This window comes from Micromesistius poutassou (genome assembly GCF_964030765.1).
Source record: "Micromesistius poutassou genome assembly, chromosome: 5".
Classification (NCBI taxonomy): Eukaryota; Metazoa; Chordata; class Actinopteri; order Gadiformes; family Gadidae; genus Micromesistius; species Micromesistius poutassou.
This window is the reverse complement of record NC_140275.1, coordinates 12,329,867-12,401,955: the sequence shown is the minus strand read 5'-3', so window position 1 is coordinate 12,401,955 and position 72,089 is coordinate 12,329,867. Positions and strand designations below refer to the sequence as shown.

The 72,089-nt window shown below is 44.8% G+C and overlaps 4 protein-coding genes across 4 annotated transcripts in view; 1 reads left to right on the top strand and 3 right to left on the bottom strand.

Annotated features, from left to right (window-relative positions):
* Positions 1 to 11,753, bottom strand: part of whrnb (whirlin b) — a gene marked incomplete at both ends in the record, with an annotated part of 37,137 nt that extends 25,384 nt beyond the window's left edge. The window contains 2 exons of the mRNA XM_084468164.1: positions 179 to 376; positions 10,962 to 11,753. Of these exons, the coding sequence (XP_084324290.1) occupies positions 179 to 376; positions 10,962 to 11,753 (990 nt within the window). The remainder of the gene's footprint in view (positions 1 to 178; positions 377 to 10,961) is intronic.
* A 4,260-nt stretch (positions 11,754 to 16,013) lies between these two features.
* On the bottom strand, positions 16,014 to 24,359 carry noxa1 (NADPH oxidase activator 1; the record flags this gene model as incomplete). Its single annotated transcript, XM_084468163.1, has 15 exons — positions 16,014 to 16,117; positions 16,560 to 16,683; positions 16,845 to 16,962; positions 18,525 to 18,676; positions 19,831 to 19,976; positions 20,136 to 20,223; positions 20,566 to 20,634; positions 20,740 to 20,878; positions 21,210 to 21,247; positions 21,360 to 21,419; positions 21,922 to 22,029; positions 22,249 to 22,383; positions 23,333 to 23,441; positions 23,822 to 23,904; positions 24,186 to 24,359. 15 exons carry the CDS (start codon positions 24,357 to 24,359, stop codon positions 16,014 to 16,016), a joined length of 1,647 nt encoding a protein of 548 aa, XP_084324289.1.
* A 2,029-nt stretch (positions 24,360 to 26,388) lies between these two features.
* On the top strand, positions 26,389 to 31,236 carry dpp7 (dipeptidyl-peptidase 7). The gene is made up of 13 exons (XM_084468629.1): positions 26,389 to 26,520; positions 26,695 to 26,827; positions 26,920 to 27,059; positions 27,437 to 27,600; positions 27,929 to 28,064; positions 28,282 to 28,363; positions 28,474 to 28,640; positions 29,330 to 29,390; positions 29,883 to 30,001; positions 30,279 to 30,435; positions 30,757 to 30,821; positions 30,930 to 31,000; positions 31,100 to 31,236. The coding sequence occupies exons 1-13, from the start codon at positions 26,440 to 26,442 to the stop codon at positions 31,194 to 31,196; spliced, it is 1,473 nt and encodes a 490-aa protein (XP_084324755.1). The 5' UTR covers positions 26,389 to 26,439; the 3' UTR covers positions 31,197 to 31,236.
* A 2,600-nt stretch (positions 31,237 to 33,836) lies between these two features.
* man1b1b (mannosidase, alpha, class 1B, member 1b) lies at positions 33,837 to 46,513 on the bottom strand. Its single transcript, XM_084468626.1, has 15 exons — positions 46,306 to 46,513; positions 45,495 to 45,638; positions 44,540 to 44,648; positions 43,567 to 43,703; positions 41,707 to 41,879; positions 41,354 to 41,451; positions 40,553 to 40,732; positions 39,968 to 40,116; positions 39,429 to 39,617; positions 38,301 to 38,491; positions 36,458 to 36,578; positions 35,525 to 35,719; positions 34,636 to 34,767; positions 34,074 to 34,306; positions 33,837 to 33,920 (listed from the first exon to the last, which is right to left on the bottom strand). The coding sequence occupies exons 2-14, from the start codon at positions 45,597 to 45,599 to the stop codon at positions 34,094 to 34,096; spliced, it is 1,992 nt and encodes a 663-aa protein (XP_084324752.1). The 5' UTR covers positions 45,600 to 45,638; positions 46,306 to 46,513; the 3' UTR covers positions 33,837 to 33,920; positions 34,074 to 34,093.
* Between the last annotated feature and the right edge of the window lie 25,576 nt (positions 46,514 to 72,089).

The window sequence follows — 72,089 nt, the reverse complement described above, 5'->3', positions numbered from 1 at the left end:
TATGCTAACAACCAATAGCAATTACACCTTGTTGAGAACGCAGGTGCGATTCCAACCAAGCAGCCATGGCTTTAGCTCTCCGTTAAAACAAACAAACTGCCAAACTACAAAAATGATTGAACATTGATGAAAAAATAGAAACATTAAAACAGTACACTTTGGACCATGTGTGGCCTACCGTTCTCTCCTCCACGCTGCGTGGGGGCCTGGCGCCGTCGGGCCCCGGGCCGGGGTCCTGCTGGTCGGGGGGTGGTGGGGGAGACACGCAGCGGCCCTGGGGGTCCACCCAGCTGTAGATGTGGTTGGTGATGTAGCCCCCGGGGACACGCCCCACCGAGCACACAGACATGGCCAGCGTCTTGCTTCCTTTCAGCACCTGAGGACCATAGGGAGGACAGTTGATGGATTACAGAGGTTGATAATTGTGGGTTTCTCATCGGCGTTGCCATAGAGATGGGCGAGGGAAGGGACGTTGCGAACAAGGTCAGTTGAAATAAAAGTTTTGATTAATTAATAAAGCGGTATACCTCCTACTTTTTCAATACTTGTAAGACGTGCCATTCATCAAAGCGCGCACACACACACACACACACACACACACACACACACACACACACACACACACACACACACACACACACACACACACACCTCTTAATGATTAGGGGTTTTGCCGTGTCCTGCGAGAGAAAGTCGTGTTAAGAGAGAGAAGAAGAGAAAGAAGGAGAGAGAGAGCGAGTGAAAGAGACAACGAGTCTTCTCTGTGTATTGAGAGTTTTTGTTTGTTTGTTTGTTTGTTGTTGTTTTTCGTCATGCCATGTCACTTCTGGTGTACAGGAATGATCGGTCGAGCGACACAAGAGAGAACTACATCCAGCTGGGTGATGGATGAACAAGAACATTTAGGTCCTGATAGACGGACGGCAGTGGGAGGGGATTGTAATTACGACTATATTCTTCCTCTTGCCTTCCCTCAACCATAACTCCAACTCTTTCTCTGTCTCTGCCTCTCTCTCTATCTCTCCATCCATCCCTCTCTCTCATTCTCTCTTACTCTCTCTCTCTCTCGTACCCTCACACTCTCTCTGTCTCCCTGAGATCCCATGGCCGTGTTCATGATGATGGACGGAAGGGTTCTGGGGCCCCGTTGCCAGGGCTTCACCCAGCTACTTAGCTCTAGATGTATGACCGCTCTTTCTCGCTCTCTCCCTCTCGCTCTAACCATCAATCCCCCATTTATGTGTAGCTACTTCTCTCTCGCTCCATCAATCGTTCAAATGCTTTTCCCTTGCACGGTTTCCCACCCACCGTTAACCCTTTGCTCCTTCGCCTCATAACTGTCTATCCCTCTATGATATAAGTAAACATCAACTGCAGATGTACGTGTATTGATCGATTGCCAAATAAGCCAGCCGTCCCCCCCCTGTGCACTGTATCTATCCCGAAATATCGAGCCTCTCTCTGCTTGTCTGGACAAGCACAACAAAAATCCTTATTCAATCCTCCGTAAGCCTTAATCAATAGCCTCCTCTTCCTCCTTTTGCCGCAGGTTAGTGCTGCCCCTGCTCTCTGTCCCCCTCCCCGTCATTGGTCATTCTTTAGGGGTGTTGCACAATACCGAAAGCCCGCCCCCCCCCCCCCCCCCCCCCCAACGTCCCCTGCTGCTACTGCAGCTTTGATTTCACAATATGAGAACAGCTAACAGTGATACAAGATTCTCCCCGCGTCGCAGCCCTGTGGCGGACCCGTTAACACCGTGTATATCCTGTCCCCGGACCAGTGCTCCTCTGGTGGGCTGCATCGGACGACTGTCACCCCAGGGTGGGGGGTGACGGATGTTTGTGGTGATGCGTGCGTCATGCGTACATTTTGCCTTGTCTGGTTTGTTCCCCCCCCCCCCCTTCACCCCTCTGTCCTAGCCTACGTTTACTTTATGATATTGTGTTTTCACTGCTGCAAAATGTCTTTGAGTACTTTGAGTACAAGTGCTATATAAAGGACACAGACATGTGTGTCTGGGTCTCTTTGTGTGTGTTCTGTGTTGACTGCTGCAAGCATTGGGAATCAATTTTCTAAAATTCAAAAATCAAAACCCACGACCTACAGAGAGATGGATGAAGGGATGGAGGGAAAGAGACACTGGCACACATATTAGCCACACACACGCGCGAGCGAGCGAGCGAGCGAGCGAGCGAGCGAGCGTGCGCGCACGCGCGCACACGCACGCACGCACGCACGCACGCACGCACACACACACACACACACACACACACACACACACACACACACACACACTGCACAAAGTGCTGTGCAAGCAGATGTTGATTAGATCAGATTAGTATATTCAGGCTGAGAGAGAGAGAGAGAGAGAGAGAGAGAGAGAGAGAGAGAGAGAGAGAGAGAGAGTAATCTGCGTCAGGTGTGGTGTCTACAGCCATGTCCTGAATTAACCCCACATTACCATGGCCACCTCCACTCACACCACCTTCCCTTTCGCTTAACACAGCCTATACACACACATCATCCAAACCATTTTTAGGTCAGAGGATTTTCTTGCAACCCTTGCATTGTTGCTGTTTGCCTTTATAGATGACTAATTTTTCAGATTTTCTCTGCCTATGTAGTTTCTGCTGCCATCTCTCAAATATCTCATGGTTCAGAATGACCCTGTGTCATACTGTGCATTTGATTATTACAACACAGACTTTTTTCTTAAGCCCACTTTCCTTGTGGCTATGAGTCATTAGGCAGATCTGACTAGACTGCAGATATTAGGGGGTATAATTCAACCGCTCTAATACTGCCCAATCATGTTCCCCTTTTTAAATCTTTTTGAGTCCTCCCCTCCTCCTCTGCGTGTGCATGTCAGTATAGTGTCTGTGTGTTTTTGTGTGTGTGCGTGCGTGTGCCTGTGTGCGTGCACGCGTGTGTTCATAATAAAGTTTTCGAGCTCTCTAAGTAGAGTGCTGGCACACACACTCCTCCCCCTCACAGGAAACCCACATCAACTTTTAAAAGATTAAAAAGGAGAGGAGGAGGAGAGGGAAGAGCTTTTCGTGGTCTCTGTCCTTAAGGAGCTCACAGGTCGGCATCTCGGTTCATTAACGGGAGATATGTGAAACTTAGTGTTAGTCTCGTCTTAAGTGATGTCACATTCAAGTTCATTTTCCGGTCTGTGCATGCACGGTACATTACAAAGAGTCTCAATGGATTTGTTACATACTTGCATGCCAAACTGCCGTTTCAGACGGTCTGCCCTTCAAGGTCACCAACAATGTCAGGATGATTGATGCTGTGGGGGTCCCCCAGCTAAGCTAAGCTAGCCAGGGGACCTGTTAGCCAGACACCGAGTAGCCAACACAGCCAAGGCTAGCGGCTATCAGGTAGCTGCATTGGTTTAACAGGCCCGGGGTTTAGAGAGGGAGGGTGGAGTAGTTCTGCAACCACAGACACACTGACGGATAATGGATGCTGCTGCTCACCAATCTTCCAGAGATATGTGACTGTTATTATACAGCAATACATCACTATTAATATCTAATGATATGTCGGGCCGTTCAGTTATATAGGACGGTTGATCTGCTCTGGGAAACTGATCTAGCTGTCTCTCCGTCCTGTCTCTCGCTGCTGTCTCTCTGTCGCCCTGTCTGACTGTGTCTGTGTCTGTCTGTCCGACATACACTGATGTGGAATACGGTAAGGTCACAAAGAGACTGGACTAGCATCTCTGAGACAGAGTGATTTCCAGAGACCGTTCAGCCTTCAGACAATTTCACGGAATATCAAATTCAAACGAGGAGCTGCCATACCGTAAAATCCTCAGACAAAACAAACCGAAAACTTGTGACATTGGTTAGAGCAAACAGTGACATTGGTTAGAGGTTGAGTGGCAGGAGAACTTCCAGATGCTGCTGTGATTCAATATTTATGTTTAGAACTTATTATAACTTATGTTCAGTGCCCCCACTTCTGGGGAAACTATGCACATCTTTTCACTAATTAGACATGCATAGATCTGGATTAAATAGAAGAGACTAGAAGAGCAGGACACCTGGCAAGGGACCTCAGCCATCCCCGATGTAAGCTAGAAATAAAATTACTCCATGTTAAAATAATAATGAGAACAATACAAGATGTTATAAGAAAAAGTGAATTATGCATATTGTATGCCAAATATACATATTCATATACAAATGTTATAGCTGATGTTGTTCATTTGTGTTATCCTCCTCTGGGTGAGACAAGAATGACCCAGATAAACTAAGCAAAGTAACATGGTAAACATGCTGCGTTAAAACTGAAAATATGGAAGGGAAGGGGAGAGGAAGGGAAAGGAGAATATGAGGGGAGAAGAAGGGAGAGGAGAGGAGAGGAGGAGGGGAGAGGAAGGGAGAGGAGGAGGGGAGGGGAGAAGGGGATAAGAGGGTTATAAATGGGGAGGAGAGAGGAGGAGGAGAGGGAAGAGTGGAGGAGGAGGGGAGAGGAGAAGGGGAGAGGAGGGGTAGACGGGGTGAGGGGAGAGGAGAGGAGAAGAGAAGAGGAAGGGAGGAGAGAAGAGAATAGCAAAGGAGGGGAGAAGAGGACAGAGGAGGAAAGGGCAGGACAGAGGCGGGGAAGAGCGAGTCAGACTTTAATAGCAGATGACCGTGGGTGCTGTCCATTCACATCGCTGCCATGCCATTACATCACCACAGCAGATGTAGTCACCAAACAGGAAGCGGGATTGTATTCCCGGCCGAGTGCCTACAGGTTTGGAGCCAACCAGCTCCACAGAGTGGCTGCTTAATGGACAGACTAGTGGTACTCTGGAGCGTGTTGTGGACGATGTATATATATCTATACACGCATTCTCCGCCCACTCCACCTGATGGCACCCGATGGAATAACTTGGTGTTCTTATTATAGTCCAAACAAGGACCACGTGACTTATCCATTCAAGTTCAACGATTGCAATTGTTTGAGTGCACGCATGTATTTTAGTGACCCCCCAAAAACGAGAGAGAGAGAGAGAGAGAGAGAGAGAGAGAGAGAGAGAGAGAGAGAGAGAGAGAGAGAGATGAAACAGGGCTAGTGGAGGGGGGGGGGGGTGGTGCTGGTGTGGGACCTTTTGACGAGGGCGGATGGAGGAGGCTGCACAAGAGAGAGAGGGACGTGGAGGAGGGCTTAGAGGCAGGCTTCAGCCAAACAGAGGATGGGGGTGTCTCACCTTGTGTAACACCCACCAAACACCCGCCCCCCTTCCCCACAAACACCCACCAAACTTAACTATCTTTGGACTTGAACAGTTGTGTGAGCCAAAGTAAATGTGAGTTTACTTTGGCCTGTCTGTTCTGCGTGACTTGGTGATAAAGGCTGCCCTACTTTCTCTCTTTCATTGGGTAAAAAAAAAAAAAAAAAACGCAAACAACAAAAGGGCAAGAAAAGTCTGACAAAACGGTAGAGAACGGAGAGAGAGTGAGTCCATTAGCGGACTTCTCTCTCTCTTCCGCTGTGATGCAGTCAAGCAGCGGTTGGGCCATGAAACCCTTCAGCTCTAATACCAGAGAACAGCTCCAGTTTGAGTCTGGCTTTTTTTCAAACCAGTGCTGCTGTCGCTCTGCTCTACCGTCGCTCTATCTTTTGTTTTATTTTGCCCTTTTCTAACCGGCTTAGTGACATTACTCTTTCTATACTTTGGACACATTTATTATTAGCTTAAGAACTCAAGTCTCAAGTCTCAAGTCTCTCTCTCTCTCTCTCTCTCTCTCTCTCTCTCTCTCTCTCTCTCTCTCATGAGTGTGTGAGCATGTAAGTGAGTGAGCAAGTGAGTTGCTTGCTTTCGTGTTAGTAAGTGAGCGGGTGAGTTGCTTGCTTGTCTGCGTGTGCGTGTGCGTGTGCTTGTGTGTGTGTGTGTTGAGTTAAATTGCCACTTTTAATTTCGGCCCACCAGCTGTGTCCCCAAACGCTTTCATCTATCACTGTTAATGCACCTGACACACACACACACACACACACACACACACACAATCAGATGTACAAAAACAATCAAACACACGCACATACACACACAATTAGATGCACACACACAGACACACACACATGTGTTCACACTCCATGATCTGCAGCTGGTCATGGTACTATTTTCCATCACCTTAAGCTTGTTTCCCATTGGCTACCTCCCACACACACACACACACACACACACACACACACACACACACACACACACAATTGTTAACTAGAATCAGCACTTTGAAAAATGGAGAGCTGTGTTCAAGGACACTCGACAATAGCAGCAGCCAACCAACAGCCAGAGATTTTAAAGGAAAAAAAACACCCAAGGAAATCAGGGGGCGGCGTGGGCGCAAGCGTGTGTATTAGAGGGTTTGTGTGTGTGTGTGTGTGTGTGTGTGTGTGGGTGTGTGTGTTTGTGCGCGTGTAATCTATATTCTCTAGAGTCAGCGCTCACAGATTCATCCAACAGCGAGTCGTACTGCTGTGGAAAAGCTTCAAAACATGCGATACGTCTGATGGTGGATCCACTAAATCTACTCAGATCAGTGGGCTTTTTCATCCTTGAGCGGACCCAGTACCACACCAGTATCAGAGTTCAAAGAAAAGGCCCAGCAACTCCTTATTTCCCACTGCGGTTATCATTACAAAATAATATGTATATTTATGTTATTGTGCACACTGCCATTCCCACTTTTAGACACTGATAACATGTGGCTTATCCTTTATTTCTGCAGGGAGTTATCGTCTGTTTTCTTGAGCCACGTCACTCAGGGTCTTCTGTCCCGATGTTGAAGGACAGATCAGGACAGACTCTCTTATTTAAGTAATCCTATGCAGATTACTTTATTGGTCCAACGGAAAAGTTAGTTTGAATTTTCTACTCGAGAGGACATCAACTACAAAATAAAGAGTACAGTAAGGAAATACAAATATAGTAAATTATGCATTTGTATAAAACCATGAATGTTCTTAAGGGTACATCACTGATGACACAGCCTTCTTTTCAGGACTTGTGTAGAGGAAAATTTGGACCACTGTCTGCGAGCGCCTACGCTATACATCTCTACGGTGTCTGCCATAACGCCTGCCAGCGGCGCTATGCGATTAGCACGCCGCTACAAAAGATGCTATCGACCGAAACCATTTTGTGCCATAAACCATCACAGTGGTAGCCGTGGCGACCAGCCCGCTGGCAGTCTACCAGAATGAGGACAAAACAAACAAACTCCCACGACACCATGATGAGATAAAAAGGATAATTAGTATTAATGAACATTTAAGTATGCTGATAAATACATTACACTTTCTGTTCCGAGAACAACAAGCCGATGAAAGAGGATGGGAATGTAAAGCAGAGAGCAGCTCTGCCAGACAGGATGGATAACAAGGTGATAGTGAACCTTGAGGAGATGCGAGAGGTTTCAGGTGCGTAGGATAGTCTCTCTAGCCCAAAGCTTCTTGGTTCAAACCCCAACGTTGACGGTCTACCTGTAGGCATTCCTGAGCAGGATGCAGGACCATTATGCTAACTGTTTTAGATATAGAACTGTTTTTGGATGAAGAATTGAATGTGTCCCAGGACCGATAGACTGTAGCCGGTATTGGATAGACAACCCAGCAGTTGGTCTGTCACCTGTGTTATCCCAGCCAAAGAGAAACACAAGTCTTTTGGAAAGAAAAGTCCTGCATTTGTGTTGTCTAATGTATGCTGTCCTTCAGTATATAGTATAACTATACTATACTGTATAACTATGCACACAGCTTTGAAGTAAAACTGTAGATGTAGAAGTTGGCCTTCAAAAACACACCCACACAACCTGACAAACACGCACAGACAACACTGATACATGCACACACACACACACACACGCATGGGTTACAGTTATTTAAATGTTGCCGGTGTTATTAGCATATCAGATGAATAACTCATTTGATGAGAGAGAGAAAGAGAGAGAGACCGAGAGACCGAGAGAGAAAGAGAGAGAGGGAGACGAGCGAGAGCGTCTGGGAAATAACACATATGAACAGGGAACATTATTGTTTTAATGACTTCATTAATGTCATGGCGGGAGGACTGAGAGCTGCAGGACATTATTAGTTTCTTGACCTTAAGCGGCCTGCTGGGTTTACAACAACGGCCTACTTATTGTTATCAGGGCCACGGTACATCGCTGTGTACTGTATCTATCTAGGGCAATATCGGATCGACACACCGCTGTAATACTCGTCTTGTTTTTTTTGCAGCCGGTGGATTTAAAAAGGCCCGTCTGCCTTGGGACTTGAAAGCTAAAAACACCTTCTCCCCCCGGTGTGCGTCAAACGCTGTACTCCGTCTCCGGCTGAATGATTGTTAGATCAGTCAGCCTCCTCTTTATCTGCAGCTCTATGGGCGGATGAATAGAGAATCCTGACCGTGTTATTCTGCGCTATTCCGCCCTTCCATAACAACAATCCCCCAGCCTGCGCCTGAGGTGGCAGACTGAAAAAACAAGTCGGACTCAGGGAGAAAATACTGCAAACAAGGCTTCTTAAACAAAACCGCTGGAAGGACACAAATAAGTTGAGCCAATTGCAAGCTGCCCATCCCCTTAAAGCTCATGACACCCGTACAGATGACATACAGACGCATGGTGACTACAAACACAGCTCGCATTAATATTCCAGCTCTGAGATTCTGTGTGGCCCTGAGAAACAGGCGCTTTCATAGGCTTTACACTCCTCTCTCCTCTCTCCTCTATCCTCAAAACTCCTCTCTCGTCCTCTCCTCTCCTCAGTGCCCCTCTTTCCTCTCCTCTCCCTCCCTCCTCTTCCTCCTCCCTTTTAACCTCTCCTCTCCCTCCTCATTCATATCCCTCTCTCTCTCCTCTCCTTCATCTTCTCTCTCTCCTCTCTTCTCCTCCACTCCTCTCCTCTCTCTCTATCCTTCCTCTCTCCCTCATCTCCTCTCCTCATCCACTCTCTCACCACTCAACTCTCTCCCCCTCCTCTCTTCACCTCTCCCTCTCTCTCCTCTCTCCAGCCACTCTCTCTCGCTCTCTGTCTTGCTCTCCACATTGTATGACTGTTACATAACAGAATGAACCACAGCAAGAACATCACACAGAGCTGGTGGACAGTGGGAGGTTGGCCCACCAGAGTTTAGACTGGGGGGGGGGGGGGGGGGGCGGGGGGGCTAGCCCCTAAAGACTTTTGTTTGTTAAACTTGACATATTATACCAGTGTGAGTGTGAGTGTGATTAGCCGTTACAAGCCGTTTTGAAAATCGGCCTCTTCTGCCATCACAAGTGGGCGTGTCCACCTAGATGTTTGACGGATAGATGAGCAATGAGCAAAATCAAAATTTTCCCATGGGTATAAATAAAGCAACCTTGAACCTTGACGGTTTGCTACAGTCCACTGGGTAGGCTGGTAGACTGGGTAGGCTGGTAGATCTATCCAGCCATCACACTCACACCTGGTGGTAGAATAACGGCACATTTCCACTGGCGGGTACGCTTTGGACCCAGCACGCCTCAGCCCAGTAGTGAGGGTGTGGTATAGCCCAGCTCAGTTACGGCTCTCGTTTCCACCGCTGCCACGTAAGCATCGTGATCTCATAGCAGCCTGACACAGTGTAGCCTGCTAATAAATCCAAGGAAAAAGAAGAACATGCACAATGAACAAAGAGCAACAATGTAGGACGTCCAAGAAGGACGGCAAACTTTTGCGCAACATTTTCTTCAATAAATTAAGCTTCCGCCGTTGGCGAGAAATACCTTGTGGGTACTGTGTTTGTTTGATATTATCCCCCTGTCGCACGGTACGGACGATTCTGTCTACCAATCAACGGACGGCGTGTGTAGCTCAAACTTGCCGGCACCCTTTCAGGTGTCTCAGTACCTCAACGGAGGAGTACTGCGAGAGAGTACGGCTCAATACGGCTCAATCCGGATCACACCCAGTTTTGGCGGTGGAAACGTGACCCATGCTGCACCTTTGCAGATTGAACCGACCCGCACCCTCCTGTGGAAATGCGCCATATGTCACCTTTAAACTCCCCTTCTGAAAGCTTCATCCACTGATGAATTGATGAATTTCTCCTCTGTTAAATATTTCTGCAATAAAACCGGAAACAAGGTGTAACTCCGCCCCTTGCAGTTGTTGGTTTCCGGCCGGGCCTCTGTGCTGTCTCGCCATAAAAAGCGTTAACATAGCGCTTGATCAGAAGATCTGTTAACGCAGTAGGACTGCTGATTCCCAGATTAGGGCTGCACCGTCTCAGCCTGAATTGGGAGATGGCGGGCTTCTACAGGCTTCATGTGAAGGGGACTTGCTAACCCTATACCTGGTCATTCATGACATGTATCTGAATTCACTGTGAGTCACTTTGGATGGTTACGACTAAAGAGCAGTAATTAAAAAGAAAGAATCAATAATTGACTAAGCTTGTGTTCTCACAGCTATACACTCTGCACCCCAGTCCAATTCTTCAGTTTTTTTTACTTTGCTTGCTCAGCAAAACAGAACTATTTTGTCTGGGCTCCAATATAGAGTAGACAGCTTTTGATTGTTCTGGGCTTACGTTTTGTAAGATGATTTGTATACAAGCTAAAGGAATGACACTGCTGGAGGGCAACACCGAACACAGGGCAGCTTCAGAACCTTCTGGAAGCTATGACCTCATTAAAATGACTGATGAAACAAACATGGATGTGACACACACAAACACACAGATATGTTGGCCTACACAGACATAACACCCACAAGCGCATACACCCACACGCATACACCCACACACACATGAGTGATTCCTTGTCTGTATCCTTATTATAATAGCCTTGTAGTAATACATAACAGTCGCGCGCGCGCGCACACACACACACACACACACACACACACACACACACACACACACACACACACACACACACACACACACACACACACACACACACACACACACACACACACACACACACACACGTTACCTTGACGGCATCTATGTGCGTGACTCTGTCGAACACCACGTCGTTGACGGCCACTATCTGGTCACCGATCCTCAGCCCCTCGCGCTCGGCGGACGAGCCCGGCTCCACGAGAGACACGTAAATCCCCACTCCGTGCTCCGACCCGCCGCGGATGCTGAACCCCAGACCCTCGTGGCTCTTGCTCCGTCTCAGGGATACCTGGCGGATCTCCCCGAACGGCGAGTCCAGGAACAAGCTGCTGCCGAGGGTCTGGCCCCCCGGTGCGGTACCGGGCGCTGTCCCGGGCGCCGTCTCTGGAGACGCGCCGGGAGCTGTCCCGTCAACTGTGGTGCTGAAGCCATCGGGACATCCGGAGCCGCCACACTGCGCGTCAGGATGCTCGAGGAGTCCCGCGTTGTCGCCACGACCGGCGCTTTCCAAAAGCGCTTCAATGTTGTTGGTGGGACTGTTGCTCTGAAACAGACCCAGGTCGGTCTTCAGGTACAAGCCCTCCGAGGTGTACTGGTCGAAGAGCAGCTGGTCGGAGCGCGGGATGACCAGGCGCAACATGGGCAGCAGTTGGCGCTTGGTGTCCGTGTCGAGGATCACGCGCAGGGTGTGCACCAGGTCGCACACGTTGCGCTTGGCGTGGTACACGTTGAGACAGTGGATGAACCGCTCCCTCTCGGGGTCGCTGAGCAGCAGGTTGAGCGCGCGGTGGAGCCGGCGGACGTTGGCCGACAGCTTGCGGTCGCCCGAGCCGCTCGAGGTCACCGACGTGTTGAGTGAAACGCGCTCCAGGTCTGCGCTCATCCTACAGCACCGCGAGACTCACTGCGCCCTCATCACGTTGGCAGGACAGAGACAGAGGAGCGGGGGTCCGGCTCGGGTAGCGCGTCCTGCCGTTGGTTTCCCCGCGGAGATTCATTATTAAACGAGGAAAATAATAAATAAAGAGTGCCCCAAAGAAATTATGGTTATCGAGCTAGGACTCCCTCTTTAATGTAATAAAAACAAGCAAAAACATGTGTGAATATTGTTCAGGTAAACTCGGAGATAGATATTGATCCAATAAGGTTATCGGTGTGTTTAGTTCATCTGAGAAAGTTTCAGCTCATCCAGGAACAAACACACACAAACACAATCAACATACCTTTTCTCCCGACCACAAAAAAAAAAATATATCAAACGGTGTCCAGAAAAGTCTGTCGTAAGATCCGGAAAGGTAACCAGGGGAGACGAGGAGAGGAGACGGAGCGGATGGATTCACCTGCGCGTCTCCCGGAGGACTCGGCGTCTCGCGACCAGCTCCGAGGTCACCGGCGAGGAGGTTCCTATGACGATCGACATTTCCAACTCGCTCGCGCAAACACCGTCTTGGTAAAGGAAATGACGCAAGCGCATATGCGGTGGGTACTTTTTCATTTAAGCGCGAGAGTGAGTGTGTCCGCGTGTGTGCGTAAGCGTGTGCTCGTGTGTGTGTGTGTGTGTGTGTGTGTGTGTGTGTGTGTGTGTGTGTGTGTGTGTGTGTGTGTGTGTGTGTGTGTGTGCCCGTGTGCGTGAGTTCGTGTGTGCATGTTCGTGCTCTTGGGTGTTCGTGTCTGCGTAAATGCGCGTTGCTTAGGAACTGACAACACATATCCACACTTTTGATGAAAATGTTTATTTTTGGAAAGCGTTTGAACCGATGACGTTAGGGTTGAATGGAAGCAGGAACAACAAAGTATGGCTTGTCGACGGAGAAACTCTCCGCATTATAATAAAGTCGCCTGTGTTCACCAAGCCTCCCCGACAGAGGCGCGCAGAACAGACGCGCACGACGCATCACACCAAAGACCCTCGCAGATCACAGCAAAGCGAACATTACGGGCCTATAACTTACATTGATACACATTCTAAAAGTTAGATTTTTAATACTTAATACCGAGGATTTTATCAAATGCGCTGTGGTGAATCCAGAATCCAGTGGGTGTCTGTGTGGGTGATGGGACTGACAGCTCCTTAAGCTGATCAAGTTGCATTAGCAAACTCCTTCCGTCATAACCCAAGCCCGGATCTATTTATACACGGCTATTTATAGCTTTCATCATAGCTTCCTGTTTCTCATTCCCCGAAGGGGTTGTGTCTACAGGTAGGGCCGCGAATCTCACACTGGTCTAAACTGTTCAGCATCAAACTCAAACACAATGTAGCGTCAGTAGCTTCATGCCAGAGAGCATGGCCTTCTGTCAGTGTTGCTGCGTCCAGTCTTGGACGCCATATCTATTTTCCACAACTTATTTGGTCGAACCTTCTTGGGCATTGGATATCGATGTGGAATCATGTGACAGAATATACAGACCGTTCATTTAATGGTAGGTTCATGCTTGGTCAACTAGGACAGCACATTGGTACATTGGAGACGGACTCCTTTCAAATGTTGTGGAATGAGCCTACTGTTAGCAGACCAGTGTATGCTGTTCCAAGAGGGGGTCTGTAGAATGTCTATAGATGGTCTATACTGGGGTATATACTGAGGTGTTTAGACCATCCCAACAAAGGGTGGGCCTCATGTAAGATGTCAATAGGGTGAGGGCCATCCCTAACCCTAGCTCACTCCTCCACAGACCACCAGGGATGCGACAGACCTCTCCTCAAGCTTGTTCATTTATTGAGCTCTCATCACTCAACTGTCCTGCATGTGCTATGAACCCTGGATACTGTAGTGAAAGAGAGACTGAAATACACGACAGGACGAGCTAGAGCCTGTTATATATTTTAATAGAATTTGACTTTTGCCATTATTGAGAGCTTAGATTGACACATTTCATCTCAAGATAAGAACGAAAGTGTAGCTGAAATTAGTCATGTGATTGTAAATGATTACAATGATTAGGAGATTTACACCCCAAAAAAGACCTGTCATGTAACAAAGGAAGCTCATTGTCTGTCAGAAGTACATCTGATGTACAGCCAGTTTATGCCAGACTACTGTATATATAACTCATGAAATAAATAGAACAATGAATTGACCCTGGTATAAAAACTCAACATCAAAAAGGCATTGGCAAAGCTGGATGAGCAATTAAACTGTGTTAAAAAAAGAACTACAAAACTGCAGACTAAGGTCAACTAGACTACACTAGCACTGGATTTAACCTAACTCTTAACTATTGTGTAACTCTTCAACTATTTTACAACCTATAAGAGAGCTTCTGCTTCTCGAACCCTCGGCAAGTTTAGAAACCAATCCGAGTGGCTCTCCAAGTAGTAGTTACCTAGAGCCAGACGCTGTGTTTGGTTTAGCCCAAAGGGAGCGAGGGGGCTGGGCAGCAATTTGTTTAATTTAATGGGGTGTGGGCCTTTTGTTCCTGCGAGGGTCACTTAGGTTCCCCAGGCAGTGGGGAGGGAACACAAGCCACTCATTAACAGGTGCCGCACTGCACCACAAATAGGAGGGTGGGCAGACAGGAGAGCAGACAGACGGGAGGGCAGACCGACAGGAGTGCAGACAGACAGGAGTGCAGACAGACTGGAGGGTAGACCGACAGGAGGGCAGACAGACAGGAGAGCAGACAGACGGGAGAGCAGGCAGACAGGAGAGCAGACAGACCTAATCACACAGTAACAGTAATACCCAGAGTAACATTAACCTGGGCTGCTAGCCCGTGTAGAGTGGAAGAGGTGGGCGGTGCTTTTCCCGCTCATGGGAATAAAGCGGGTAATTAGGGGCCTCTGTTTCGTAACGCGTTTCAATGAAGCTCTCAGCGTCTCCGTGCCCTCCACCTCTCTGTGGCGGCTTTTTTTCCACACCTCCGTCGTTTGTGACGCCAGCTAAAAGCACCTGACATTTACCTTGTGGCAATTAGCGCCCCCCCCCACCCCCCCCGCCCTCCCATACTGCCTGATGATGACAATGATGAAGACGATCTGGTGTACTGCTGCAGCTGCTATCGCCTCTAGGAACACAAACACAGTGCTAGCCAGCCGGGAAGTGAGTCACTTGTGTTGTTTGAGTTTTAAAGGCAGATAACGAGCTGTAACTTTTCTCGGGGAAAGGGTTTGTTGGTGGTTCGCTGTGGTCTACATTTTATCACCGGCAGTCGCAGGTTTGATTACAAAAGGGTTGAAAGCGGAGGAAAAAGAAAAAAAAAAAAAAAAAAGAGACAAGATGATCCCATTTGGACACACACTGTGTGTGTTGGTTGAGTTATCCCAGGGGGAAGTGTAGGCCCTGACCCACAGCTCCCTTGTGCTGCTTTTGTTCTACCGACTGTGGAGGTCAGATGGTGAGTCAGGACACACAGCTGCCTCCATTTTAACATATAACCCTAGATGTGACCCAATATCGCCACTATGGAGAGTATCCTGAGAGCTGGGAGATTCATTGATAAGAGTGATTGTTTGTGAGCGTGTCTGGTGGTTTGGGATTAATAAAGAACGGCAGCCATGATCAACATCAACTGCATTTACCCAAAAGTTAATTTATTCTTCAAACAGTCATTTAAGATTATTTAAGTATCTTCCGATAAGATTAGACATGATCAAAGGACCAAACCCCATTTATCCAGAAGAGAAATTCACAAAATTAATGACTTGATTAGTATCAGAGAGTGAGAGTGGTGCATAACAACTGTTTGAATGTGTTAAAAAAAAAACATATTAAAGGAATTCAGTCGGTACATTTTCTGTATAATAAGTGATAAGTAATAAGCAAATAATTATATGCTCACCATTGACTACTAACTACGCTTCTGTATAGACACAACCACAGCTCAATCCCCTGCAATATATATTTTTTCTGTTTGTAGTTGTTGTGTAGTGTTACAGTCTGGTTTTAGCCTGGTTTTGGTGTGGTTGCGATGTGGTTGTAGGCTAGTTATGTTCTGGTTGTAGGCTGGTTATGGAGTGGTTGTGGTATGGTTGTAGCCTGGTTGTATTCTGGTTGTAGGCTGGTTATGGAGTGGTTGTTGTGTGGTTGTAGTCTTGTTATGTTCTGGTTGTAGGCTGGTTATGGTGTGGTTGTTGTAGCCTAGTTATGTGCTGGTTGTAGGCTGGTTAAGGTGTGGTTGTGGTGTGGTCGTAGCCTGGTTATCAGAAGGTTGACTGTTCCTCCACTGCGTTTTCACTGTAGACGAAACACCGAGGGAAGATGCCGATGTTTCCAGCGCAGTGTCCCTCCAACCACTCTTCATTAACTAGAGGGAGCGAGAGAGCCAGAGCGACAGAGAAACAGAGAGAGAGTGAAAGCCTGTTTCACTGGCAAATAATGATCTACACAGTTCAGAGATCATTCTTTTTGATGATCTTGTCCCTATAATCTAAACAGATGTACAGCATTTGATGGCAGGGTGATACATTTCTCCTTCTTTTGGGAACTTTCACTTCATTGAGCAAATGATTGACATTTAGTCTCTATAATCTGATAATCTGATAACCAGTCCATCAAAATGATTTAACATATATTTATATATGCGTATATAAACATACAAAGAGAGCGAGAGATTGACAACATAATTTGACAGAGAGGAAGAGAGGGTGAGAGAAAGCGGGAGAGGGGAGGATGGGAGAAGAGAATGAGGGAAGCTAAAAGTCAACACAGATTAGCGGTGTTAATTAGCGGTGTCGCGGTCCCCTCACCTTCTCCCAGGATGTCTATGGTCTCTCCCTCGCTGAACTCCAGGTCCTCAGGACCCTTGCCTGTGTAGTCGTACAGCGCCACCATGTGGTAGAGGATGGCACGGCCGGCCAGAGGGTCCTCCAGCTACAGTACATTTAGGTTAGTCATCGCTTTATCTCCTGAAACTAACTGTGTGTGTGTGTGTGTGTGTGTATATGTGTGTGTGTGTGTGTGTGTGTGTGTGTGTGTGTGTGTGTGTGTGTGTGTGTGTGTGTGTGTGTGTGTGTGTGTGTGTGTGTGTGTACCTGGCACCACAGAGTAGCCCTCCCCTCCTCTACCACCGGCAGCAGTGGGTAGGACTCCTCACCCATCCCGCTGTCTTGCTCAAGGGGCATGATCAGTTGGGAGCCATGCACTCGGTGCCTGGCGCGCGGTGAGCAAGGAGAGAGAGTGGTCAGCCTTAAAGGACAATTCCGGTATTTTGAACATTACCGGAATTGAACCCCTTTCTGGTTTGTCTAGGATGAAATAGAGTTGTTGACACCGAAATTTGGACTATTGGTCCTGTCTCGGGTATTTGGCTCATTTAGAATCGCCCCTGCCTGCTTCAGAATGACTGTCTACGGGCATTCACAAACCTGTCCTTAAAACAACCCTAAACGTTAGTTTTCAGAAATGTGCAACTCACCCGAGTGGTTAGTGGTGGTCGTTGATGTTCGAAATCAATTATCGTAGCGAAATACAGTTTCCGTCGTGTTTTATTTGGCATTTTGTAAGTCCCACTGAAACCGGACCGGAACCGAAAAAGGAAATGAGGCTGTTTACGTTTGGTTGTAGTCTTTTTGCTCAGTTCTCCGTCTCAACAGTAGGGCTAGAACCGAGCGAAAAGACTACAACCAGCCCCCTTTCCATTTCCGGTCAACGAGCAATGAGTCTTCCAACGGAAATCAATGGATTTAAATGCCAAATAAAACACGACAGACGATGTATTTCGCTACGATACTTGATTTGGAACATCAATGAACACCAGGACAGGTTTGTGAATGCCCGTAGCCAGCCATTCTGAAGCAGGCAGGGGTGATTCTAAATTAGCCAAATACCCGAGACAGGACCAATAGTCAAAATTTAGATGTCAACCACTCTATTTGATCCTAGACAAACCAGAAAGGGGGCTCAATGTTCAAAATACCAGAATTGTCCTTTAAAGCTATTGGTTCAATCTCCAATGTCCAGAAGTCCAACCCTATTCTCTCTAGGATGCCTACAGAGGCAAGATGACCCCTAACCACGACCTGCTCTTTGATGACGCGCTTTGGATAAATGTGTCTGATAAATGTACAGTAGATAAGTAAACGTTAATAATTAAATAGTAATTCTATGACTGCAATTAATTACCAAAACTTCCAGATGGTGGTTTTTGAAAGGCACATTTTGACAGTGACTCATCTGTATGATTTGTCATGTCAAGAAATAGCAACGCAGAGCTGCACTAATTTGATGACCTACCTCTCGTCATCTTTTTGGGAAGCAACATCTGGTGCTTATTTACACTTGTTTCCAATGAAAGTGACAGCTCATTCGTTGAAGCTAAGAGGAAGTGGTGTTTTGGCTTGAGGCACTTTAAAATGCTGAGGTGACTAAATCGATTGTGGTAAAATTATGCTGAGAGAGAGAGAGACAGAGACAGACGCACACACACACAGAGACAGACATACAGAAAGAGAGAGGAGGCTGGAAGAGAGAGAAAATAAGAGTAGATATTGAGAGAGAGAAATAGAGGAGGGATGGAGAGTGACAGGTTTAGAGACAGGGATAGAGGTGGGGGACGGACAGGTAGAGAGAGAGATATTGAAGGGGATAGGGAGAGAGTGGACCAAGAGAGAATAGGAGTCTATTTTTAGACACTGCAGGGCTCTTGTCAAAATGAAAGGTGACAGAAGTGGACTGGAGGAGGAGGAGGAGGAGGAGGAGGGATCTCTGCTCACCTGAGGCGGAGGTTGGTTGGTGGCTGGCCCAACTTCCGGGCGATCCTGTCCTGGAGCTCCGTGTAGGAGGCGTAGGGGTGGATGCTGAGAGCCAGAGTGTACGTGAAGTGGACCTTCACCACCACCTGCTCCTCCCCGTCAGGCGCATCCTCCTGGTGGGGAGGCGGGGTCAAAATATGACAACAGGTGCTCATCAAACTCGCCATCTCTCCACAAGGATGGTGGTATCAGACAAGGTTGACATGAATGAACACTCATTGCACTGATGGACTTTCACCGATCAGGTGAGTCCTTCTTGGGTTCTCTGTGTTCCCAGGTTCAATAATTAGCTTCTGCTGTGTGAACGCTACGTGGCTCTGTGTTGCTAATGTTCCATGTCATGCTGTCAGAGATTCTACCAAATATCCTCAACAGTAGAAGAAGTAGAACGCCTATTTAGTTTCTTGGGAAAAGGTGTATTTCCGAGAGGACTGGATGTGATGTTGTTGCATCAGTGATGCAACAACGTAACCAAAGCACCTAGAAGCACTGTTAAAATTCTGATAGTTGAAGGGAATCTCCACATTTACTGTATATTGTACCTACTGCCTTTTGGTGTCCGAACATCTTATATTACAGTTTTAACGGGTAATAACGAATAAACCCCTCTGGCGTGTCCCGTTATTGGAAAATAATGCTGCTTGGTTGCTTATAACCACCAAAGTATATTATTTTCCAATTACGGGACACCGCAGGTTTATTCAGCTTATTCCACAGTTAAAAAAAATTCTTATGAGTGACTTTCATCTATAACATTCTAGTTTTTTTATCAACCTTATCAGCTTAAATTTAAATATTCTTCCACTGTGAAAAGTGTTGTTTTTGCGTTGTTAAGGAAACATCTAGTCGTTAGTTTAATTTAAGTGTTGTTGTTAATGTTGGATTTGTAGGGCGTTGATGTGAAACTGTTAAAAGGCAGAGGTATCCCGTAATCGAAAAATAATGAACATCCTTGGAACATTATCGACAAATCAGGATTGAGTGGTTTGGTATTAAGTAATACATAATATATTATATATATATAGTTATATAATATGAATATATGAGTTTTATATTAATTTAATTATGTATTGTTGAATATGGAGCTGATATAACGTTACGTTTAGTTTTATATTGTTGTATTACCCCTGTGTACATTTAGGTTTTACATGTAGTCATTTATTCATGTCTTAATAACTTAATCTGTATTGATAATTATTTAAACTTTTTGCAGTTTAAAAACCACAACTGGAGAGAGTGCAGAGTAGCCACAGGAATCAGACTATACGATACGTATCTTGGTCCATCGATTGTGTGGGGGTCCGGGTAGAGAGAGTACCTGGTCGATGCTGTCGGAGGTCGGCCGGAAGGCGGGAGGGTCTTCGCTGGCCTGCTTCCTCAGCGTAGCGTTGGAGTAAGATGGGGGCGGAGTCTCTAGGCCACAGAGAGACCAGAGGAACTCTTTAAGTCGTATTTCTTATTTTGTATTTAGTGAAAGCTCACACTTCTGCCATACAATGATCTCTGGTAAGATGATGATCTTCCGGGGAGAGAGAGAGGAGGGGGGGGGGGGGGTAGCAAGCTGCAACATACCTGGGGTGGGAGCAGCTGTGGTGGGCTGGGACTCTGGGCGAGTGGGTGGTCTGACGCCCGGGGGTAGGGGAATCCCACTGGGAACTTTCTGGAAGGACAGAGAGAGAATGAGAGAAAGAGAGACAGAGAGAGAGAATGGAGATGAAGATAAATCTAAATGAAGATCTCTGTCTTTGAGTGATGAAATCATTGCAGCCCTTGTCAGTTTATAAGGATGCGCGACTAAAGGTAAAACTTATATTTTGACACTATTTCTACCCCTCCTCTCTCAATGACTCTACTTGACTATCTTAAACATGAAGTGAAAGAACACTACATGATCTTCAGATACTTCATGATCTTGAAGTATCTGAAGACTGCACACCTCAAAGTGACTGCATGATGCATCCATTCGGTAGAATCACTCAGATACTTTATTTGGGGTTCTTACATTTCCCTTCTTGCCTTTGGCTTTTTTCATGTTGATGGGGTCAAGCATGGTCATGGGCAGGAGACCTCTCTGGAATAGACAGGGTCAAGAAAGGTCATCAGAGGTTGATTTGCAGATAGGTATGCTAATGCTGCGAGCGGAATTGAGAAACTTAAAAAAGTTAGCCCCGCTCACCTGTCCGTCATATATGACGGTTGCCATGCCGTCTTTGTCGACCTCGTCGAAGAGGAAGACGGTGGCTCCGCCTGGAACTGTCAGCTGACCCCGCCCCCGCGCCATATAAGGAGCACGTATGCGCATGTAGCGAGTTTCGCTAGCACATTGAAACAGACACACACATAAACACACATACAGATTCTGAACTACGCTTGCATGCATGTGTATATATATATATATATATAGACATTGCCAAAAACGTACACGCGCACACACAGACACTAACCCTCACAAACACACACAGTAATAATCCTCCATTTAATCACTCCATCTCTCTAGGTCATGGGAAACGGCGGGTCACCTTTACTTCCTCTTCACACAGGAAGTGAGGGTGAGGCGGGTCATGGATGTGTCACAACACCACGCATCACTGCCACCAAGCACCACGCGCACACGCACACACACACACACACACACACACAACTCACTCTGCTCCCTCTACTTTTGGTTCGTAGTATCCTGGTTTCTGCAGAGAGGACAGAGGTAAGAGGTCAGAGGTCAGACAGCCTCAACCCTGGGACAAGCTAAGGATGGTGCTGGTCAGGGGTCATGGGTTAAGGGGGGGGGGGGGGTCTCACCTGCATCCTCAACGGTTCAAAACCTCCAAAGTCGTCGTTGGGAATCATAGAGGTGATCACCTATGCACACACACACACACACGCCCGAACACACAAACACACACAGACATAGACTAAGTTACAATAGGTTAAGTACTATGTCACGTTCTGTCAAGTATGATGTCAACTACTATGTAGTTAGAAGTAACAAGTAGTAAGTAAAGTTCTATGTAAGTACTATTCGATTATATCATGTACTATATGCCGCATAGGAGGAATCATCTAAATGTATGCGGTTTGGTGATTTTTTGTTAGTTAGTTAGTTGTATTCTCTCAGTCAACAGAAATCTGTGTAGAGTCTATAGTAACTTTGTAGATGTAGATGATAGATTACGATAGTGAATGAGAATGGCATGTACTGTATGTGTATATCTACTGACTATTATGCACTTGACTACCACAATTAAAATAGTTCCTGCAAACCATATGTTCTGATTCCTATGGCATAATTTGTCATGATGCATCAGCTACGTGACTATTGAGTAAGTATTGATCGTGTCTCTTGAGATAAGCGCTCTGGTACCTTGGCCTTTCCAAGAAAGTCCTTCTGTTGGAGCTGTTCTACTTCCTGTTTCCTGGGCCTGAACACCAACCCCCTTGGCAACCGGATGGGGGTCAGAACCTCCCCCCTCTGACACACACACACACACACACACACACACACACACACACACACACACACACACACACACACACACACACACACACACACACACACACACGATAAAATCGTTATGCATGTGAATATATAAAGATATTGCAAAAAATCGGCACTTGCACAAACACACAAAAACAAAAACAAGCACACACATAAAACAGTGAGGTTGGATGGGTGAGGTTCCAGACTCACAGAGATGCTCTCCAGGCCCGGGGCGATGCTGCTACTCCGCATGGCTCCTTTCTCCTGGGACGCGGTCAGCAAGAGCTCACTGGCTTGCTCCCACTCGCCCATCCGGGAGTACACAGCTGCTGAGTTGTACAGCACCTGAGACCCCACAACAACCACAACATCCTCACCATCGCCATCACGTCACATTCATCACATTCAACTCCATCTGTGTCCCTGCATTTTACTGCTTATTTTTTTACTAGCCGCAATAAACGGTTTTATGTGTTTATTATATTTCTTGTTTTTTTTACGTTCCCACATTTTTATGTTCCTATTTTGTTTCTGTTTTCATTTTTAATAGTGTTTAATTTTGTAGTTCTTCACCTCATTCTATCATATTTTTTGTTCATTTATTTTTAATTATTGTGACTGTACAGGGCTTAATAAAATGTACTCTTTGTCTCTGTAGTACGTAGATTACAAGAATTTCAGGCAGAATGACCAAGTTGGGTGACCTTCCCATCTGATCATTAAATACCTTGACTTTAGTCATCAATTATAGCATCATCGTCATAAAACTGAAAGAAAAGAAGGGTTAGTGTTAAGGAGAGGCGCTGCCTTGCTAGGAGAGATAAGAAAAGAAGTTCCCTCATTAGGAGAGATGAGGAGCGGTCTAACCTGTCCTGTGAGTTATGACAGAGCAGGAAGATCTTGTAACTCACTCCTTAATTTGCTTTCAACAATCTCTTTGTTCCCCTAGGCTGGACCGGCATGTGAAACCAAGACTCACCTCCGCGTGTCCCTTAAGACAGCCTGAGGGGTGGGCAGCGCTGACTAAACGCATCCGGATATTTATAGTTTGATGGGAACCGGGGAAGTTTGCCTTTGAGTTGTTGTTACGTGCATATAGTGTGTGTATTCATATGCTGTATGTGCTTGTGGGGAGATGAGGGGAGATATATGAGTCGGGAAGAGAAAAAGTGATCAACAGAGAAAACATGCAGGGAGACACAGACGGACAGACAGACAGACAGACAGAGACAAACCTGCCAGCTGAACAGACAGACAGTCAGACAGACAGACAGACAGAGACAGAGAGACAAACCTGCCAGCTGAACAGTTTATGGTGTAGTCCCAGCTGCCTGTAGTCTATCACTGTATTGTCTCTCATGTGTTTCTTAGCCCAGATGCAGTCAGAGAGAGCATCATCCAGCCTGCGGATCACATGACAATTCATACAGCATGCTGATTGGACACGGGATTACCGCTTCAACACATACACAAATCTGATAAAAGAGCTGCTGATAGGAGGCCGGGTTATGACTGTATGACTGTATGACTGAGTATAAAGTATGGATGTAATAGAGGGAGGATTGTTTTTGGTTAATGCCACGTATGTTTAAACAATAATAGCTAGATTGCTAGAACAGATTTCTAAATAAAGTCGGGTGTATTGACAGTTTATCAGACATACTCTCAAAAGGGGTATACTTGGCAGCAAGAACAGAAGCGATTTCCTGCTTGAAACCGTATCACAACCGTCTGCCGAAGTGTAGACAGTGTCCTGATCCAAGTTCTCCTGGTTGTCACTCACCTGTCGAGCTGCATGAGCACCGCAGAGCGCTGGAAGAACGCCACCGCCAGACGTCCATCCTTGAGGATGACTTGGTCCAGTGCCTGGACGACATCGCAGAAGCAACACAGACAAGACTTAACAAGACTTTATTTCGAGCAAGATCTGGCAACCATGTCTTACGTTGGGATCCCAGACAAACCATCAAAAATGTGTTCTAATATGTCCTTCTTATTTTTTTTTTTACTTCCTCCATCAAGTGAATCGGTAAAGCCTGATTTACAGTTCTGCCTGTTGCACGTTTCACCAAGATCCAAATCGATCTACGCGATGGTGCTTTTATACTTCCCCGTCATGGTAACCTGTACACAAGGGAGCAGTATACCTGTAGCGCTGGCTCCAGCTCCTGCAGGGCGAGGTGGGCGGAGGCCTCTATGAACAGGGTGCGAGAGTTGGGCTCCGTGACCGTCCCCGCCAGCTCCAGGGCCCGGCGCCAGTCACAGGCGTCCATGGCCCTCACCGCCTCGTCCCACAGCCGCAGCAGCTCCGTGTACAACATCCTGCAGTAGAGAAGAGTTTAGCGTTGAAGAAGTGGTGTGATCCTGTCTTAAGGGCTCTTTATGGTCCCACGTTCACGCAACGCAAGGGGGTTACGGACCCCTTACGTCCTTGCGGACCCTCCTTGCGTCCACCGCAAGGGCCTGATGTGCGCCTCCCAAAAATTGTAACCTTCCGTCGAGGCGACGCAGCCGCAAGGGCTGTGATTGGTCCGCTCACTAAAACCCGACGCAGGACCATAAACGTTCACGACTAGATCGAAGCGTCTGCGTGGTCCTTGCGTTGCGTGAACGTGGGACCATAAAGAGCACTTTATAATTAACTATTAGTATAGTATTTTATAGTATTATTTATAGTATTTTATAGTATTAGTATTGTACAGCATCCTGTAGTATAATACAGTATTAGTATATTATTGCCTAGTATTTACAGCCACCTATAGTATAGTATAAGTATAATATCATATAGTACCGTACATCATCCCATAGTATAGTATTATATAGCATCGTACAGCATCCTGTAGTATGACTTACTTTTATCTTTATCATGAGTTTCATGTAGGTGTGTCACGGTAAATATGATTTAGTCTACCCGTCAATTTAAAGGGGTAGGTCATTCCGAGTATACTGTCAACTACAATTCAAATGTGAAGTGGTTGTTTATCCAAACACGCTTGTGGTTCGCGAATCTTTATTTTAAAAAAACGACATCAAATGTCAAAGAAGGATTCCTTACCTGTGTCAACTAAACGAAAAGGAAGACAGAATTCAGTCACTTTTCACTTCGGGCTGAAGCACCTGTTGGGTCTGTTCTCTTTCTAGCAGGCATGCACACCTGTGGAACTGGCCAACCTCGAGCGTCCCACCCCCTCTCAAATGAGCTCCCTCCTACAAGGAAGTGTTCTGTCCTCATTCCTTAAATTATACAGCTAGTCTGATGGCTGTGCACGTAGCCTAGTGCTTGGAATTCACCAGGAAATAAAGCAGTGCAGTCATATTCTTGACAATGGGGGCATGTGTTCATTTCCAACAATCTGTGGTGCATCATAAACTACGTTGGCATTTTATGGGACATGATGACGCGCGTGACTGTCTTGAAGGCACGTGCGGTTACTTATTTTTTTAATTATGACTATTAGCTACAAGTACTTTGACTGTATGAATACTGACAATACTGATACTCGGCGACGTGACCTCATGTGGTTTGTCAACACAGCTACATGTGTAGTAAGGTTAATACATATTGTTTTTGAAGTCGCTAATCGGAGGGGCATTCGATAACAATTATTTTCTCAATTAGAGTTTTTTCTTTCACCGTTCCATCTACATCAATTACCTTGATTTTTCCCTAGGCCTACCCTAAATAACAAGGGAACATTAGAGAAATTATTCCAATTATTTTTTTGTACTTTTGTCGTAGGCTACTAATTTCTTATTGTCCGAATGACTGTGCATTAATCTTCAAAAGCCGCACTATGATGGTTCTTGGATTTGGAAAATTGGGCCTATCAAATTCGTGACGATTAACGGCGTTGCAACACATCATGAAAACAGGAACAGAGAATAATGGTGCGTTCAAGTCATGCGGCTGGATGGTTTATTAGCGGTGGGAATTTTCCGATCATCCGTGTTCCCTTATTTACAACGCTAATAGACCTGTGTTTTTTAGACGTGTTTTTCTACCAGTATATTTGAATAGTGTGAAAACTGTGGTATGAATGAAACTACATCATTATAACTACATTAATTACGATCTACTTACACTGAACGACAGGTTTCAGCTGATGAAGTGTTTTAGTATTTACTCATTATTTGTTTGTTTGCTATTCAGTCACGACTTTATTATTTACCATTAAATGTGGTAGGCTATATAGGACCGTTCAGAAAGACACATGATTCCTGGTTCTAAATGATTAATAGATCGGTATTATATAGTTATGGCTTGAACGGCGTTTATAAAGCGGAGGTCCCATATTACTTGAACGCGGCAGCATTAAGCATGTGATCCATTCGTTGCAACTACCACAACAAGCTCTGAGCACTGAACTGATTGAATGGGAAATCAAACAACACTCCTTGAATATGCATTTTGTTGCAATCATTCTTACCCTCCTGGGTGTGATGGCAGGGGTGCAAGAGAGTCTACCGAGCCGTTATTTTAAGGTAAATAGTCCTTCGACTGTGCGTTCACTCTTTTGTTTTGTTTTCACGATTCCCTTGAAAACTTTCCCCTTACACATTTGTCTTGAATTTTCACACATCGGTAGACATGACATTACAATTAACAACAACAATGACACCATAACGATGCAGCCCTAACGTGTGGTTTTATTTTAGTCCAAAGGACACCATGGACGCACAGCAGAAACTGAACCTCCTTTTACAGAAAAATATTTCTCTCAGATTGTGGACCACTTTAACTTCAACAGTATGGGTAACGGGACGTTTAACCAGCGTTACCTCATAACAGGTAACACGTTTTGTATATTCTGTTCCACCGATTCACGTTTGATTATATTAGGTCCATAAACGGAGTCCTTGGTGTTTTCTTCCCCCGTTTAGAGAAGTACTGGGATAGGAAACATGGCCCTATATTCTTCTACACGGGCAACGAGGGAGACATCTGGGACTTTGCTTTGAACTCCGGATTCATCACTGAGTTGGCCGAACAGCAGAGAGCCCTGGTCATATTTGCTGAACATGTAAGAGTATATGTTATTTAAGTGGATACCTTAAATTACTTAAAAGGGTGGGGGTTTCATATGAGAATAGGTTTGAGGTTGCTATGTGAGATCAATACTACAGTATATTAAGACTTGTTCCCCTATAAAATAAAGTTCTCAATTTTCCTGGTTTAATCCTTGAGTTGTACTGTTCTTATACACTGCTTTCTTGTTCTTGTTTCACTTCCTAGTCATTTTGTATTGCAGTTTTGCACGAAGAGCAATCTTTGAATACATAACCGACCGTATTTTGAGTATTTATATTTTGTAAAATACAAAACCAATATACTGGGGCATACTTCAAGACATAAATATAGTTTTATAGTGAGCTTACTGTTTGTTTTTGATTCTTCCAGAGGTACTATGGCAAGTCCCTTCCGTTCGGCCAGGAGTCGTTCCACATACCCCAGGTGGGGCTGCTGACAGTGGAGCAAGCACTGGCTGACTTCGCCCTCATGATCTCCCAGCTGAAACAGGAGCTGGGGGCCTCAGATTGCCCGGTCATCGCGTTTGGTGGCAGGTGAACCTAATTTTTTTTAAATTAGGTTCACAAAGAGAAGAGGGAAATCTCTCATGTCTTTACTTTTGAGAAGCTGGAATAGTTTATTTTACCCTCCCTTCACTAACTAAGCTAATCAGTCTCATCTGCCTCGATTGATTTCAGGTAACCATCAAATGCTGAAATAAAATGGTACGCTGTTTCTCAATTGACGTAGGGTTACGTGAAAAATAATCTATATCCCCAAAAGTGGGAGTATGTCATGTGCCAGTGTGACATGTAGCTGAATTCAATGCATGGCTTTAAAAGCGTCTTAGAACCGTCTTTCATCAATAATCTCCTCCTAAAGCTACGGAGGCATGCTGTCTGCCTACATGAGGCAGCGGTACCCCAACCTGGTGGCCGGAGCCCTGGCGGCCAGCGCCCCGGTCCTGTCCACAGCCGGGATGGGAGACCCCCGTCAGTTCTTCAGAGATGTCACATCCGTGAGTCAAACCCATTGCTGTGTAGTAGGGGTGTAACGATACACCAAAGTCTGCCCTACAGGTAGATGCTGTTATTGGGGTCATCAAACCCAGAACCTTTTGGCTGGGGATATCATCTGGGGAAGTTTTTACATTCGCAATCATGCACTGAACACCACATCACAGCATGATGGTTTTGATATGTGAAGGTTTCAGCGTGCTGTATGTTCTGCTGCAGGACTTTGAGGGCTATGCCCCAGAATGCAGTGCGGCAGTGAGGGGAGCGTTTCAACGTGTGCAGGACCTAGCAGAGCACCAAGGTAAAAAAAACAAAAAACACTTGCTATAATCTGGGCAGCTTACTATCCAGAAGGAATTGATCTCACACAGTTTTCACTTATACTTAAATCTTTGTCCCCTGACCTCTAAGCGTATGATCGCCTGCAGTCGGCCTTCGCCCTGTGCAGGACGCCGTCGTCACCCCGGGACGTTCGGCAGCTCAAGGGCTTCCTGAGGAACGCCTTCACCCTCCTGGCCATGCTGGACTACCCCTACAGCACCCACTTCTGGGGGAACATGCCCGCCCACCCTGTGAAGGTACCACCACTACCGTGATTGTTTTTATTATACACATTTGGGCCATTACAGCACACACCTCTGGAAGGACATGTCCCACCCACCCTGTTAAGGTACCACCATTAGTATTCATTATTGTTATTATTTTAATACACAGCAAGGTCATAACATCACACACTTCTGGGGGGACAGGTCCCACCCACCCTGTTAAGGTACCACCATTAGTTTTCATTATTATTATAATTATTATAATTATCCACAGCAAGGTCATTACAGCACACACTGGGGGGGACAGGCCTGCCTCTGTTCCGATTCTAGCATACCTCTGGAACTCTGAAGCTCTGCAGGCATAGTTGGCAAACCGCTTGTCCACACCAACGTTACGGCCAAACCGCAAATATTAATGCCATGGCTTTGCGTTGACTGTCCGCACACTTCACAAATGGCACAGAAATGGGTTAAGAGGCAGGAGATTCTAGTGGTTGGGGTGTTTGACACCTAAAGTTAGGTTAGATGTCCAAATGTTTACAGTCAATGCAAGTAGCTTTGGCTAAAAGCGTTGGCTAAATGACTAAAAGCGATACACTCCTTTACTCTAGTCAGAAGGAAATGGTTTTTCTAGAAATGCATGTATGATATATTTTTTCTGTGCCCACCCACCTCACGTCATGCTCGTGTTGTCATGGTAACATGTGCCAGTTGCTCCTCAGGTGGCGTGTGAGGCTATGCTCAGTGGACCCGACCTGCTGGCTAACCTGAGGAACACCTCAGGTGAGCAAACACAGGGGCGTATATGAAACGATTAATATGTCATTTAGTGGAGAGAAATGTAAATATTGTCACACAAGTAAGAATGTGTCCTGTGTCTCCATAATCATGGTGTTCAGAGGTAAAGACAAAACAAATGTACGTACATTATCAAAGACTAAGTAATATGTAGCAATCATCTACTATACTGACATTTTCCACAGTATTACATCGTGTGTGGCATTGAGGACAACACAACACAACCCAAGCACAAATGCTGTAGCATTGACTGTTACCTGGGAGCTCGGATGAATTTCAGAAAGCCCCCTCAAGAGGGCAGTGTTGTCCTTTTAAACTTACTTTGACAACCCCTGCTCTGCTTATTATTTTTTAAAGTCTGTTCTATAGTAGTATATATTGTACAGTAGTGTTTGATAAATACTATTCTACTATAGTTGTGTATGCTGTGCTACAGAAGGATTGTACAGTAGCGTGTGTGTGTGTGTACCAATGCAGGCATTGTATACAACTCTACGGGGGAGGAGAGCTGCTTCGACCTGTACAGTCTGTATGTGGAGTGTGCCGACCCCACCGGCTGTGGCCTGGGCGCAAACAGCCTGGCCTGGGACTACCAGGTACACACACACACACACACACACACACACACACACACACACACACACACACACACACACACACACACACACACACACACACACACACACACACACACACACACACACACACACAATATAACACTACACTCAATTCTGCCTGAACATCGCTAGCATAGACAGTGAGTTCACTGACCCGTGCGGAGATGAGCGGAACAAGAGGGCGACCGCACGTTTGTGCCATGCCGCTGAAAAACAACCACGTGCATTTGTCGTCGTCATCGTCCCCTCCCTACAGGCATGCACGGAGATCGAGCTGTGCTACGAGAGCAACAACGTGACGGACATGTTCCCGGCCATGACGTTCACGCAGGCGGAGCGGCGGGCGTACTGCTCCAAGCGCTGGGGCGTCACCCCGCGCCCGGGCTGGCTCCGGACCCAGTACTGGGGAGACGGTGAGACCCCCCCGGTGACCCGGTAGCCTGGGTGATGTTGAGCAACAGAAGCGAGAAGCGAGACTCTAGAATAACGTCAGATCCAGCAAGGGATGATCGTAATGAATCATTGTAATGTTCTAAATGAATGAAGCGCGATGGGCGGGGCATTTTGGGTTAACATGAATATGGGGGGGTTATTATTAGGGTGTTGGATTCCCACCAGAGCCACCCATGGGCAAGATTTAAGCACCCACGGTATTGCATGTTTTGGTTAAACGCTTTCCCCTAAAGGCATATATTATTTATAATCACCTTCACCATGTTGTTTTTCCCACCCAGCCCTGTCTACAGCCAGCAACATAATCTACTCCAACGGAGATCTGGACCCTTGGGCCAATGGAGGGGTAAATTACTTATACACAACACACAGGCCTCGCATCTTTGATTATATATGCGAGGGTTGGAGCGAGATGGGGTGGGTTATAGTTAAGATCTCCATCGCTTCACTTCAGGTGCGGATGTCTCTTAGCCTCTCAGTGGTGGCCATCAACATAACAGACGGAGCTCACCACTTGGATCTGAGGTAACAGGAGGGGCGTTCATAACTCGCTGGGAAAAAAACAATTTCGGTATCCGTATCCGTTAAATCCCATCGTCCTATTCATCTTCTTCTGTCCTCCAGAGGATCAAACGACGCTGACCCAGCGTCCGTCATCAGCGCCCGGAAGACTGAAGCCGACCTCATCGCTCAGTGGGTGGAGATGGAGAGGTTTAAGTGAAATGTAATGAAACATCGAAAGAGTGTGCAATAAAATCTTTTTTTAATCTCATTTCTCTAAATCAAAGCAGATAAACCGGTCTGTAAACAAGGTGACAATTAAACATTGTGTCATGGCAGTCGATGTTCAAGTGAACTAAACAAAATGGAGATCTCCGTGAAAGCACAGCCCTTGAGATTGGATTAAAGATGAACTACACACTCAACATTGAGTTGGCTACCATCTAGAGAGGTAAACAAAAAAGCTAGTCAGATTTAGTGCTCTTTGAATGTAAAAATCAAGATACAAACCAATTCCAATATTAGGCTTCACTGAAATTTGACATTGCAACAACATTTGTTTTCCAAATTTATAAAAGATTATGCATATAAACAATTGTTAAATACAAAGAGAAAACCCAAACTACTTCCGATTTACCTTTGGAAGAGCAGTAGCACCAAATTAAGTTTTTGGTAACTTGGTTGTGAAAGTTTTTGACCTGTAGATGGTAGCAAACTTTAAAAGATGTGGTCTCATGTAGTTGAGCTTTAAACCCATTTTGGAAAAGACCAGGCTACGGTTTCTGGACCCGATTATAAAGATACACAGGAGTTGTTAAAGCACATTTGGAGCCACTTTTTGGCATATCGTTTGAGCAACACAATCAACAAAACCTTTAAAATATGCCTTCCATTAGGCAGTTTGTACATTTCATGACTAGTTTGCCTATACTCATTTCATAGTGATTTCAAAAGGCTTTCATAATAAATACCTGAATATTATTCATTATTAACCAAGATCCCCAATTAATATTTTATGTGTAAGCTTCCACAAAGACAGCAAAGCTATACATTTTTGCAATGACATTCAATTCAAATGGTAAAATGCCATGTGATGCACAGGTTTGGGTCTTGATCAGCCAATCTGTAAGCTGTAGGACTGCTACACATTTTCAAGTGAAGTCGTTAAGACTAGTGTAAGACTTTCTCAGTATTTTCAGTCATGACGAGACACATGTTTACATTTCCATGACCACACACAAAGCTGTAATTGTGGGTGAATAAAAAATAACTTTAGTTTTTAGACATTCAATGTTTCAAAGTAACATGAAATGGAAGTTACCTATGAACCAGCTTTCAGGTATATTTTTTCTCAACATATTGGCATACCCAACCAAAATTCTCTAACTCGTGATCGTTCGAAAAAGCTATTTAGCAATGTCCAAAATATAGCCATTATTAAAAAGAATAAAGTTTGTATTGTTTATAAATCAACATTTTTGAATTCCTTGCCACTGTAGTGAGCTATAAAACCTAAAACCTACGTTTTGAAAATACATTATCTTTGACGTTGCCAGTATTTGACATACTAAGCAGAGGTGGAACCTTCAAAACCTATTTTTGGGGCACCATATCAAAAGCTCTGAGAACGTAGTCTTAATCACTGTTTCAAGGGAACGACATGGCTTTGGAAGGATGGCTTGTCTTCAATTTTTCGGATTCGTCCAGCAAGTGTGGCTCATGAATGTTCAAACACAGACGAGGGACTTGTCATTTAAGAGAGCCCTTGTTGACAGGACACGCAAACCCGGTTTGGACTTTGTTTTGTACACGCAAAGACTTTCTTTAAAGGAAACTCGAGAAAAAAAAAGGAAATCACATTTCATGTTGCAAAAAAATATAGAAAATACTCCTCTGTGTTCATAATATCCAACTGTTTCGATTTGCAAATGGAAATGTGGAGAGTGTCTTAGAAATGTGTATACCGTAGACATGGACAGTTAATAGTGGTGTTGTAAATCGCTGTCTGAAGCGACGTCAAAGGCACGCAGAGAGACCACGCACGTCAAAGAGGAAAGGTCAAACCATTTCTGATCAGGGGTGGGAACAAAATGGTGTGTTTGGTCTCGGTACAAAACTCTTTCAAAATAAGAGTCCCAGCTCATCTCTCACCCAACACTATTTACAAGAAAGATAGCAATTTGCTCTAGACTACAATCAATACATCCATAAAGCCAAACAATACAATAAACAATAATATAATGAAAAGAAATCCACTATCTAATCTACCATTTACACGACACATCGACATACATCACTTGAAGATATAATTATATGAACCTTAATCTCAGGTAGAGGTGGAGGAGGAAAAAGCTTCAGACATTCAATAAAACATACATAGTAGCAGCTCAGACAACAAAAAAAAGCCACCAGACAACAAAACCAAAGCTACACGCATACAAAGTGCTTCACAGTATCAAAATGGCAGAGTTCCTGATTTAAGAAAGAAGAAGAAAAGGATTGCACCGATCAAAAGAAAAACTGAAAATCCCTGGACCAACCACTGAGAAATTCAGTTTTCAGCAGTTGTGCTCCTTGCTACCAAACCGCGATGGTTGCTACCAATTGCCATTTAAAATGTCACACACACACACACACACACACACACACACACACACACACACACACACACACACACACACACACACACACACACACACACACACACACACACACACACACACACACACACACACACACTTACTTCGATGCCAGTGTTGTTTGCATCTTTAAAAAGCGGGTCCGGTCAAATGTAACCGATTAAGGAATTCATGGAACGTAAATTCATGAAAATTCTCAAAGCCCTCCCCCCCCCCAAAAAAAAAAACATTGTCTGATGAGGCTGCATCTCCCCATCGAGGATATGTGGGTGGTCTGTCCGGACGCACACCGGACATGTCAAGCCCTCCAAGAAAAAAAAAAGACAAAAAAAAATGTCAAAACCAAGGATTCATGACGACAAATCTAGGTTTCTATTAAGCCCTGAGACAAACTGCCAACCCCCCACCCCCCCTACACACACACACACACACACACACACACACACACACACACACACCGCCAGTGTCGGTGGGGTCTTCACGCGGTCGGATCGGAGGGCCATATGGGCAGGGGGTGGGCTTCCGTGTTGAAGACGTAGCGGTCAAGGCTGACCAGGTCCAGGTCGTCGGAGAACAGCAGGTACATGTACTTCAGCGTCTCCCCCAGAAAGAAGCTCTCCATCTTGTCCCGGGGCAAGGGGAAGTCAGGGTCGCGCACGTTGTTGATGGAGGTGTACCCCCCCGTTGACACCTGGTGGAAAAAACATCAAGATCAACGTCATCAACGTCAAGATGTTGTCGTTTATCGGTTCACTTGCAATTAAAAAAATAATGCACCATCAAATCTTGATAGCAGTAGAAGTCAGTAATGACCCCAGATGATTCAAGTGACCCAAAGGTTGGGAAACACTTCTCTAAGCGCTGCCGTTGGCTGTAGTTACTAGCCAATTACATGCTTCCAGCGACACCATTGGTCGAAGCACATGTCAAGAAAAATGAAGAAATGCCCATTTCACCCAGATTTTGCTATATGATTTAACAGTATTAAGATACCTTTTGTGAGACTAGCTATGAGCATACCTTGGTGTGCTTGTTGAAGCTCTGCAGGATCTCCCAGCCCCACTCCCGGTACTTGGGGTCCTTGGTGAAGCGGTACAGGTAGAACAGACTCTCCACCGTCTCCGGGCGCAGCAGGTTGTGTCTGTCAGCAGGCTGGGAGGGTGGGGTGGGGTAGAGGTAGAAAGAGGGAGCAGAATGAGACGACTCACATGAGGTCACATGTTCACACTTCATTCATGCTCCCAGGTTCCCGACCTTGTATTGCCCTGATATGCATATTGGTCTGCAGGAGACTGCTGAGATAAGCTATAAATGTGTGATGATCCATTTCAGCAAAGGCGTCCTGTTAAGACAAACTGACTGCGAAACGATGTAAATGCCACAGGCAAATCAGACAGCGTGTGGAAGGGTCATGTGATTACGCTCACAGGGACATTGATATTACCGGCAGATGTTGATTGGGTCGAATCTATTTGCGTGGCAGCAGATGCACAAAAGTTACATTTTCAGAGCTATAAATGAGGCCCAAAGGGGTTGGGAACCACTGCAATGCGGCATGTTCGCGAGTCACCCTGACCGGAGACAGACGTGGAGTCTCTCCAGACCACGCCTTTCCCCTTACGAGACCACATGCAAATACGGTGAAGCCTAAATGGAGGGAAATGTATCCAATATGTAAATGAAAACCCGATAAACACACACACAGGCTCACATCGTAGCCTGTTTGGTTTTATAGCACACTTGAACCAGGAAAAAACGTTTTTGGGGATTCTTCCGTTTGATGAAAAAACAAGGTCAAGGTCATCCATGACAACCAGAGGTAAAACATGCAAGGTCACCATGACAACAAACTGTCCCATGATTAGTTTTCCATATTTCCCTGCTGAAGGCCTCCCCCCTCCTCTCTCACCTTGACCTCCACGTCCCGGGTGCTCCCCTGGTGGGTGTTGAAGTGGACGATCTCCGGGCTGAGGCCCGTCTCCATCTGGGCGTACATCTGGTAGCAGGTCTCCATCAGCAGCCGGGCTAGCTCTAGGTGGTCGTCAGGGAGACTGTGGTGGGCCCCCAGGGCCAGGGTACCGGGCAGGAAACACACCAGGTGGTCCTGGGCAGGGGAGGTTATCAAACAGGATCTTCCTTAAGGAGCAGGTGGGGCTTAGGCCAGTGGTTCCAAAACAAGGCAACGGGGCCAACTCACTGTCCCCTGATATGCATATGGGGCCGCAGGAGATTGATAAAGATTTTTGATCCATTTTTGCAGTCATGGGCAAACTACTTATCACTTAATGCGAAGTAGAGCCATGTGATTACATTCACCGGGATATTGAAATTAGCGGGCGATTGTGTAAAAAAATGTTTGTGTGGAAGCCGATGCAGAAAAGGCAAAGTTGGGGTCTCAAAAATGTTCATAGCTAGAAATGGAGTCACGGACCAAAAAAGGTTGGGAACCACTGGGTTAGGGGCCACTTGATCGAGGATGCCTCCAAGTAGACCGCTAAGCTTAGAAGTCAAACCCAAGATATATCAGCTGGGAGTCAAGTCGCAAGAGGCAGGATTTGAATAATTATTAAGAACAGAGATTTGCTGAGATAAACAAGCTAGCCAACTCAACTGGAAAAACATGTTTGTGAGCGAGGGGATATATGACTGCCACACAGTGTCTATAATAAATGTTAGGTATGACGCAAATCGATTTTACAATGCTGGCGAGTAGAGTCACGACGCTCAGGGCGTCGAACCTTGTTGCTGCAACTCATTTTGAATGCGAAATTACGACATATTTTCCCCAGATGAATTAACCAGGGATGCCAACCCGCTATTTCAATGCACTTGGACTACTGACCATTTTGGGGCTGAACTGGCCGTGGGACAGTTCTCCAACAAAGGTCAGACCGCTGGGAGAGGACTTCTGGAGAAGATTCTTCTTCACGCCTTCTATAGCCTGCAGGTAGTCCTCCAGAAAACTGGTGACACACACACACACACACACACACACACACACACACACACACACACACACACACACACACACACACACACACACACACACACACACACACACACACACACACACACACACACACGTAAAAATAAGAATACGATTAAATCATGTCCTTTTATTTGAAGGTCAAAAAACATCTAATATATTATGAATGGGTTGAATTAAATGACCCTGTAGGGATTAAAGAGAAATAATTCCTGTTTGACCCAAAGAGCTCAAGTTCTTTTACCAACTAATCCTAAAGTCAGTCTCCCCCCCATTGCATTTCTAATAAACCTCCAGCAGCACAAATCTGCTTAATCTGAAACAGTCTCCTCTGGCTAGGCCTGGGATTGGAGTGAGGACTGTGTGTGTGTGCAAGTGTGTGTGTGTGAGTACGTGAGTACGTGCGTGTGCCTCACAGCTTGGATTGCTGCTCCAACAGTGCATGAATCTTTCATCTGAAGGAGCTGCTCTGAGCATGTTGAGCAAATGAATCCAGACATAGAGACATGAATATTTCAACCGACTGCTGTTCATGATACCGGGGTAGGGCTGGTGAAGTGGCGGAGGGATTAGATCTCACACACTGCACATCTTACTGATAATTACTCTAAGGAGCCTAGTGTGTCGCCTATAGAACGGGTTTGCCACAGCATTTTATAAGAATGTATGTCTGCACTTGTCTGCACTAAAATACAATTTTATAGTCTCTAAACACATATGATGAAGGCATTATAAGGGCAAAAAGCAAACAAGTCATTGAGATGGTATAGCTTGATGGCTCAGCCTGCTAGTGTGCTGACCAGGTAGGCAGTATGTACTGGTAGAAAGTTCCCACTGGTGTCAAGTACTATGAATGGCCTGACATATTGATCGCGTACATGTTATGTGGAAACACTCTGAAGTTCTTTCATCCCTGCACTTATTTCTGGGGTTAGGGTTGTGTTTGGCGAGAGCGACTCAAGCACAGCAGTAGATTCTCTGGATTTACTCCAGATTTCAATGCACAAAAAGTCAGCTTGGTGTCAGTTGACTTCTTTGAATGTGGGGAACCAGACAAAAAGCCTATAGGCCACAATTTCAGCAGATTATTTTCAGAAAGTCACAATGTCTGTGTTAGTGTGTTTGGTGTGAGTCTACGATATTCTGACTGAAAGAGCGTATTAGCGATGCATTCGGCCTGGGTACACAAACGGATTTCATTACATGATCATTACTTTACCCTGTCTAAAGTAACAGCCCTGGTCGTATCTATTGACCCATAAAAGATTAGTACTCGGGTCATGTTCATTGTTATTATTATATCAATGAACTCTGTTTGCACTGTTTGGAGGAACGCACTTTGTGTTGCACTTTCGCACAACAAGCACTCATTACTGGAAATAAAGTTTAATTGATTAAATGGTACTTACAATTATTCTATCACAAAAGATGATAATATGACACAAGGAAGTGATTGTTCAATTTAATGCATTTAAAGTCTAAAGATGGTTATATAGCACCCCTTGCACCCCTAGCTGTATAGCAGCCCCGCTAGCTGTATAGCAGCCCCGCTAGTTGTATAGCAGCCCCGCTAACTGTATAGCAACTCTATTAGCTGTATAGCAGCCCCGCTAGCTGTATAGCAGCCCCGCTAGCTGTATAGCAGGACACTACTGTAGGTCACAGGAAGAGTGAGAGTGAGCGCTAAACAAGGTCTTACTGGTGCTCCTTCTTGCCCCCCTGGATCCACTGTTTGAGCAGGTACTCGTAGTAGCTGTCTGCGCGCGCCCCCAGTGTGAACACCCCCTGGCGGGTGAACTGTCCGCTGTTGGTGTTGATGAACATGGGCACCAGGCCGTCCTGCTTGCCCTCCAGCTGGTGGACCTGCCTCGCCACCTCGCCCACCGCATCCTGCAAAGCCAGGCTGAGGGTTAATGTCTGGGGGTCACAGCGGGGGGACAGGGTTACTGTCTGGGGGTCACCCCCAGGGAGAGGGTGACTGTCCGGGGGTTACCCCCAGGGAGAGGGTGACTGTCCGGGGGTTACCCCCAGGGAGAGGGTGACTGTCTGGGGGTCACCCCCAGGGAGAGGGTGACTGTCTGGGGGTCACCCCCAGGGAGAGGGTGACTGTCTGGGGGTCACCCCCAGGGAGAGGGTGACTGTCTGGGGGTCACCCCCAGGGAGAGGGTTAATGTCTGGGGGTCACCCCCAGGGAGAGGGTGACTGTCTGGGGGTCACCCCCAGGGAGAGGGTGACTGTCTGGGGGTCACCCCCAGGGAGAGGGTTAATGTCTGGGGGTCACCCCCAGGGAGAGGGTGACTGTCTGGGGGTCACCCCCAGGGAGAGGGTGACTGTCTGGGGGTCACCCCCAGGGAGAGGGTTAATGTCTGGGGGTCACCCCCAGGGAGAGGGTTACTGTCTGGGGGTCACTGCCAGGGAGATGGTGACTGTCTGGGGGTCAATCTCCCGGCTGAATTGTTTATTGATGATCTTTAAATGTTCTCTGAACATGCTTAAGTTCAGACGTTTGAATAACCATGCATGGCTTAACAGCAGCTTATAGTACAGCATAGTATACAATATACATAGCATTTTCTATTACAATATAAAGGCAGTGCCTTTAAAATCCATTCATTATTCATAGACAAGTAATCGACCTCTTGACTGCAACGCTAGGCAGCACCATGGTGGGGACTAGGAACCATTTACAGCAGCAGGTAAACAGTCATGATGACATGATCTCTTTGAGCGGGTGTGTGCCCTTGTGTCATATAACCGTGCATGTTACCTACTGATGCGTGTGAGAGTGTGTGTGTGTGTGTGTGTGTGTGTGTGTGTGCGCGTTTACCTGGTACTGCTGGTCGCGGGTGAGACGGGTGAGCTCTCTGAACTCCAGCTGGATGGTGGTCACCTCGGCGACCGTGCTGTCGGAGGTCCAACGGGGGGGGTGGGCGGTGCCCTTCCCGATGTTGACGTCCGAGTACGGGATCTTGGACGGGGTCTTGAAGGCCGGCATCAGCCGCGAGCCGATGTCGGTCTGGAGGACGGAGAAAAACAGGGAATTAGGCCATTCATCTTCCTGAATTGCTACATGGGGATCTCACTTGATTCAATTCAGTCTGAAGTCTCTCCCGTCCGAGCAGTTTTCAAAGACGGCACGAAGAGCTGATGGGCTCGGTGAAAACTCAAACGGGGGGCACTACGAGTACTACTGAAGCAACCCACACCATATCCTGAATTATAGAACATTCACAGAAAGCAGGCGGGGATTCAGGGGCAGGAAACAAAAGAAAGAAAGCTTCCGCGTGGGGGGGGGAACACAGCCAAGTACATTTGATTAACAAATTAAAAGTGTCTGTCTGCGCGTCTGTGTGTGTGTGCGCTCACAGCCTTCTCCAGGAACATCTTGTCTCCGCTCAGATGGTAGGTGCTGAGCAGACCCCCCAGGATGCGGATGGTGGTCTCAAACAGGTTCACGTCCACGTTCTTGTTGAAGGACAGCTCAGTGTTCACCCATTCCCTGGCCTCCGCAAACTCTGCAGGCCGAGAGTGTCAACACATTGTCTGTTCACATTTAAACACGGGTAAATACAGAGGAAGGACTGGAGACTAGGGAGAGATCTCCCTCAAGTACAGGTCTACAATTATCTTGTTGTGGATAGGATAATATGGACCCATTCTACACAATATATGTGGTTATTATCAAAACCAATGTTGGAAAGCAAAAGCAAGTGCAAGTGAGAATGACCTATTCACATACCTGGCCATCCGAATCAAATTCCCCTAAAACGTAATCCATGTTTTCCGTTCTTACCCAATTAAAGATTAATACTTTGCATTTTACATTCAGGACATTGGCTCGAGCATTTTGAATACGAATACACAACGGCCCTGTTCCATCCTTTGTTATTTGGCTCGTAGCCAAGTGAAATAACAACGATTGCTTTAACTATTGAATGAACAAGGAAGTACCCTCTTTCAAGCCCAGGATCCACATGGTGTCCAGGGCGTCGATGAGCGTGAGGCCCAGGCCGAACCACTCTGCGTACGTCTTGGTGATGGGCTTCAGCTCGTCGTGGCCCCAGGCAAACTCCTTGTAGCCCCGCCACGCGTGCCGGAACGACTCCCGCACCCCCTCAAGCCGGAATGCTTCTGCGGAGCGCAACCCCAGGGCAGGGTGGTTAGGCCGGTAGGTACTAGCTCAGAGACTTCCCCCTTTAGGAGAGCCTACCTGCAGCAGACTCCTTTCGGTTTTTTTTCATTTTTTCCGAGTTGGTTTTTCTTACCTCAAAACTCTGAGATTGGTCCCATTGAAAGGCGCATTAAACATTCATTTATTATTCATAAGTAGTTGTATTAGTTCCCCAGAGCTGTCCTGCTATTGGAAAAGGCAAGCCTACCAACACCAAAGTTGGTGTTCTATTCCGCTTATACCACCATTACAACAATGGTTAGACATTAATTACTTTTACCCATAACAATATTGGGTTTTATTGATGTAATCAGCTGAAATTATACTTCTTTGGCGCTCTGGGCATATTCTACAAGACTGCGGTATAAACTGTCAATAATGTCAACTTCAAAAGTTGATCATGTTTATTTTTGCATCTAGCTTTCTAATACTAATTTGTGCTTGTTTTTTTTTTTCCAGATACATGCTTCTAAATAGCCACAGGGGAGACAACATGCACACCTAGCAGGAGCAAAGTGAGCATCTAGCAGGCTGCTAACGAGTGCCTGGGGAGTACACTGTTGAATAACAGCCTGTATTACCCATCTCCTTGGGCGTCTTCTCTATAGGCAGCACAGGTGAGTTCTCCTTGCGGTCTTCAGCCTTGGGGGCATTGCTGGGCTTCTCGATCACCGCCCCCCTTCAGTTGCAGAAGAGAGAAATACATGTTTCTCAAAAATAAGTCATTATTTATTATTAAAAAATAATTGAAATAAAATACACGTTGCATAAATCGTAACCCTGTTACATTTGTACAATCTTGAGAGGCCCAATCGAACAGAAATGTCCACACAACCGCATTTTATGAAGAAGAGACACTTCATTGATCAGGGGAAACGTGGTTTCGCATGTAATAATTCTATAAAAGCTGTTCCATCATGTGTATAGTCCTGACCTTATAACAGGCTCCTCCCCCTTGTCATTGGACTCCTTGTTCTTCTTCTCCTGTCCTCCTCCTCCTCCTCTTCCTCCCAGCCCCACCACCAGGGGGTCCGACATGTTCTCCCTCTTCTCTTGACGCCCCTGCAGCACTGGGGGCCCGCGCTTCTGGGGCCGCTTCTTCTGACTCTGGAGAAACAGGAGAAGAAACCAGAGGAGAAGCAGGTTGAGAAACAGAAGTGGAAACCGGCGGAGAAACAGGAGGGGAAAAAGGCAAAGACAGCTGGAGTAATTAAGTAAATATCCCTCCCCCCAGCCACAGAATATATTTCCATCACATTTCCATCAGTCATTTAGAAGACGCTTTTAGTCAAAGTGGCTTACAAGTGACGCAACATTCAAATCAATAGGATTAGCATATAAAGTATATACTGTATACAACCCTATTAAACCACAAGGTCATTGTGCTTTACATAAGGCAGGATACATTATAAAATACCTTTAACAGACAACGAAGACAATACATAACAATCAACCTGCTATTTCGTGTCACCATGTGGGCAACCATGATTACATTCTGATGTATGGTTCTACACAACATGTCATTCTCTTCTTTCTACCCACGTTCCGGTCTGTTTTCACTAACCTTTCTTAAAAAAAAAAAAGGCACAAAAAAGAAATCCACTAAAAAACGAGTCACCAAGTCGTCCCCCCGCTACCCCCTCCCCCCTGCTTCCACTGGGTCTATTGCCCCTTTTCCACCGACAGTACGTACTGTCGGTGGAAAAGGGGCAGGGGGAGGAATTTTAGGCAGGGCAAAGAAAGGGCCAGGGTGCCAGCCAATAACAAATGATTTTCCGTTTTGTTTACATCCAATCCTGGGTGAGAAAATCCGTCTGGCTAGCGCGGTTTCGCTATTTGCGATTTGCTATTCATATGCTAATCGGGGCCATTAACGCCTCCGTGAGAGAATCCGTATCCGACGATATGTGTCTGTCGAAAACGTGAAGTGACGCGACGTGGAAATTGTCGTTTTCTGCCGGAAATTGGTCTGGTTTGCGGGAATTTCCTGACGTGCAAGGGGACGGAAATCCCACTTTTCACCCAGTGTACCAGCTCAACTTGCCTCGACTCGCCCCGCCTTTTTTTGCGTTTCCATCACCAAAAAAAGTACCTGGTACCTGGTACTTTTTTTAGTAGCACCTCCGTCGAGGTTCCAAGCGAGCTGAGCAGGTACTTTTGTGTGGCGTAAACAGGCTGCTGGCAACTGAATGGCCAGCGGCTGCAAACGGGAATAATCACTCAAAGTTAAGTTGTGTCCGGCGTGGCTGGAGTCCACGGACCCGCTCCCGAGGGGGACACAGATCAGTGTTTCGCCTTGTGTGTCGCTCCTTTCCCGGGGCTAGAGTTAGGCTGCGGGTGGTTGTGTGTGCCCGGCGTGGCTGGAGTCCACGGACCCGCTCCCGAGGGGGACACGGATCAGCGTTTCGCTGTTTCGTTTTTGTGTCGTTCCTTTCCCAGGGCTCGAGTTTCGCCTCCATCAACGTTACCGTATGACAACAATAGACACGCAGTCATTGCGTTTTTTTATTTTATTTTATTTCCCATTTCCCGTCATAACCTTTCCCGGGAATCAGGAAATAGTCTCGATCAGATTTCCCGGGAATCCCGTCTCCCGGGATTAAAACCTAATGACGACCCGCCCACGTTGAAGAGGTTATTTTCTATGACCCGCCCACATTGAAGAGGTACTTTCTTAGATGGAAACACTACGTGCCTGGAACCAAATCAAGTTGTGCCATGGCGAGTTGAGCTGGTACTGTCGGTGGAAAAACTGCATATTATGTGTCCAGGTGATAGATTTGAACCAGCCTACCTGAGAGGACAGCTCAGGGGCCTCTGGTCTTAGAGGGACTTCTGGTTGGACCTTCACTGGCTCCGGCAGAACACGAGGGGGGAGTGGCAGCCCAGCAGCAGCCCCCAGCTCTGCCTCCTCATCCACCACAACAAGATCTGGAGGAGAGGGGTTTACGTATGGTACAGCTATAAAGCTCAGGTGTTACAGCTGTGGACGTATGGTCACATGGAAAGAGTTGAGGGCTCAGAGCTGCTGGTGGAATTGTTGTTGGCCGTTATGCAAAAAACAAATACATAAAAAATGTGATGCATGTATGTCGTATGTATGACATGTTGTAGTATTAATACAAGTTGTTTACATGGCACCTTTTAAGAAAATTGTGTTTCAAAGTGCTTAACATGATTAAAAACAGTTAACAGATAGCCATTAGGATTAAAAATAGGGACACAATGACAGATGGTTCATATACCGGCCAGAGAAAAAAAAGTAAGTAAAATGTAATGAAATGACTAAATGACATATATAAATTACAAATACAAACAACATGTAATAGTTAGATATTAAATTATTATATTAAATGATAAATAATATAGAAACGACTTGTCATCTCATAAAACGCTGGTTGTTCCAATTATTCTGTTCAATGATCTAAATGTAACACACACACACACACACACACACACACACACACACACACACACCATTGCCTATGTAAATGTGTGTAATGTGTGTGAGGATTGTGTAGTGTTCTTTACTCTTTACATTTATTTTCTGTAGATTACCAGAAGATCTATTCTTATTTTAAATGTGGTTTTATATTGTTGCAGTTCTAGTACTCTCCTGTACTTTCTGCTGTGGCACCCACATGTCGTGTCTGGGATTACTATAGTACATCTTATCTTATCTGAATGTAGTAGCTACTGCAGTACTTGTTGGCTGGTAGCTACTGCTAAAGCGACCACCCTGGGAGGTGGGTCAGCTGGTGTTGTACCTCTGAAGTGTTGGTGGACGGCGGGGTAGGAGGACATGCCAAAGATGAGCAGCAGCACCAGCGCAAACAGGGCCATGCTGCGTTGGAGCCTGGACAGCTGCTTCCATTTCTACAGTCAGAAAACAACAAACACAACATTGGCAGGCTGTCGCAACACATGTTCATTATTGATACGGATGAGGCGTTCTAAAACATAGCATGTGGCAACGGCAACACACAAAAAGGGACAACTATACGAGAACCATGGAAAGAAAACGTCGGACCACAGCTGGAAACTATGTCTAGCTTCATTGAACACAAGAAGTGGATCAATCAAAACTTATTTTAAAGATTATGTTTTAATTCACCAGCAGCTGACATTTAGGTACATAGTCTAACTTACTATATGTAACATACTTGTATATAAGCATGTAAGTCAGTCAGAATCCTGTAATTATGTGTATTAAGATCACAAATATCAGCTGTACAGCTGAGCAGAGAAATATCTCAGACTACACCCAATTTCTAAGGATATTGGGAATATTCAAGGTTTGCTAAAAATAATAGAAACGGGAAATCGACCACCTGCTTATGCTACCATCTGTTTGTATACCCAAACGAATCATCAGTGTGCGTAGAAGAAAATCTACTTGTGTAGGCAGGCTACTTGCTTATATTTCCAGGGCAATATAGATTGGTTCAGCATACGTAGACAAATGTCAAATGTGGAGTCTAGTCATGTTATTTGTAAAGCCCTTAATCAGAGTTCCAGTCTCAAAGGGCTTCATTGGCCCCAAATTACACAACAGTCCACTAACCCCAAGCCCTCTGAAGTGCAAGGGAAATGGGAGGATTCATCATTAACCTTAAGAAGGTACACAGAATAAGAGGGGTCCCTCCTCTTCATGCTGACTTGGGTCAGGGAAGTAAATGTTAGATAAGGTACCCAATACAAATGTGAGGAAGTTGTTCTCACCCTCCAACAAGAGCGTCTCCGCAACTGCTTGCTGTTGTTGTACTTCCCGCCGCTCTGCTCGCCGAATGTGACCGAGACGTAATCCTTCCTGGCCGGGGGGTGCATGGCTCCAGCACAGTCCACCGGGGAACCATAGACACCCAACTGGGTAAAACACAAACATAGCTTGTTGTTTCACTTATTCATTGATCTCGCCAATGGTTTCAGATCCTCAAAAACGAGCGTTAGCTATAGACTTGTTGGACGTGATGCTGTCAAGAATGTATAAATTAATAATATAAAGAATATCCTGTATAAAATGATATTAATTATACATAACGTAAACACGCCAAATATGATACTGGGCAATTTGACATGCATGATACAGTAACGTTAGGCTACTAACGGTATCTATATTATGACAGTTCCATCCATCCATCTGTAGTCAAAACATCACCCGTGCGCTTGTTTACTTAATCAGATAGAACAGATACCGAAAGGACAAATAATGTATTAAAAATATTATAATGCACAATTGTTTAATGTCAAAAAGTTAGATTTATGCCAGATGGGATTTCCGCGTCACCCTACACAGTACAGCACTTGCGACGCGCCAGCAGAGCGACCTCCCGGGGACGAGGAGGCTCTTCGCCGCCTCACAGTTCGACTACAGACCGAGGCTTCAAATGAGGCCTTAATGTATCCCATGCGCTCCAAGTAAAAGAGGCGTGCTTTTAAAACGCATCCAAAATATGGCTAAAAGGTATGCAATGTCAGGGGTCATTACAGCAGCATATAAAAAGGGACTGTGATAGAAATTTGATATACATACCTTGTCAGGGTGAATGTGTCTTGTGGTAAGTATCAGCAACACACTTTACATCGCGTCCTGTTGTGTTGATATCGAGGCGACAATCCACACTCTTCTGCGATCCAGTCAAATAGTACGAGAAAAATCGCTGCGAATGTAACAAATGATATCCACTTGTAGCTTTGGTTGTGTGTCCCGTTGCATATAATGCTGTTGTTGAAGTTGACAGGTCCGCCTCTTACAGCGACGCCCCACCGGACGCGTAAGCGCAAGGAAACGTGGCCATTCGCTTTGTATTGGACGCGTTGAAGCGTATCGCAAAGTATTTGAAAACACTTGCGTGCGATAGGCTGCGCGTAATACCGACCCGTTTGTATAGTGATTGTCGTTGGTTGACCTGATATCTAGATATCTATGATTTATAGATATCTGGTCAACCAAGGACAATCACTATAAGAACCAGTGTTTTGTTTTCAAAATACTAGCTTTATAGAGTGAACAAAGCGAGTATTTTGAAAATAAAACACTCATCATTGTCAAAAAGGTCATAGAAATTGGCAAAATGCTTTAAAACTATGGTAGCGTTCGTCTTAATGTTCAAATATATGATTTCAGTGTTAAATAATTACCATCAATACCATCAAGAATAAAGAATGTATTGTAGTTCTGTAGTCAACTATTAATCGAGCCATCCATTTATTTATTTATGTGCAGCATCAGCTGAAAATACAAAATATTGAGGAAAATAACAAATATTTAAAGTGAGGCAGAAATAACAACTTGTCCTGAAACAAGAAAACATAAATACTTAATTCAAAATACATTTCAACACATAATAGGATATCTAAAAATTAAATTACAAAATAATACATTCATTGTAACTGAATGTAATTAAAATCCCAACGCATTCACAAAACAACTCCTAAAACAATATTTACAGCAGTTGCCTTATGCACACAGTACACACAGTATTTACATTTTCGCTATGGTGGGCACATTTAACCTTATTGAAGTAAACATTCATTTACAACATCAACATGCACAGAAAAGTTCCTGCAACTTGCTGGTTTGGTTAATAGACTGTGGATTGAAGTGTATTTAAGACATATACGTAGTTTATGAGATCGGAAATTCAGGAGTGTTTTTCCCAGAGGATACCTTTTGAGATTTGAAAAGTTTGGTGCCACTATGTACTAGTGATGGGGATGTCCACTGGACTACCGAATGTCTAGGTTAAAGTGAGGTCACACCTGGAAAAAATTTAACTTCTTGACAAATCGTCACAAAGATTTAGGAAGCATAAACATTGACCGTAAAACGTCCAATGGACTGAAAACAGTGGTGAATCATGGCATTCAAGACTCATTGACATCTAATCATCAGCCAATCACTGCTGATCACAGAGCAGGGGATGCATTTCACCACACTGGCAGTGACCATGTGACCATGTGCATTTCTGAACACATTCTAGGATGCATTTTGCATGATCTGTCATCAGTCATCATCACAAAGTCTATTTATAGATAGACAACTAAGAGGCAGAATTTAAAAGGTTTGCTTTGAATATGGGTGCCATGGCAACAGTGTTGGGTAGAAGATGATAAGGTTTGTGTGATCTATCTCAGAACTCTGTCTCAAATGGCTGGGTTCCATTTTTCCTCACTTGTGCCCTCATTCCCCATTCCCCCCCATTTAGGAAACAAGTATATGGTGAATTAGGACACTAGTCAAGCACAGTATATCTACAGTATTGGCAGGATGTGAATGAATCGCATAAACAAGCCGATGCTTGATAAGATGTCCACCTGTGAGAGCTAATTTGCATAAATAACCAGTATCTGCAGACTATCTCTATCGGATGAACCGATGATAATGAAGACCTCTGTGCTGTAATAACTGCATTAGTACTGTACACTTATTTGATGGTGTATTACGGGTATAAAGTAGTGCACTATATACGGAACCAGGTTTGTACACTCAAATTTTAGACAGCCCTCAAAATGATAAAGCCCTAAATAGTGCAAGTAGGCCAAACCGAACAAAGCACAGGTAAAGGATCCCAGGCCTGAATGGAGGGTGAGGGTGTGGATGTCTTCATGTTTCACAAGCACTTCACCAGCTCAGGCTTTCATGAGCTTCAGGTAAGTATCTAACCCTGCCACTGGAGTAATCCCAGTGTTTCTTTCTGAACCACTGAGATTGGTAAATTAATGTAAAGATGTTTGCGATGTAAATACCTCATTCAAGCAAATCGCTTTTTTTTATGGTTTACCTCGGATAGGTTGTTACATAGCCAGGAATAAGATGTTTGCGATTTAAACTTTTTTTTTTTGGCCAGGTTCTTTAACTTTGTTGAAACTCAATCATTACCCTGTGTAAGTAAGGGAATGAAAGCTCTACTGAGGCGTAGGCAGCTACAATAATAAGGACGTGTTTAGATTAATGATCATTCACTTTAGGTGACATTGAAATAATGGTTTATGCATTACATCAGAGGTGGTTATGTGTAGGTTTAGTTTGGCCAAATGAGTGTAAGATTCTGGAGGAGAGCAATGCATCATGGGAATGTGTGGAACGTTGCAACCAACGAGGACTTAACCACAGCAATGTGGCTCAGAACACGAATACCTGAACAGAAATAAAACATGTTTGTAGGAATGACATAAATAAACAGTTTCAACTTTACAAACATGTGAACACAAATGTACAAATGATAGCTTAAAAAAATTCTCCAAAACGCTGCTTTGTCTCTGTCTCAAATATCGTCTTTGTCTGAAACGACCGTCTCCTCATAGCAGTACGGACTGCCCAGCTGACGCCGCGATGTTCTCTCCTGTCGGGGGGGGGGGGTGGGGCCAGGTCCTGGCTGCATCTGCCCCCGTCCCCCCCCACCCCCCTGACTCACCTAGCTGAAGCAGACAGGTCCGACGGTGAAGCCGAACTCCTGGGTCAGCCGGTTGTTTCCCAGTACCCCGATGTCCCTGAGGGGCAGCAGGCCCAGGTCCTCGCTCTCAAACAGGAAGACCGACTCCGGCTCCTCCGGGTCCCGCTCGTTCGCCGGCTGCAGAGTGAATAATCAATGCAAGTTTTCCCTGGGACTTAACAGAGTACGGTGGATCCTCTCTTACTGTAACTGGAGTTGGCAGAGTAACTGCGACAGACTTTTTTTGTGAAAGGATTAAGCTTTACATTTATTTTCAATATGCATGTCAACGCAATAACTTTTAGGTATATATTTAGTCATGGACGTTTTTAACCAATTAAAAATGTCTACAAAAGTGGCATTTTGATTTCGATCAAGGTTAGGGGTTTGACTCCTAGTGTGGCCTCACATGCGAAAAAAAAAAAAAGGACTGCACCCATGCATTGTGACTACCTCACCTGACCCGGTCGCTTACCTCACAGTCGCTGAGCGCGGCCAGGTAGCTCTGTCTCCGCGTGTCCGCCAGGAACTTGACCTGCCTCTCCCGGGACCCCTGCCGGCCCCCCGGCCCACAGGAGTAGCTGACCCTCTGGCTGCAGAACCGGCTGCCCAGCCTCAGGAACCTCATCTGCACCACGTCCGACCCGGGGTACTCGAACTGGGAGGAGGAGGGTTTGAACACAGGCTGGAGATAAGAGGGGGGTCAGGTTTCCATAGTGTATCGATAGCACTATGTGAATGGATGTAGTGTCGAGGCAGACCTCATATCTTCTTGTACGCTTAGACGTGGTGTATAAAAAGCACTTCATGAACAGCAACTGTTTACGAAAACGTTGGTCGTTTGGTACGAACCTGGAAGCCCCCTTTTATGGCGCTCAACCACTGGAAGGAGCCGTCGGAGCCGGCGTCTACAAGCCACGGCTTGACTGGAACCTGCAATATTTACATTGTTTGTGTTTTTCCCGTCCAAATATTAAAGGTGACCTATTAAACCACCAGGTGACGCCTCGTACCCACTGTACACGTCCGTCGACGGAAGAGAGTGGCCCTGTCCGACGCATGGGGTAAAACACGATCTGCGTATAACGCGATCTGATTGGGTGACGGATCCGTCGCTGCCTGAAAAGTTAAACTTTTCTCAACTTTTGGACGCAAGAGACGGAGCCGATTTGACGGACGGACCCACAATGCATTTCGGGAGCGTCCCATGTAAAGTCAATGAGATCCGTCGACGGACGTGTACAGTGGGTACGAGGCGTGAGAGTGTGATTAGCCGTTACTAGCCATTGTGAAAATCTGCCTCTTCTGACATCACAAGTGGGTCATCACCTAGATGTATGACGGATAGATGAGCAATGTTTGATACAGACCACTGGCAAGGCTGGTAGACTGATCTATCCAGCACACATCTAGGTGGACACGCCCACTTGTGATGTCAGAAGAGGCAGATTTTCAAAACAGCTTGTAACAGCTAATCACACTCACACCTGGTGGTATAATATGTCACCTTTAAGGTCCTCATCGTGGACCTCATATGGATAACATGTTAGCTATGATACAAGAGCTCGTAAACATATGAAAACGAAATGCTTGTGGTGTGAACACTGTCCCTTCTACCTGAGACCGCAGTGGCTCCAGGCAGGTCTTTGGTTCCTCCGTGAAGTCGCAGTAGACCTGGAAGGCGTCTGCAGGGCTGCCCTGGTTCGGATCCACGTAATAATTCCCTGGAAGGAAAACTGCGTTGCATCTTACCTGCTTGTTCATGTACGATATTGACAATATTGCACTTTAAATTATATATGGTGTAGTGGTATATGGTAAATGGTATAGATTTTATACATATATATATTTCTTTATTTTTTGCCGTGTTAATTTAAATGTATTCTATTATCTATTTTTTATAATCTTGAGCTCAGCAATTGTAACCATTTCCCCCAGGACACCAGTGCTGTAGATCACTCTGAATGTAAATTAATAAATAATTACTTTACTAATTAATGATTAGTAAAGTAATTGAATGTAATGTAAGCCTCCATAAAAACAGCATGGAGGCATTTTCAGAAAAACAGCAAAACAGCATTTTCCTTCCCTGGAAGGAAAACCGTTCAAACAGTGTTGCATCTTACCTGCTTGTTCATGTACGATATTGACAATATCCCACTTTAAATGATATATGGTATAGTGGTATATTGTAAATGGTATAGATTTTATACATATATATTTCTTTATTTTTTTCCGTGTTACTTGTTTTATTTAAATGTATTCTATTATCTATTTTTTATAATCTTGAGCTCAGCAATTGTAACCATTTCCCCCAGGACACCGGTGCTGTAGATCACTCTGAATGTAAATTAATAAATAATTACTTTACTAATTAATGATTAGTAAAGTAATTGAATGTAATGTAAGCCTCCATAAAAACAGTTAAGACCAACAAGCTGCAATGGAGTTAACCCCAACAGTGCCCTCACCGTTGGAAATGTTTGGGTTGACCAGCCACAGCTCCAGGCAGGTGGTGGCAGGGTGCTCTCTGCTGCCATCTGGTGGATCCAGAAACCAGCGCAGGTCTCTCTGAAGGGAGGCCAACAGAGTGCGCACCAGGAGGTAGTTGGGTTTGCCTGACACGTACATGACTTCCTACAGGTTGATGGATGGATATTCGTATGTTTTAATGTATTGAAAAAATGACATGGTTAAAATCACACTTTGAGTTGACACACTAGCTCACATGGGTGTGTTCACTGTCATTCATTAAAAACACTTGTAGAACAGCATATGTCTCAAATGGGATATGGACATATCCTAATGGTTTTCTGTTACTTGCCTTTATATTGGTCAGTGTGAGGTTCAACGAGGTTCCTGGGGGTCCGGGAGGGCCAGGAGGTCCCTGATACAAAACACGAAACACAGTCAAGTTTATCTTGGTTTCTCTATACTGTGGTTAAATAAGTAGGGAAACTTTCATCTAAAGAGACTGACAGTGATTTGGATTTTTACTTGGATATGGATCATGGAGGAGCAGGTAGGGTGGGAGCTCCTTGCTCATCTCGTCTTTGGTTTTATTTTTGGTGAGTGTCAAAAAGATGTATTTGAAAACATTTGTACTCACAGGTAAACCTCTCTTTCCTGCAGAGCCGGAAATTCCAGAGAAACCTTTTAGACCCTGATGGAAAATTATAGCAGCCAATGAAAACCAAAATCTATAGCATTCAGTGGCTTACACATAGAAGTCAGATGCTAACATTGCATCCAATAGCTACCACATAGCATTGGTGGCTATCATATAGCATTTAGAGGCTAACACGTAGCTTTTTGAGGTTCACTTTTTCTCTAATTTGTTTAAGGTTTACCTACCTTGTGTCCAAACAGCCCCTAAAGAAGATGACATGAAACAAAATGTTTGTCACCTGAACATTGATTTCAGGAATAAATAGAAACTGTTGGTTTGTGATCCGGGAAATTAGACTTACAGGAAGTCCTGGTAGACCGGCCTTGCCCCACCTCCCATCTGGGCCGATATCTCCCTAAGACACCAGACAAACAAACAACATGACCCACAGTGTCCACACGGTGCTGTTATCAACAGAGAGTGAATCAGGACAGTATGGTCAGACATGGAGGTACCTGCTCTCCTTTTGAACCTCTAATGCCTCTCTTCCCAGCAGATGCTCGGAGTCCCTGTGGGAACAACAAGAGGCCAGACTGAGACTGTGTCCACACTACTGCAACTAAAGGTCAATGTGTTTCCATCCATAACAGCGTTTACAGCACCACACTCAAACAGCGTTTTCAGTTCATACCCGGACCACTTTAACCGGCCAAATCTATACATTTCGGAGGCAATCTTAGAATGTCTAAATTTGTGGACAAAAACACGAACACGCAAGTTCAAAACTGTGAAGTTTTGAAAAAGAAAAGTGTTTTGAAATGGATCTGCAGTGACATGGCTTTAAATGGATGGTGTGAGGCAACTGTGAGTCCGTGTTCATCAGTGGACCACACACAAAAACTGGACCATGAACACACACCGTGTACTAGTCTATACTTTGTCTCACCTTCAATCCTTGTTTTCCAGGACGGCCATACAACCCTCCCTGTCCAACTTCCCCCTGTAAGTGAAATCACAAGTTTGTTATTTGTTTTGAGATGACAAATAACAAATACATCGGGTCGGCACACACTACAAAGTGAAGGAAGGTCAGAGATGGGCGTGTACCTTTAAACCCCCTCGACCGCGCTCCCCTTTAACTCCTCGTAGCCCGCCTGCACCCTGCACGCACGCACGCACACACACACACACACACACACACACACACACACACACACACACACACACACACACACACACACACACACACACACACACACACACACACACACACACACACACACACACACACACACACTAGATTAGTAAGGTGTCCATTAAACGTTTTAACTGAAGCTTTAGTATTCAGGTTTTCAACAGGAAAGTCTAAACCAAACAGAGAACATTTGAGAAGACATACGTAAGCCCCAGGTCTTCCCAGAGGTCCGAGTGGACCAGCAGCTCCTCTCTTCCCCTGTGAACCAGAGCAGACCCCAGACCCCCCAACGGTGAGGAAATGTAACCTCCAGAATCGGTCGATTAGCCATTGCAAATCATTTATAATGATTAGTTTTTATAAATGTGATCACATTTATAATGTGATCACACATTAGTGACATCACACCAAGAGTGTCCACTCAGACATATGCTGGATAGATCAGCATTCCCATTGGACTACACTAAGGATAGATAGATCAACCTACCAGCCTACCCAGTGGACTGTACCAACTGGTAGGATAGACAAATCAACCTACCAGCCTACCCAGTGGACTGTACCAACTAGAATAATAGATAGATCAACATACTTCCTACCCAATGGACAGTATCAACTGGTGTGATAGATAGATGGACTGCACTAATATGGGGGGTCTATTTGAAATGAATGGCATAGGTTAAGCAACATCAAAGCTGCTTTTGAAATAGGGGCCTTTTAGACATCAGGACCATAACTACAGTCTGCAAACAAGCAGCAGGACCATTACTACAGTCTGTCAACAACCACCAGGACCATTACTACAGTCTGTAAACAAACATCAGGACCACAATGACTGTCCTAACTAGAACTCACCTTCTCCCCACGGACCCCCCTCAGCCCTCTGCTCCCAGCCTTCCCTCTCTTCCCCTGGGAGACCGGAAAACAAAATGGGAGTTCAGTACATGAACTCATGTCCTCATTGTTCTTCTTCAGTTCAAACGTGAGACATGTCGCCTCACCCGCTTTCCGTTGCGTCCTTTCTTCCCGGCTTTCCCGATCGGACCGTCGTCACCCTGGGATGGAGAACACACATCATTAGCATGAAAGATGCTTTTAAAAGTGTTTTCTCTCCATTTGTTTCAGGTTAGCCCAGAAAAGCGTACAGATATTTTTTCGGATGACAGATATGATGAGTATGAGTGTAGAGAGAGAAATTAGAATTTTCCATAGGAAGGAACTAAAGATGAGACTCAGTCCGACCTTTAGATCTTTCTTTCCTCGTCTCCCTTCTGGTCCTTGTTTCCCTTTAGGGCCCTGAATACATAACAATATGCATATGTTTAAGTAGAGTAAACTGACTCAAAGACTAAAAGGTTCTAATCACATTTAAAATACCATGAAATATTCATGCAGAAAACTACCCATATCATTAAAAAAAACAGCAAGCAACGACCTACCAGAGGTCCTGGAGGTCCAGTCATTCCTGGAGGTCCCATCTCGCCCACCAAACCCTAGACCATAGAGAAGACCAGAAACAGCTTCTAGAACAGACCCAAACTACTTGGTGTGACCTTACATTTTATATTTCAAAACAAAGGTATGATCGTGGTCACGGATTTTGGAAATGCTTTCAGAATAACAGTCTTCTCATCGTACCTCTGTTCCTGACGTTCCCGTAGGTCCTCTGTCTCCTGGAAGCCCTTCAGATGCCTGGGAGAAGTTGAGAGGAGTTGTTCAACATTCATCCATTCATCAGGGTCAGCAATTTAGTGAGGACTCAAAAACAGAGCCCAAAATGTTACCTAAATGTTGACTATTTTCTTTGGTTGCTATTAATACATATACATAAATATTGAATACAATAAATTCCACCTGGGATAGCAATAGGGTTGGTGTTATGGTGTAGTATCATGTTGTATCATGCAGATTTTACACAAATTAATCATGTCTACGCTCCAGACAACAACGTTATAACTTTGCAGATCGGTGTGTGGAAAATATATACAGCACGTCATGAATATGTAAAACTTGCAACAGAAAGATGGATTTTGATGATCTGACATATGATAAATAACGTAATTGCAATTCGTTGCTGGATTCTTGAATTGTACCACTGCCATTGCACTGCATAGTTAAAACAAACTACAGATTTAGAAGGGGTAGCTAAAACATTTGTTGTGTACATTTTTTGTGTGGATGAACAATATTTTTCATGGATCAGACCCCTCCTCACCGGCTCTCCTCGTTCCCCTTTCACTCCAGTCTGGCCCCGGGGCCCCTCGGGTCCAACAAAGCCCTTTGGCCCGAGGTCGCCTCGGACCCCTGTGGTTCCTGGAGACCCCTAGGATAAAGAACAGCTTATTGTTATGTTAACCAGGTAGGGGACATGTTGCTCAAGGACATGGCTCCCAATGTTCTAGGCTGTGGACATTTGGGATGGAACACAGAACCCTTCGGCCAGAAGACTATCCTGTGTGTATGTTCTATTCTTCCTCTACTCACCTTCTGCCCCCATGTTCCAGGATCTCCTTTCGTCCCCCTCATCCCTGCGACTCCCTGTAGTATCACAATGAACAGGAATCCACAAAGATGTTCCATTATTTGCTGTCCTCGATGCTGTGTAGTCCCGACTAATACAATGACGTAGTGGACACGTGACTAACCTTAGGACCGAGGGCTCCAACAGCACCGGTCAGACCAACGAGACCTTTAACTCCCTGAAGAACACAGGAAGGAAGTAGAACGGAGAGGAAGTGGAACAGATGGGACGATTAGAATGGAGTATGCAAAATAAGTATACATCTTTCTATAGATTATATATTTATATTTATGTATTTGTCACATTTTTTCTGTCATTAGCATGGAGTCAAAATTGTCAAAATTGACAAGATTGAACAAATCAGATGGGAGCCATCTACCTTTGGTCCGAGTATTCCATCGTTTCCAGCCCTTCCTAAAGTACCTGGGAAACCCTTGAAGAGAAGAGATGCAGAACGCCATTAAGCTTCCGATTACAATAGTAAAGAAGCGTTATCCTAGACTTTAACACGTTAGTCTAGTCCAGGATCTTACCCGCACTCCCATCAGACCGGCTATTCCGATCTTTCCAATGAGACCCGGTTGGCCCTGAAGACAAACGACAGTTCTACGTTAATGCTTGCTGTTGGGTGACAAGACAGGCTGACCGACAGGCTGACAGACAGGCAGGCAGACAGACGGACGGACGGATAAAAACGTACCGTTAGTCCACTGTAACCCTTTTCTCCCTTTGACCCCCGTGACCCTGGGTTACCAAGGAGACCCGGGCCCCCCTCGAATCCAGAAGCTCCTCGATGGCCCAGCTCTCCCTGGGAAGAAAACAAGTTAATATAACACACAAAATGTCCTCATTTATCAAAGTGTAAGGTTGGTAGCTGCTGCAGTACCGCGTAAACAAGAAACAAATAACATTTTCTTATACATATTTTATTATTGTTATATACTTATTTATGGGCTTAGTGTCTTCATGGATAGGACGGTAAGAGAGACAGGAAAGTGGTTTGAAGAAGAGAGGGAATTTCATGTAGCATAGGACCGCAGGTGGGAATCAGACCTACATGGTGTGTGTGTGTGTTAGTGGGTCGAGTCCAAACAGAAGATGTATCTTTATTGCTCACCTTTGGTCCTTTGGGCCCAGAATCTCCCATGATGCCGAATTCTCCGTCTTCTCCCTGTAGAAGAAAGACAGTCCATCACAGCGTCTGCCACAGAAGAGTTTGAATATGAAAATGCAACACGACAAGAAAGTTAGAGCTGACCTCGTTCCCTCCAGGGCCCTTCTCACCCAGAGGCCCCTGAGGGCCCCCCGGGCCTGGCTGTCCTTTTAGCCCCACGAGGCCCTGTGATCCCCAGGAACCTGGATCTCCCTGTCTTACCAGGAGAGGAACCTTAGTTTAGTCTTCTTTCATTGTATCATTTGCCAGAATCTCTGATTTAATTAACTGATTTGTCATGACACGGTATCCAGCCCTCACTTGTAACTGGCTTCAAAGCCACTGTATGAATGAATGTATGAATGAATGAAAGAATGAATAGTTTAGTTTATTTGTTGAGAACAATCAAATTATACGAATTAAATAATGCATCTATTACCCTTATCGTGTATGTAAATGTATTTGCGGTATTTGCTTAGGGTTAGGGTCATTTTATTCTTATTTCAATTGTTATGGTCATTACTGTGCTGTACTTTCTGCCGTGACACCTGCATTTCCCATCTGGGATTATCTGGGAGTACATCCTATTTTAATCAGTATTTGTATGGTTTTCACAGACCTGGGCGCCCTTTAGTCCAGATGAACCAACTTCCCCACCTGGGCCGGGAGTGCCCTGAAGATGAAACAAAACCTACTTATCATTTAAATAACAAGTTGTGGCCGTGCAGAAACGTTTGATATTTTTTCCTGAGTTGTTCTCGGGAAATCCCAGATAAAGATGTGTGTCATGGTGTAAGAGGATGGTGGAGAGGGCTATATGCGTGGCGTAGTAACCAACCTGTGGACCGCCTAACCCTGGGGGACCGATGTCACCAGCTGACCCAGACGCTCCCTAAAGAAGGAGATTGCAGCAATAATACACCTCGATTCTTAACATTTCTGTCTCTGAAAAAAGGGTATTTATTTCTTTATTACCGATTCTCCTTTGTCTCCACGCTGCCCACTTATTCCATATAGTCCAGATCCTCCCTGTGTCAACAAACAAACCACATTTTAAACCGTCACATGATACTTGTAGTATGTATGCATGTTTTATTCATAAGCCACCATCATGTGTACGTATACATATGTTTTATTTATAAGCTACTATCATGTGTATGTATCCGTATGTTTAATTCATAAAAAACTATATTCTTTTTTCTATTTTGTATGTTTTATTCATATGAACTATGATTTTTTGTGTGTGTTCATATTTAATTCATAACGATATATGTATGTATGTTTATAGTTTATGCATGAGGAACTGTAAAGATAGGTTCAAGAAAGGGTTCAAAGTTGGCCTTGTGAGACCATCCTGATCATCATCTGACGTTTTGCAAGACGTGCTGTTTTTCAAAAAGGCTCAAGCCAATTAGCTTTTTACTTCACTCTTACCGAATCCAGTCAGAATAAAAGCAAAGACATATTTTGCTAACTGTTTACATTGCTACACTCCCTCCCCCGGGCTCTGATTGGTCCAATCATTTTAAAAGACTTTAAGCAGGACCAGACCGATCAGCAGAGGAACAGAATGTGAATTTGTGAGATTGGGATGGTCTCAGGAGGCTAGCAAATAGTACCTACTCACTGGAATCCCTGTGAGTCCTGCTGGCCCCTGTGGCCCTGGTGGCCCCTGGCTTCCTGGGGACCCGAGGCCCCCAACACCCCCGCCTGGCCCTTGTCGACCTGCCGGGCCCTGGGGTCCGGATATTTAACATTGAGATAAATGAGGAGTTTCATTCTGTATACACACTGACCTGAGATCCTCAAATCAAGTACTGACGAATAAATGGTCGCTTCTGTTGTCGCTGTATTGCTGAAATGTTTTCTAATTGACTACTAAAAAAATCCAGCTATAATTGATTCAAAATTTTCAGTAATGACATAATTAATTGCATTTAATTAAGATAACATTTCCTAATGCACTGAATATTTTCCTCATCAAATCGCTCAAAGTTCAGAGATGTGCAATATTCTACCTAATTCTACTTACAAATGATAACGTATAACAACAGACGGCAATATAATATGCTTGAATGCTCAAAGCTATATTATAATATATAACATTATTAAGATTATTATTATAATTATTAAGATGACTGACTTCGATTTTTCAGGAAAACATACTGAGGTGGTTTTGAAGATCAGAGAGTAGAAGAAACCTTAGCTCAGAGTCAATTAGTCACACACACAGACTTGTCTCTCATCGGATGGTAATAGACAGGGCAGCGTTGACACAAACACGGTGAAACCAAGTTGTGACCATGTTGAACAGTAGTAGATGAAAGGAACACAATACACTTACACGTAGGCCGTGGTCACCTTTGGCTCCGAACTCCCCTCGATAGCCCTGCGGTAGAAACACATGACAGCGGTTGGTTTATTAAAAAGCTGGGTTCATACAGGGTCTGACCAGCTGAACCGTTACGACCCGAGACCAGATCAGCTCACCTGAGGTCCAGGTGGGCCTCTCTCACCAGGAGGTCCCATCAACCCCTAGAGAGAAACAACCACACACATCACACACACTTACACACTCTAGTTACTACAACCAATATTAAGTCAATCAATGCGTTTACCCAAAGCAACTTACATAGATTATGTTTAGATACAAGTAAGGAGCAGGTAGGGGTTAGGGGTCAAACACCAAGTAATTGCACAGGCCTAAAAGCCTAACATAGTGTAAATAATCCCGTTGGACCCCGGCTCCTTTCGAGGTGAGCCTCGAGGTGTACCTGAGCAGTTAGTAATAAGTAGCTTTGGATAAAAGCGTCTGCTTAATGCACTTAATGTAAATGTAAATGGAAGAGATCATCACTAAGAGAAATTAATACAATTGAAATAAAGAGAGTCAGTAAAAAAACAGGATAAAAAAATAAAAAGAGAAATAAATACATAAAACAATAAATAAATGACATAAATGTAATACTCACTGAAGGTCCTGGCTTCCCCCGGACACCAACACGCCCCCTCACACCCGCGTCGCCCTTCAAACACAGTTCAAGGTCAAAGTTCATTCATGCATACACCAACCAGTAATCCAATGTTGTTCTTCCTACTCATCATTTCAACTGGTCTTTATCAAATATAAAACATTGAAATACAAATGAATATGAAGTAACGAAATGAAAGAAATATAATAATAATTGAACATCAACACATTGTTCCAGGATAGTCATTAGATAACTAACAACGGTTTTCCAACCAGCTCAGGTACATTGTGTTGGGCGTGTGTGTTCTCACCCGCTGTCCCATGTGACCTCGTATCCCCACCATCCCCTCGGCTCCTGGGTAACCCTACGGAGCAGAGGGGGAACAGAACATCATCTCTGCATTAGTACCGATGTTGAGCTCAATAATGAACACTTTCACATTATATTTTTGTTTCTATCAATATTGTCTCCCATCCTATTTCATTGTCATAAAAGTAGAGGTGGGTTAGATTACAATCTTGCTTAAAGGTGACATATTATACCACCAGGTGTGAATGTGACACCTGGTGGTAAAATATGTCACCTTTAACAATATACTAAACAATGCCATGTTTGTATAGTCCTATGAGTCACATACGTGGAGTTTATACGCCTGTATTGTCATATATAATATAGTTAATAGTTAGTTAGTTCCAATACTTACATAGATGGAAACGTATTGTAAACAAAGCAATCATAAACCCAGTGTTATTGATGAGAAACTGTTTGATTAGGATCACTTACATTCATGCCAACTGGGCCCTGGGAGCCATCGACCCCTGGTTTACCTGTGAAGCCCTACAAAAACACAACACCTTCAAAACCTGGAAGAGTAGCCTCACACTAAACCACATGCATCGATTTGCTGCCCCCTACAGGTAAAAACAGTAAGGTGCACATTATGATATTTAGCTCTCTACTCACCCTCTCGCCGCTGGGGCCATGGAGGCCCTCTTGGCCTGTCTTCCCTGGAGGACCCTGTCAGGGGAACAGATAAACCATCAGACGCACAGAAAGGAATAAGATAATATATGTTAAAGAAGGAAGGAGGGAAGGAAGGAACGACCAAACAAAGAGTTTATAAGGAAGGAAGGAAAGAATGATATAGGGAAGGAAGGACCAAACAAAGGATATAAGGAAGGAATGAATGAATTATATAAGGAAGGAAGTAAGGTTGGACAGATATAAGAAAGGAAGGACGGATATAAAGAAGGTTGAACGGAATAAGGATGGAAGGAAGGATATAAAGAAAGTTGAATAGTTATAAATATGGAAGGAAGGATATAAGGAAGGAAGGATATCGGGAAGGAAGAAAGAGAGGAAGGACAGAGGGAAGGAAGGGTCCCTCCTAGCACTGGTGGGACATGATGGTAAGTGGGGTAATCCGTACCGGAGAACTGACAGCAGCAGTCAATCCTCTCTCACCAACCACACCAGCAAACCCCTGGACACAAAAACACAGTTCAACAGTTTTTTCAACACAACCTGGACGAGATCAGAGATTACAATTCAAACAGTTAGTGATTATGACCTGGAAGAGATCAGAGATTACAATTCAAACAGTTAGAGATTACAACCTTGAAAATTTTAGAAAATTGTATAAAGACTTAATCCATAATATTGACGTCTTTCTTGTGTACAAAAAGTGGCTTAGAGAAAACATCCTAGCACCATTTGAGGGGGAAGTGAGCTGTGTGTTGATGTTTTAATGAGGCGTATTACAAGCTGCAGATGTTTGTTTTGTAAAAGGAGAACATAGACTGTGTAACATGGAGATGGAACTCCTCCGTGTAATTTGGTTTCTTCCTGGGGGGAATGTTGTAGAAGAATGTCCTCCATGTAATCCAAGACTGACTGAGCTTTCATTTCAGTATTTGGTTTCTCTAAACATCTCTTTGAAGAACCGAGCGCGGGCAGCAGAAAGCCAGGTAGTATGAACTTGAGCTATAGGTGTTTATGCTCAGTACTTGAAAACACAATTAACGTAATTACAATACTCTGGAGACCTCTCTGAGATCGTGCAGTGTGTTGGGTCACTGAAGTGGCCCATGGAAGTGTTTGTCAAGCCCAGCAATTCATTGTGGCATTTTAAAGATGATTGATGATTGTGTTGCAGCTTGTGGTTTGAATTGGAAAAAAACCTGGACTGCAGTCCTCAGGCAGAATGCGTTCCTCAGAAAAGTAAACTCAATAAAAAGCCACTGCACCTTGGCTCGAGGCAAATAGGTGCAACCTTAGCTTTTTCCATGCCCTTGGAATAGATGGTATGGATAGGTGTAGATGAATTGTGAACGTTTACCTATATTTCATGATCTAGCTCTAGTGATCAAGAATGCATTTTGTTAGGCTGTACTGTTCTTATGGAATTTAAAATGCACGTTGGAACTGTTTGCACTGGCACTGATTAAAATGTTCCTTGATTCTTTCTGATTTATAGAGCTACTCTGTACTCCCAGATGTTGTTATTTGAAACAAGGACACACAGCACATTTTTTGTGACTGCTTCAATTTAAATTGTTTGTTTTGATTGTCCTCTGCCTCATTTGTAAGTTTCTGTGGAAAAAAAACATCTGCTAAATCACTAAATGTAAGTGTGTTGATCGCTAGGCAGTCCAAAATGTACTATTTAGCCAGCATAGAGTGCTTTCAAATACATATCACAAATCACTTATGTGGGAGGATAGTCTTGGTGTTGGTGTTTTTGACCCTTCGACGAAGGGTGCTGGAGGTTGGACCTCCAAGGTCCTCCATCTGCCTACCTAACCCCTACCTGCTCATTAACGCCATGTATCTGTATTCACTGCAAGACTTACAGAGTACTCAGATACATTAGTAACAAGTAGTGCGCGGGAGCAGGTAGACACCTTGCTCCAGGGTGCATACATTAGGGTTTTGAACCCAGGACCTCTCAGCCAGTATTGGAACCTGAATATCACAGAGCTGTCACTCACCTGGTCTCCTTTAGGCCCGGGAGCACCAGCTGACCCTGCAGACCCCTATGATAGGTCAAAACACCACACATCACCACGGACACTGCTGACAGTTACTGAAACGTTGAGATATGATTGGTTTAGCTCGGAGGGGCTGCAGATAGCTCCTCCCCCCGGCAGGTTACATCAACTGACGTCAGAAATGAAAAGTTATAAAATGGGAACCTGTGTACCGGGCTTTCCTTCTGCTCCCTCCGTCCCAACTGGACCTGGGTAACCCTGAAACCAAACGCACAAAGAAATACACATACACATACAGTATTTTTAGATACAGTCATATCATTATCTTGTTTTGAACGCCACTACGGTAACCAGGTTACAGAAGCAAGTTGAAGTAGCTAAATCTAACCATAACATTTGAAGGAAAGTTCAAGACACACACACACACACACACACACACACACACACACACACACACACACACAGAAGACAGACAGAGATACACATAGAGACGCAGATGCACAAGAGACACACATTGATACACATGAGCAGGCCACAAAATCTAGATCCGGTCTACTGTAGTCACTTCAGACTCTGCATGTTTACGGTCGTTGTGTAGCTGTAGGGGTAATGTGTTGTTGGGGTAGTGGGTCATTGACAGGTTTTGTGAGTCTTACCGGTGTGCCAGGTATCCCATAGGGGCCAGAGAGTCCTGTACGACCCTGATAAGGATTCACAACAACAAGCTATTAATACTAATAATGTGATATCTATTTGGTGAACAATTAAGTAATTCTAGTTATTAACGAATGTTATCATCCTTGGGGCAGCAACAGTGGAACTAAATAATCAGGTCAAAGGAACCGAGTGTGTGGTAAATTACAGACCAGACACACAGTCCTAATAATGGTGTTTAAGCTTGTTGTACACAGAGAAAGCAGCAGTAGTCATGGAGATGGGAATTAAGCGTGTTTTAGATTTTAGTCACATGACCAACATTGTATCAATAGAAACAAGGCTGAAGTATCATCAGTTTAATAAATACCTTGAACCCTTTTAATCCTAGCTCTCCATGCTGTCCCGTAGGTCCTCGGTTTCCCTTAAATAACAACAGATAGCAAAAGTCAATAACATTCATTACAATTATATAAAATATACAAAAAGGCTCCGCTTGACTTTGGTTTTACACCCTTTATGTACCGTTACTGTGTGTTACTTCAGGATGAATGACATGGATTGTGGACCTTATTAACCTCGTCTCCCTGTCACTGATTGTTAAGTTAAACCAGGGCTTTTTCCAAGAGGTAATTTCAGCCTGGGGCTGTAACAGCACTGTGGAACTTCATGCATGGGAGCCAGAGGGATGGCAGGTGTGAACATTTAACTTCAACAACAATTTAGAGCGGCAAGACTTCTCACTGAAAAGAGCACACAGCTAAAAAAAAACAGAACGTCATTTGTTATAATGACATCAGCGTTAATCTCCAATTAAGATCCTTATCAGAGTGACGTAATTGTTTTCTCGGGCGACCTGATGACAAACAAACACGTCACAAGGTCACAGGGTGACCTTGTGCCCTTGTGTTTGTTCGTCCAGAACGGAAAAAATCTTCACCTTTGACCCCTCTCTCCCAACACCTCCCCTGAGGCCTGCTTCACCCTCTTCACCCTGGAGAGAGAGGGACACACATACAGAGATAGATAAACAGAAGAGAGAGAAACAGAAGACAGAAAGAAAGAATTAATGAATGAAAGAAGTTCAGACAATCAATTAACTTATGTAAAGATACTTTACGTAAACTGCAAAAAAAAAAAACCTTTCAGTTGTAGGCGAGGATTGTAGTGTTATTTCACTAGGCAATGAAAATGAGGCGTGATGTTGCTGGGGTTCCTACCTCAGGTCCTAGGAGCCCACGAGGCCCTCTGGCTCCAGGAATCCCTGCCAGGCCCCGCCCACCCCCCTCTCCCTGCTGACCTCTGACCCCTGCTGAACCAGCTGGGCCCTGAAAGAGGACAATTTCATAACCAAGCCATCTTTCAATATCCCTAAGTCACTAAGTACGGCAAGGCAAATTTATTTCTATAGCACTCTTCAAAAATAACAAAACACAAACACTGTTTGTGTTATAATATATGTATATTCGAGCGGCCTGTGTGCGGCATTTCGTATTTTTTTTTGTATTATGTAATGCATTTGAATTATCCTTACCATGTCCCCCTTTAGTCCAGAGTCTCCGCTATCCCCATCTAATCCTCTGGGGCCCTAGAAATAGAAATGAAAACAGAAAAAATATTTGAAATCAGTTTCCTTGTAAGGCTACGTGGTTCAGAACGAGACGATTGCAGTTTACGGAATTCTGTGAAATGAGGCCCATTCTCATTGAGTATCTTCGGTAACTGGTCTGTTTGAGAGGGAGGAGCAGGAGGAAGGGATGGGAATGTACCAACAGCTGCCTTGATAATACAAGATCAAATGGAAGATCATGTCACTTTTGAAAGAGGGAGAAACATTTAAAAACGGTGATTAGACACACATGTCCGGTTCCACACGACCAACATTGATGTCCAGAGATTAAACAAGACCGTGCATATGTTATGAGTCCAAACAGTGGGGTGGAGCAAAAACTAAACTGTTAATAAATTCCACTGCAGTTGCGTCAGTTAGACTGCACATAGACATATCACTATCTCCAAGGATACAGACCTGCTCTCTCAAAGACACAGACACCCTATGCTGTGTGTGTGTGTGTGTGTGTGTGTGTGTGTGTGTGTGTGTGTGTGTGTGTGTGTGTGTGTGTGTGTGTGTGTGTGTGTGTGTGTGTGTGTGTAAAGGAAGCAACTACATCAGGTAGCGTGGTCAAATGATGTAACGTCTAATGTTTATATCTCTTTCTCTTGTTTATTTATCTAAAGATGTTATTCCATTGCTTTTAAGCAACCTTGAGTGCCCTGAAAAGACCAGTACAATGTATAATGATATCATCAGCATCTTCACCATCACCATCATCATCATCACCATCATCATCATCATCATCCTCCATTAGATGGCACTAGAGTTCACTTCCGTTTATTCTTTTATAAAATGAGAAGGACAAAACTCCTACTTGGCTTCCAGGATAGCCGTTTGGACCGAGGCCTCCACTCCTTCCCTAAAATAAAGGGGAGAACAGGAGTGAGCTCAGTGGATGTGGGAGGTGGATCTCCTTAAAAAGGTCATCTTGAAGATTTCCGTTTTGTTTTCTTTGGAAGTGTTGTCGCCAACACCCAGTTCAAAACATTAATAATACTGCAAATGGGCTTTCAACAGGGCTTCCATCAGTGGTCTGTAGGCTCGTCACCATTGTGTTGCCTCATTCAGGAATAGATAGTGACTTATCACAATCTATAGACATTTATTTACATTGAATTTCGGAGATACTTTAACATGGATTACAGATTCAGAAAGTTGATTCCTCCACCAAATGTTTTGAATCTGAGGAAAGTTGTGTTAGTTACTCATTGTGCCAACAATGCTAAATATCAAAAAAGCCTGTTTGTGGTCTAGTCATAGGCAAATTAAGTACACATATGGGATCCCAAATGTCCATTTATTAACTATATCTCCTAACACACATTTTTGTTTTTACATTATATCCTGTTCAGTATTTCTTTGTTGTAGTTCTGCCCAAACACACCACAGCAAACGTGAAATGTTATGTGAAAAGCCTGCTTGGTTATAAAACGCTCGATGACGGATCAATGTAGAGATATAAATGTTTTCTGGTTTTATAAATGCTACAGATACAGTGGGCCTAGCCTCCACTTGGCTGCATACTTTAAGAGGGTTAAGAGACTGGTTATTCAAAGTGGAAGAGGATGGAGTCCCAATCTGGGAGCCACATGGAGATTCCAGTCCACTTCATACCATGCATCCACATTTTACTGGACCATAATTCATACCTTAAAGCTGGCAGCTTTGGAAGGGACAGATAGACAGTATGTTCAAGACTGAAGGATGGACGAGGGGGTATAGGATCCATGAGAGAGGATAAATGATTCCATGTCCCAAATGAACTGTGAGGTTTGCCCTTATAACCGTATCTCACACGCAACCGATGTAGGAACCTATAAAAAGCCCACTCTTTGAACACGTTCAGACTCGCATCAGATCTCACAAGCTTGTCATTAGTGTGTCAGTCCTGAAAGAATCGGATGTGATTTGTATTACGACACCATTGTTAGATATACACACACACACTAACATTGGAATAGGACTGATGATTAAAGAATTATAGAGTTGACAGTTCATTCATCTATCGTATGTTCAACAATTCCGATTCCATTAAGAGGCTTTTTATCAATGTATGTCGTAGATACACATGATAAAGAAGGAGGGGTTAAGGGGCATCTCGCTCAAAGAGGATTACAGTAGACGACACACATTGGGTTTACCTTCTGGACCAGCCTTACAGCTAGACACCTACTATTTAATTAGCGGTAAAGGATAATTCCTCCAGCCCAACACTGAGTTTGACGAACAAAAATGAGGAGACCCACTACTACTGATCATCCAACAGTAACACAGAGATCCACTTCTACTGAGCATCCTACAGTAACACAGAGGAGAACCACTACTACTGATCATTGTACAGTAACACAGAGATCCACTTCTACTGAGCATCCTACAGTAACACAGAGGAGAACCACTACTACTGATCATTGTACAGTAACACAGAGATCCACTTCTACTGAGCATCCGACAGTCACAGAGAGGATATCCACTACTACTGAGGATCCTACATTAACACAGAGATCCACTTCTACTGAGGATCCTACAGTAACTCAGAGGAGATCCACTACTACTGAGCATCCGACAGTCACAGAGAGGATATCCACTGACTCCTACAGTAACTCAGAGGAGATCCATGAACTCCTACAGTAACACAGAGGAGAGTCTTACCATGGTTCCTTCAAAACCAGGCAATCCCTTTCTTCCTATTGGTCCCAGTCCACCCTGTCAAAGTCAGGCAAAAGTTAAACGTAAATTAACCATTTAATCGAGGAAATAAATATAATGGAACAAAAAATAAATAGAAGAGGTAAACGTAGGGGGGTTAAACTTACTGCAACACCCTTTAGACCTGGAGGACCACTGATTCCAGGCTGACCCTGAACACAACAAGAAACCATCCCCCCTCTTGTGTCATCATCAAAACTCTACTTCATAAGAAAAATATATTCGTAACGTAATAGCCAATGAACATTTTGAAGTTCACACTTTCTGAATAGAAAATGTGCTGAAAATGTATACCATTTTCAGATTTAATTTACTTTGAAAATAGTTTTGTGACTTTGGTTTGAAATGCATATTATCTGTTATAATATCAATGAAAGATGGAAAGGTAAAGGTAAAAAAAGAAAAAAAAGGGTTGTGGTGTTTGTTAACCCCTAATTAAGTTGACAACGAGCTTGTGTGTGCTATAACTCTTACCAGGGGCCCTCTGGGGCCGGCAGGGCCCATCACACCCATTAACCCCTGGGGTCCCTGTGGAGGAGGTAATATAACAGTCAGTAACTACCACTAGCTTTGCATTAGGCCACGCTTTCACAGAGAGTTTCTAGAGTGGGGAAAATAAGAAGCAGACTACAGCAAAAATCAAAAGCATTGGAGCCTATGGGAGATATTCAAACTGGAATGAGATATTTCGTTCTTATCGTCTTCAAAAGTATCTGCATTGTAATCGAGCCCGATGCTTAGTCGGCCCAAAGTGTTAAGATTATTAGAGATTATCAGAAAATGTACTCTATTACATTGTTGAATAATCGTTTGTTGGATATTGCGTCGGGTCCTGCATCTCCCTGTCAGGGTATAAAACGCAATAATGACCAGCTCTCTGTACACACTTAAAAGACAAATGCAAGTACTAAAACACATCTCTCTGTTCACCAGCTCAAATTAAAACACATCTCTCCTGTGAACGAACGCCCATGAAGCGGTCTGGAAAGGCATTTGGCTAGGCTGCTGTCACGGGGTCTGTGCGGTATCTTCCCCACGCTGGGAAACCTTTGACTTTAACACAGTGGTTGAGTGGCACGGCGTGGGCCTACCTGAGGGCCCCTACGACCCCGGGGACCCGACGGCCCTGGATCTCCCTGCACAGAGACACACAGGAGACGCATTAGAAACACACACGCTCACACACACACACACACACGGAGCAAAATAGATACACAGAAAACAACAGGATACACAAGGCACACACTCACTTCAGACCCGTTGACCCCCTGTGGTCCGATGACTCCCGTGACGCCGGGAGCACCCTGAGGATTCAGGGAGAACAACAAACTGATGCCTCATCACTGATAGGATAAGGCGTACTTTATGACCGCAGAAGGGAGGTACGGATGTCACAGCAGAAATAGAATGGACAGTGACAGATTAATGAGATACAAAATGTACCAATAAAGAGTAAAAACTCAAAAATTATACATAGGGAAAAAATGGCTTTACACAAAACAGGTATATAAACAAAAATAATGAAAAATTAAAAAAATTTAAAAAAAAATTAACATTAGGGACAGTTGAGGTAAACATTACAGACAGTATGTTATGAATACTATACAATTGTTACATCATCATACATAATTGTCTGTAATGTGTAGTATGTAGCGGTTGAAGTGTGCGTGCAGTATGATAAGGTTACAGTGCTCACCACTGGACCGAGTGGACCATGTAAACCCTCGTCTCCTGCTTCTCCCTAATAAACACATCATAAACACACAGAGGTCAAGAGCAACCAGAAACTCATCAGCATCCTCAACAATAAAACACACAGAGGTCAAGGAGCAACCAGAAACCCGGCATCCTCCGTGGTTAAACAGGTTATTGCAGTGAGCTAGCAATTAGGTGCTTGGTGAAAGTGTGTGTGTGCGTGTGCCCGTGCGTGCGTCCTTGTTGCCTTCCATAGCCCAATTCATAGTCCACGATATACAGAAAGGTGCTCGACAACATACATATGTTACTGTTTACAATTGACCATTTAGTCAAGATACAAACAGGATAAAGACATCTGTATCCAAATTGACTTACTTATTGACTTGACTTAATTGTCCACTAGTCCACACCACACACACACACACACACACACACACACACACACACACACACACACACACACACACACACACACACACACACACACACACACACACACACACACACACACACACACACACACTTTCTCCCGTTGACAGTTGTTGACTTTCTCTAAACATCAACGAAATGTGACGGTGGCACCAAGTCTTTGCGGCCATGGCCATTACATACGAGGCTTACGTGCCAAAGCATCAATATTACAGGCATCGTAACCCCCCACCCCCGGGTGAGGAGACCTACCTGTGGTCCTGTTGCTCCAGGGAGACCCTGAGCCCCCCTCTTGCCCGACAGACCCTGGATCAAAGAAGATGACGTCACAAGGCAAGACATGGAAGATATAATAACAATAGAGATCCACAGATGCTCTGTGAATACCTAAACACATCATCACTTTGTTCTGATGACCATGTGATTAACATGACATAAGTCACGTGATCAGGGAATACATTGAAGGGAAAATAATAAAGTGGGCGTGGCCTGATGTTGTTCTTACAGGAGGTCCGAAGGGTCCGGCGTCTCCTTCTTCTCCTTTGAACCCCTGCAGCAGCAGCACAAACAAAGTGAACTTTAGATATTAATCTAATGTCTGATTTGTGAGACTGAATGATATTAATGACTAACTATATCCAGATCAGTACCACTTTACCAAGCACAACAGGGTGATGTCATCAGGTCACACACACACACACACACACACACACACACACACACACACACACACACACACACACACACACACACACACACACACACACACACACACACACACACACACACACACACACACACACCTTCGATCCGGTGTTTCCTCTGTCCCCGCATGGGCCTGGCTCTCCTGGGAACCCCTGGGGTCAAGAGAGAGAGCTTTAAATCCTTTTAAACCCTGCATTCAAATAAAGACTTTTAAACCATTCAAGATATGAAGGGAACTCTCTGTCTGTGCTCACAGCCCCAGATACTACCCCCCCCCCCCCCCCCCAACTCCTGGCTACAGAGGGCCGTAAGGACGCCCCCTCCCAGGGTGGAGAGTTATGTCTGGTTATGTAAGCTATACACTTATATAAGAGACAGATCTATACAGGTCATATACAGAGGGGTCTCTCACCTCCTCCCCCGGCTCCCCCAGCGTAGCCGTCTCCCCCTTTGACCCCCGCTGGCCCTGATAGGGGGAAATAGATCAGGCGTCAGCGACAGATGGGTCCCAGCGGGCCCACCAGCGCCTGATCCTGGGGTTAGATCACAGAGATTAGCCCCGCGAGAGGCCATGACCGAGAGTAGTACAGAGAGATAGCATCATGGAAGTATACTTTTTTTCACTCCTCCTCCCTTACCCTCAACTTCATTTCCCATCTGGGATCAATAAAGTACACCTTATCTCCTCTATTCCAGCTTGTTCTGCTTCTTTTCTTTTTTGAGTCCCCTTGCTGTCACCATGCGCATAAGGGAGACATTGAATGTGTGAACCAGGGGCTAAGAAACTATACATACATTTTTGTGGTTCCTCAAACAAAAACGCTGCAGAGAACCAGTAAAGAATGGAAAGTGGAGAACCTACCGGCTACCTCCAATTTAAATGAATCAACCAATCAACATATTGAATAACCAAATGCTAATTAGCTGATCGGTTAATTAATAGATACCCTTTAATTGGTAAAACAGAAACCATTAAGAGGGGGTTAAAGCCTTTATTAACTGGTCCGAGCACTAATGTGTGGTGTTGCTGATGGGCCCTCACCTGGAGCCCAGGTGGGCCGCGGAGGCCGCGGGCCCCTCCCACACCTGGGGCCCCGTCACGACCACGCTTCCCTGGATTCCCCATTATGCCTTTCGG

Excerpts from the sequence above, each read along its gene's own strand:
- dpp7 (XM_084468629.1), top strand. The coding sequence starts at position 26,440 with ATGCATTTTGTTGCAATCATTCTTACCCTCCTGGGTGTGATGGCAGGG. Across the intron at positions 28,364-28,473 it reads GGACCTAGCAGAGCACCAAG|CGTATGATCGCCTGCAGTCG; the intron begins GTAAAAAAAACA and ends CTGACCTCTAAG. Across the intron at positions 28,641-29,329 it reads TGCCCGCCCACCCTGTGAAG|GTGGCGTGTGAGGCTATGCT; the intron begins GTACCACCACTA and ends GTTGCTCCTCAG.
- man1b1b (XM_084468626.1), bottom strand. The coding sequence starts at position 45,599 with ATGCACCCCCCGGCCAGGAAGGATTACGTCTCGGTCACATTCGGCGAG. Across the intron at positions 39,618-39,967 it reads AGATGTTCCTGGAGAAGGCT|ACCGACATCGGCTCGCGGCT; the intron begins GTGAGCGCACAC and ends TCCGTCCTCCAG. Across the intron at positions 34,768-35,524 it reads CCCGGGACGTGGAGGTCAAG|CCTGCTGACAGACACAACCT; the intron begins GTGAGAGAGGAG and ends CCACCCTCCCAG.